This window comes from Wolffia australiana, chromosome 18 (genome assembly GCF_029677425.1).
Source record: "Wolffia australiana isolate 7733 chromosome 18, ASM2967742v1".
Classification (NCBI taxonomy): domain Eukaryota; kingdom Viridiplantae; phylum Streptophyta; class Magnoliopsida; order Alismatales; family Araceae; genus Wolffia; species Wolffia australiana.
In genome coordinates, this window is record NC_135852.1 from 5,666,459 (window position 1) to 5,736,220 (window position 69,762).

A 69,762-nucleotide genomic window follows, 5' to 3' on the forward strand; every position below is an offset into this window, starting at 1 on the left:
TCTATCGTTTCCGTAGAGCAAGTTTACCTTTTTCTCTCTAAGAGAAAAATCATTCAGTCAGTTTAGACGTCCCTCTAAGACGATAATCTGTACATGTCTCTTGAGTCTTGACCCACTCGGTTTGCCTTTCTTTCAGCGAGAGATGAAATGTATCTACCCAGAACAGTAGATAGATATTGTCCCCCCTCTTTATCTCTCTCAGTTTTCTGCTTCTGTCTCTCTACCACTGAATGTCTATTTAAATCTCGTGTCTGTCGACCAACGTTTTACTCCCAAATTGCGTGAGAATCAGATAAAGAGGATAGACTAATTGGTACCCTGTCAATATTGTAGATTAATTTCGCTAGGGTTGGAATTATCTCTCATTCTCACCTCTAATCTTGAGGCTATCGAGTAATTTTTCTTAATGTAGGGGGACCTCTCTAGAGAAGACTTTGATAGATCCAGCTGAGTAAGAGTGGACCCTTGACATGCCGTCAGCTGACAAAAGAACATGTGCAACCCATGTGAACTAGAAGTATGTGGATTGGGTTCTCCTACTTTTGTCTTGAGCTTATCATGTATCGTGAAGTAACCCTAGAAGATAAGTATTTGCTCTACAACAGTGGGCAAGACTAACTCCCTAATAATGCGAAGCAGGGAGTTTGGGTGATAAGGCTCCAAGGCAAACTAGGATTCCTTTTCACATAATTTGGTTTTATTTTTAAGAGAATGTTGTGAAATTGTTTTATGGCTGTTGAACTTATTCAAATTCCTGATTTGAAACTTTTCATAAAAAGATGAACATATTCCTGAACGTCTGGAAGTGAAATAATGAAAGCCCTCATTGACTCTGAGATTTCCATGTTTCTCTTATTCCATTTGGTTAGAAATAATTTCAAGACAAGTCATACATTGTGCAACAAACAAAAAGGATGGACAAAACTATGAATTTGGAGAGAGTAGTTCCTACCCAGCTATTTTTCCAAGCCATTAGATTTAAGGGTACAAATGGCCATCATATATGTGTTCATGGGAAAATTGATAGATTTCACATTTTGTTCAATTTTCATTGATATAGTACATTAATTATAACACACATTTAATGCTTACTATGAGGTCCATAAATATGTTATCTGACTAAGAAAATTATGATGATATCAAAATACAGAGGACAATGGTCTTTTAGCTTTTATCTTAAATATATATTCCTATTCAAAAGATGCTTCATAAGGACATCGAAATATCTGAATAGAATAGCACTATGTAGTCCACAGCATACGATGGATATACTCAATCATGTACCCATTAATTTGGAAATGATAGAGACATAACTGGGTGCTCTTTTGGGGGCAGAGTTCACTGAATTGTGGACGGACAATTGTAAATCACTGACTGATGTTATTCTAAACTGTTAATCATGTTGATTCATGTCACAGTTGTATAATTGATCCTTAGACTGGAGACACATAGAGACATGTGGATGGATGTTTGTGCTTTGACCCCAAGTTCCTATTCAGGTAATTCCAAAGCACCGTAGCTTAGGTGCTACAAGAAGTTCATGAAAACAATTGTGCAGCCAAGAGGAGGTCATTTGTCATAGATGGTGACATGGTGCAATGCAAAAATCCACACCAAGTGTGAAAATTTTGAATGCACCAGATCCCATGTGCATGTACGGAGAGCTTTTAGGAAGAAATTCAGACCACACATGTGACAAAATGTAACTTATGGGCATAATTTTATTATTATTTATTTTGATTTTAAATTCTATAATCCTATAGAGTTTATGTTTATATAAAATATCCATTGTGAATTGATTTCTTAAATAGTGGTATTGATAAATATTGAATAGTTATCACGTATTACATCCCCTTGAAATTTTAATTGATACCAATAACAAATTAATAATATAATATAGAGTAGGAGGAGGAGGAGAAGAAGAAGAAGAAGAAATGAAATAAAGATCCAGGATAAAACATCAAGAAAGTAAGTATCAAGACCAAGAGAATAAGAATAAAAGGGGAAGAGAAAAAAGAATAAAAAAAGAAAAATAACATATAAAAAGTAAATAAGAATATGGAAAGAGGACGAACTGGGATAAAAAAAGATAAATAAAACAAAACAAATTATGAAACATAATAGAAGAAAATAAGAACTGAACAAGAAGGAAATAAAAACAAGCAAAGAAAACAAACAAAAGAAAAAATAAAAATGGAAACAGAAGACGAGAAAAGAAAAAGAAAATTAAAAAATGGGCAAGAAGAATAGAAAAAAGAAAGATGAGGGCCGTCTCAGCTACAGGTAGTGAAACTACGACAATGATTAGCATCACCTCTTCTTGTTCCTTTTAGTCTGTAACGAGTTCGGGTAGCCTGGAATCATCAATCTGAGGCGCGACTTTAGGAGTGAAGAAGGGACATAGCGGCAAGGTTATGTTATTTTGAATATAAGAAGTCAATGAATCAACGATTCATGCAAGGTGCGAGTTAACGAGTGGGAGCGATTTATGAGCAGGAGCAAGAAATTCATCTTCAGATGCTAACAAGTACATGTTGGTTGCCCACTGATATGATCATAGGTGAAATCCAATCCCTTCTCTTCGCACCAGGGTACGAAGTAAAACCCCTACTTTCTAAAGCTCCCTTCGCCTCGCTATGCCACTAGATCTATAATGACCGGCGAGTCGGAACATGTACATAACCAAGCAGAGCGTCAGGCCATGAATCACAAGAATCGAGAAGTCCTCAAGGTGGGAAAGAAAGGTTTGAAAATGGCCTAGCAGAAAGGAGGTTTTTTACCTGAAACAAAGGTGTGAGTTTACGAGCGGGAGTGGGTTCTTCTTTATTTTAATAAGCAGAAGAAAAGATAAACAAGAAAAGATGAAGAGAAGGGCACTAAAGAAGAAATAAAGGAGTAGAAAAACAGATAAATAGCAAAGAAAAATAGAGGAAAAAAGGTAAGTTACAAAAATGATAAAAATTAGAAGAGAACAAGAAAAGGCGACCACAAATGTAAGAAGAACATCCAGGGAAAAAAATTCAGAACAAGAGAAGAAAAAAAAGATAAATAAGAGAACAAACAAAATAGGAAAAAAGAGAAAAGGGGGATAAAATGGTAAGAGAATAAGAACAAAAAAATAGAAGAAGTATAAGAATAGAAGAATAGAAGAAGTATAGACAAATGAAGAAAAGAATAGAAGAAGAAAAGTATGAGAAGTATAAGAAGATGAAAATAAGGAGATAAAAAGAAGAAATAAACAAATGGTGAAGGAATATAAAAGAAGAAGAAAAGAGAAATATAAGAAGTTGATAATAAGATGAAAACAAGTATATAATAAGAAAAGAAGATGAACAGTAGGATAATACAATAAAGAAAAAATGAAAATGAAACAAATGGTGAAACAATGGAAGAACAAATGAAGAAAAGAATGGACACAAATAGTGAACAATAGTATAAGAAGAAAATAAGAAAGAGATAGAAAAGAAGAACAGAAGATGAAGAAAACAAAAAGAAGACAGGGAACAAATGGGAAAAATATGAAGAAGAAAAGGCAAAAAATTATGGAAGTGAAAAGAACAATAAGAAAGAAAAATGTGGACACGAAAAATAATACTTAATAGGGTAAACAATATACAGGAGAAGAAATTAAACAAGAGGAATAAAATTGGAAGAGAAGAAGAAGAAGAATAAGAAGAAGAAGAAGAAGAAGAAGAAGAAGAAGAAGAAGAAGAAGAAGATATTAGAAAAAGAAGAAGGAAAAAGGAAGAGAAGAGGAAAAAAGGGAAACATAAGAGAAACAAATGAAAGAAATAGAAAATCATCATAGAATAATAAGAGACAATGAAGAAAATAACAAAAATAAAATAACAAAAAGAGGAACAAAATAAGAATAGAAGAAGAAGAAAATGGAACAAATGGCAAGGAAGAATAGTAAAAGAAAATATGAAAAAAGGAAGAAAAGAACAAGAGAAAGAAGAATAAAATAACGAGAATATGACAGGGAGAAAAGGTGAAGTGAAGAAGAACAAAACAAGAATTATAGAATATAAGAAGAAAATAAAAATATAAGAAGAAAAAAGCAAAAAATAATATTTAGAAGAAAATAGGGGGAAAAGTTTGCAGGATAAGAGAATAAAAATGAAGGACAAAAGGGGAGGAAAATAAAAAATTAGCAAAAAATTAATAGAATGAGAGAGGAGAAAAAGAAGAAGAGAAGGAAAAATAAAAGAGAAGATAATAACAGAAGAATAAAATAAGCAAATTGCAAAGAAAAAAGGAAGAAGACAAGAGGATGAAAGAAAGAAGAGAATAAGAACAGAAGAAGAAGAAGCAAAGACGAAGAAAATAAGAAGAAAATAAAGAAGAAGGGGAAAAAGATACCCACAAGATAAATGATGACAGTCAGTCAAGGTAAAGAAAACAGAAAAAAAAAATTCATCAGGAGAATGCCTTTTTAAATTTGTATATATTTCAACGCTGTACTAATTAGATTTATACATGGGCCTATAGGGCCACTTGAAAATGGTGTTTAGGATGTTAGAAGATTTACTCTACGTTTACTGTTTTTATAAAAAAGGCCCGTAAAAATATAAATAGGAGAAAGCCTTGAACATAACTCACCTAAGACATAATTCTTTAGGTGCCCATCCTTCTTTTCCTTCTCTCCTCATGTTTCATTCCCTCTAAGATCAAAATGGCAAAATGAGAAGGGTGGATCGATAACACGGCTCAACATTCCTGCGATCAAGTGGATACATCTTGATATTATAGAATTAAATAGATTAACAAAAAGTCACATGAGAAACTGAGAAATCACGGAACTGAACTGTCCAAAGGAGATATCATCATTGTGTTTTAAAGGTCAACTATGATTCAAAACAGTGTATTTTTTCCTAACAAGTTTGTACCGACACTGGAGATCAATGTTTGCTTTTTATATCCTCTTGAGCAGAATCATACAGAAAGAAAACAATATGGACTAAGACTTGGGTACACGTTAGTCTTTCCTTGTCAAGATCCTAATAACTGATGTTTGATATGAGGATGAATGCTCCATCGGATAATACAAATGGGATATCTAATATCTGGTTTTACGTATAGCTGTTATCATTATCCATCTTACATTAGCATCTGCCTTTGTACCAGGGATTGAATGATGATTTGTATATTACTGTTGGATATCAATTTTTCTGATATCCGACATATAATCTGAAATATAATCCAGATACATTATCCTGATTAAGCTATTTGACTTTGTTGGGGATTTGTCAGCCTCCCCACCGGGGAAGTGTGGAAGAGGGAGGGAAATCAAAGCGTATCCCCCTCTCACGTGTCAGTTTGTGAGGAAAGGGCCCATTTGGGGCCCATTTCCCTCTTATTTCAAGGGGTTTCACCTCCTCTTGAACCCTAATCCGTTTTACAACCGTCAAGTGGTGTTTCTGCTTATTCTTTTTGTCCCTTCCTCACTTCTCCCCTCTCTCCCTTGTTAATTACATAACTCCTTGGTGATTACTCCCTTGTCCTGCTAGTTTAAGGTGTAGCTCCTCCACTGCACCATACGAAAAGCTAGTGCCCTACATCAAGAGCTTTGGACGTTGACGTCTCGCTGGTGACTTACAGAGGTTCTTTATCTATCTCCATACACATTCACATTGATTGTATCTTGGTTGTTTTATTCCACATTTCACCGTAGCATCTTGGTATTTCTTTAGACAGACTTTCATCTTATTCACTATATGAATAATATTATTCATTCTCACATTAGTTAATTAATAGTCAATTAATATGAACAAGTTGAAATGGTTGGAGAAAGTACATACTTGGTAATCTTTGTGCACACATCCTTTTGTTTACACTAGGCTTTTCCAAAGGAAGTATTAATGCAACTTTTTCATTTCGCGAAGCCATCAGTGATAGCTATGATTCTTCTTCGTTCGACGGCTTGAAAGGCGACACGTGGCAGCACGAGATAAAATAAAAGGCTATAAAACCTGCTAAAATTCATATTACATAAAATAAAATCCAAAAAAATACAAATAAATAATTTTTTAGACTTATAAAAGTCATATCTTTCCAAATTTAATGTCAAAAAATTCCACGAAATCATTTTCTGTCTCAAAAATTATATTCTTTTAGAATCTATTGCTAGAAAAATCTCCAAAAAATTCATAAAAATGCAAAAAATTCAGAAAATCATTCTAAAAATAGATTTAATATTTTAAGCTTGATAACATGCAAATATGAGTAATCTAATGCAAAAATATACATGTAAATGTGATCATGTTAAAGTACTAAATATGCATGTTACCAATAGATGACAAGCAATATTGGTCCAGATATTGTTAGGTAATCCCTACATGCATTTGTCAGCCAATGTTGTTTAATCTGTTATCTACACATTTCTGTGATGCCTCTGTTTTTCTTATAACGTGTATTTGTGTTTGCCCGTACGATATCTGTCCAATTTTTGAGATTCGCAAAATACAAAGTACCTGTAAGAAATTGGTATGAACTCAGATGCTGCTATTGGATATCGCATGGATATCCAATATTTTCTTGTTATTGGATATCCGGATGGATGCCTCAAGATGGAGGCAGATTACAATATTAGAATATGTACAAAATATGATATCCGAGATCCGAATATCAGTTAATTTTTTTAAGGAGCCATTTTCCCATATGGAAATAAATAAATGAAAAAGTTGCATTAATACCTCCTTTGGAAAGCCTAGTGTAAGGAAAAACGTGTGGACAAAGATTAACAAGTATGTCATTTCTCCAACCATTTCAACTTGTTTGAATTAATTGTTTGAATATTAATTAACTAATGGATTCACAAAGCCAATCATTTTTCCAGGCAATCATGGCTTTGCGATTTTGGGAAGGAATAATTGCCATTATGCCTAACATATGATTTTTAATTTTTTTGAAGCAAGGGCGAGGTGGACCAATAAAAAAGGGGACCTTTTTTTGCAATAAATGTGCATGGACCGAGGCAGAAAATGATAAACTTTAACTTTTTCCTCTTTTTTTCTTTGAACTAGCGGCGGTGACGTGGCCTTGCAAAACGGCACCACATGTACACATTGGATGCGCGAGTGCACATGGTGTGCACGTGTCTGCCACTGAGTGGATGAAAAGCCAAAAAAGCAGACATGGCGCCCCTTGACGCTCCGCCACATCAGCCTTGAGAAAGAATAAAAAGTACTTTTGTTTTTTTCTTTTTCAAAGATAGGTACACGTGGTGCGGAAGACAAGAAGTCTGAATGGGAAAGACAAGGAGACTTGTAAACTTGAAACAACGTGACTTTTTAACCAAAAATGGAAAACGAGGAAGCGGATGATGAAGAGAGAGAAAAAATCAAGGAGTGCTCCACCTTCAAACGACTATATCTTTTGATCTTCAACTCCGATTGAAATGAAATTTTTAGCATTGTTTCGTCTAGAACTTGATTGATCCATACCCTCTGATCCATACCCTCTGATCACTATGGCCTGGATCACTGTGAAATTCATCTAGAACTTGATTGATACTTATGTGGGCTGATTGAAAGATAGTGAGTTTTGAGATCCAATCAGTGTGTTCTTTTGTGTCTTGGGTGCGTGGGAAGAGGCATAAGAGAAGAGGGGGAGCTTACTGGCACTCACAGATCGTCGTGATCCAAGCGGACGTAAGTATCTAAAGTAAGTGTCCTCGCCTTGCGTTATTTCTCTCCCGACATCATTATTATCATAATTGTAGTTTGATATCATCTTTTCATTTATCATTTCACTTACTTACGTCCCCATCATCTCGTCTCTATCTTTACCATCAAACCGTTCGCGCATTAGATCACTATCGTATCCTTCACGCCCTCTACCTAATTCTCATAACACTTCTTGTAATTCTACTTATATTTCCACAATATCACTATCTCGCCTATCTATTCTCGTATTTATCTCTTCTCGTACTTATAATCACTATAATAAGAAAATTAAATCCTTAATCTTCGTTCCCTCTGGAGGCGATCTGTACTCATGACTAACTAAATATTCTTAAGTACAGTTAAATATATTTTTATTGAATAATCTCAATTACCAACGACGAATTAAATCCCCTAAATGTGAGATTATCATCTATGACGGTATCTGTTATCCAAGAAATGGGTATATTTCGTATGACGATGGATAATGGATATAGATTTGGATACCGTTACAATAATTAGAAATGGTCCTTCTGTGAGATTGATTGTGAATTGTGGGATCGCGAGGTGCGGTGCGAATTTCACACCACACTTCGCACAGTGTATACAGGAACCGCATTGCACATAGCACAGACCTTTGTGCAGTGAGAATGTGCCAAAATGTGTGAATTTTTTAAGAGAGTCATGAGTGAGGTCTTCTCTCTCTCTCTCTCTCTATCGTTCCTCTCTATCCCTCTTTCTCTCTCTGTCACTCTTCTCTTTCTCTGTTGCTCTTCTCTTTCTCTGTCTCACTCTTCTCTCACTCGTTCCTCTCTCTCCCTCTTTATATCTCCATCGCTTTTCTCTCAGCTTCTCGTGCTCTTTTCTTACTCTCACTTCCTCATCTCTCTCCTTTTTTCTTTCTTTCTCTCTCTCTCTATCGCCCTTCTCTTTCTCTGTGACGCTGTTAACTCTCCCTCTACTGTTCCTTGTTCTTTTTCTATCGCTTTTCTCTCTGCTTCTCTCGCTCTTGCTCCCTTGTCTCTATCCCTCTTTCTCGTTCTTCCTATCGCTCTTTTCTCTCCCTCTCACTCTCCATCTCTTCTCTCTGTCTCTATTTCTTCTCTCTCCCTCTCACTCTCAGTCGCTCTCCTCCCTCTTCCTCTTTCTCACTCTCTGTCACTCTTCTCTCTCTCCCGCTCACTCTTCCCTCCGTATTGAATTTGTAGCTCCTCTCTCCCTCCCTCTTTCTTTATCATTTTTTAGTCTCACGACATGCTCTTGTCCTGGGTCTCTTCTTGTGGTTTTCTAGTGTTAGAAGAAGACCACTGGATTAAGGCGTTAAACACACCCCTGAATTGATTTCATTGTTTGAATAACCACGATGCATCAAAACGTGGCTTGAAGGAGTAGCGACGTGGAGTAAGCGGAGGAAACGTTCTTTTTCCTCATTTGTGGCTTAGAGAAAGTTGCGGGAAAACGTGGGAGCATGGATCCACGTTTTTCCCTCGACAGTTATTTTTTCTTCCCTATAAATGTATGTTGTATTTCAGTTTTTAATAGACAAGTCGTGAGTTCTTTTTTCCCTTGCCTCTTTCTCTAAAAAAAAACCTCTCGCCCTCTTATTCTTCCACCGTAAGAGGGTACTGTCCAACATTTGGTATCAGAGCATAGAGGTTCCTGAGGCAGTCCTTTCTTCCTCCTGTTGATATCACACCATGCCAAGAAGAAGTGAAGAGGTGGCTCAAGCTGGAGGAAGCTTTTCTGCAGAGCGTGCTATCAACGGAGCGGGAAGTGGAGCACCTAGGGCAGGAGATATGGCACCACCGTTGCTATTTCCTGTTCTATCGAAGACCAACTACTCCTTGTGGGCTGTTCGAATGGAGGTGTTGATGGAGGCGCATGGACTATGGGAAGCGATTGAAGAAGAGACGGTGGCGAGGAAGAAGGATCGTCAAGCTCTCTCAATCCTCCTCGGAGCAATTCCTGAGGAGATCCAAGCGCAAGTCGACATCAAGAAGTCTGCAAAGGAGATTTGGGAGGCGCTCAAGAAGAGAAATGTGGGTGTTGATCGTGTTCAGAAGGCTCGAATTCAAGGGCTGAAGAGAGATTTCGAAAATCTCAAGATGGGCAAGGACGAGTTCATCGACGACTTCTCCGGTAAACTCTCCAATATAGTGGCGCAGTTAAGAAGCCTCGGAGAGGATATTATTGAGGCATCAGTAATTGGGAAGCTTCTCAGATCAACACCAGCAAAGTTTGATCCAATTACTTCAACACTTGAGCAGTTCGGTGATTTCGAGACGATGACCCTCGATGAGGCGATTGGGTCTTTGAAAAGTGCATGAGGCAAAGATCCGAGATCGTCAACTTGAAGAAGAGGAGCAAGCTCTGCTGACGCAAGCAATTGAGAAGAACAAAGGCCGTGGTGAATATTTGAAGAATGAAAGAGGAGAGCACTCAAGAGGACGTGGCAGAGGTCGCACTAGAGGACGTGGAAGAGGACGCGGCAAGAGCACTGGTGATCGAAGCAATCAGGGTGAGCGAAAGCCCTTCGACAAGTCCAAGATTCAGTGCTACAACTGCCAGAAGTTTGGGCATTTTGCATCAGAATGTCGCAACGAGAAGAAGGAGCAGATACTCAATGTTGCCCAAGCTGAAGTGGAGCCACCAACGTTGCTAATGGCGTTCATTGAAGAAATGGAGACGTTACTCCTAGGAGTTGATGAAGAATCGTCAAACGAGGATCTCTGGTTTCTCGACACCGGAGCCACCAACCATATGACGGGGAAGAAATATCTATTCCATGATCTTCAAGAGATATCTGATGGGACGGTCAGGTTTGGAGACGACTCTAGAGTGGACATCTGCGGGAAAGGAAGTATCCACCTTGAGACGAAGACGAATGGATCCGTGATACTGGCTAATGTTCTCTATGTCCCTAAATTACGGACTAACATTCTCTCCCTTGGTCAGCTAGACAAGAATGGGTGCAAAGTGGTGATGGAGAATGGAGGACTCACCATCCATGATCGTGAAGGAAGACTGTTGGCCAACGTCAAGAAGACAAAAGGAAGAATGTACCTGCTGAAGCTAAGCACGAAGAAGATGTGCTTATCAGTACAAGAAGACTATCTAGAAGCGTGGAGGTGGCATCGGAGGTTCTGCCATCTAAACTTCCAATCATTGAGTGGACTTTCAAGGAACCAGATTGTCGACGGTCTCCCAGCTCTGAAGATGCCGGACAGCCTTTGCCGAGATTGTGTAGCTGGAAAACAGCGTAGACGTCCATTTCCTTCGGCAACCACGTTCAGGTCAACTCGTCCACTTGAGCTAGTGCATGCTGATATATGCGGTCCTATCTCGCCAGGAACAATCGGAGGAGGAAGGTACTTTATGCTATTTATTGATGATTTTTCACGGCTAACTTGGGTATCGATACTTATACAAAAATCAGAAGCTCTTCGGATTTTTACCAAGTTTAAAGCTGTGGTTGAAGCAGAGAAGAACTTCTGATTTTTGTATAAGTATCGATACCCAAGAACAGATAGAGGCGGAGAATTTCTCTCTAAAGAGTTTGCGGAGTTTTGCAGCCAGCATGGGATCAAGCGACATTTTACTGCCCCATACACACCTTAGCAAAACGGTGTGGTAGAAAGGAAGAACCAGACCATCATGTCTACCGTCTGAAGCATGCTCAAGAGCAAGGACATGCCATTGAAATTTTGGGGAGAAGCTGTCAACACTTGCGTCTACACATTGAATCGTTTACCAACAAAGAGCCTAGATGGAGAGACTCCTTACCAAGCATGGACAGGGAGAAAGCCAAATGTGAGTCACCTGCGGGTATTCGGCTCAATTGCTCATGTTAAGATGATAGGTGGAAATCAGAAGAAGCTTGATGATAGAGGAAAGCCTATGATTCTACTTGGCTATGAGACTGGTTCGAAGGCGTATAGATGTTTTGATCCAGTAGAGAAGAAGATCCACATGAGCAGGGACGTGATATTTGAAGAAGAAGAAAAATGGAAGTGGGAAGATCCAGAAAATGAAGAAAGTAGAGGTATGCTTGAAATTCCTGGTTTCTCTGAACTTGGTGATGATGACATCCAGGGGGAGCAAATCCTGTCGGATTCCTATGCTCAAGGTCCACGCACTGAAGAAGCTACGCATGAAGAGCAATCAAGACATGAAGGTTCATCCTCATCAAACCAGACTCCAGAAAGATATAGAGATCTGAACGAAGTCTATGAAGAATCAGATCAGATTCATCTTGATCCAGAGGAGTGTATGTTGATATCAGAGGAGCCACGAGATCACATTGAAGCATGGAAGGAAGAAGAATGGAAGAACGCCATGATAGAAGAAATGGAAGCCATTGAAAGAAACAAGACGTGGCAACTTGTCCCTCCGCCATCCGGATGTAAGCCTATCGGTCTTAAATGGGTTTACAAGGTGAAGAAGAGTCCGAATGGAGAGATTCTACGCTACAAAGCAAGATTGGTCGCCAAAGGGTATGTTCAAAAACTCGGTGTTGATTTTAATGAAGTGTTTGCTCCTGTTGCAAGAATGGAGACGATACGAGTATTGGTGGCCTTAGCAGCTCAAGAAGGATGGAAGTTACATCATCTGGATGTGAAATCAGCTTTTCTAAATGGCGAGCTAGAAGAAGAAGTGTATGTGAGACAACCAGAAGGTTTTGTTCAGAAAGGAAAATAGCATCTTGTGTTGAAGCTTAAGAAGGCGTTGTATGGGCTCAAACAAGCGCCTAGGCATGGAATGTGAAGCTAGATACGAGTCTCATTTCTCTTGGATTCACTAGAAGCATTCAAGATCATGTTGTTTATATGAAGCACACTGCCGGCCATGTGTTATTAATTGGCGTTTATGTTGATGACCTGATTGTGACTGGATCAACGGAGGACGATATCAAGCAATTCAAGGAAGAAATGAAGAAGAATTTTGAGATGAGCGACCTTGGATTGCTCAGCTCATATTTGGGCATAGAAGTACATCAGAAGCATGGAGAGATACGGCTTAGTCAAAAAGCCTATGCTCTAAAGATTCTGGAGCAGACCGGCATGAAAGAAAGCAATGCAGTTCAAACCCCCCTTGAAGCAAGACAAAAGTTCAGTTGTAATACATCTTCTCCACCAGTTAGCTCCACTGAATTCTGGAGCATAATTGGATACTTGAGGTATTTGACTCATACCAGGCCTGACTTGATGTATTCAGTTGGGATTTTGAGCAGGCATATGGAGAAACCTACATCTCAACACATGACGGGAATCAAGCGAATTCTCAGGTACATAAAAGGCACTTTGGACCTGGGACTCGTCTACAAGAAAAGAGATGAAGAATGTGAACTGATTGGATATAGTGACTCTGATCATGCCGGAGATATGGATGATAGAAAGAGTACTTCAGGTATGGCATTTTAGCTCGGAGGAAATTTGATTGCTTGGTATTCAAAGAAACAGAAAGTCGTTGCCCTATCTTCATGTGAAGCAGAGTACATCGCTATAACTGGAGCAGCATGCCAAGGAATATGGCTTGCACGTCTAGTTGCAGAATTGAAGAACACGATAGAGAAGACGGTGAAGTTGATGGTAGACAACAAATCTGCCATAGCCTTAAGTAAGAATCCAGTGCTTCACGGCAGATCAAAGCACATTGAAACAAGGTTCCATTTTATCAGATCATGCCTAGAAGAGAAGAAGGTTAGCTTGCATTATGTTAGTTCTGAATATCAGTTAGCAGATTTTTTCACAAAGTCTTTGGGAAGGATCAAGTTTGTGGAACTTCGTCTTCGACTTGGCATTGTCTCTATCTCGGAGATGCATCATGATTATGGGGGAGATTGTTTGAATAACCACGATGCATCAAAACGTGGCTTGAAGGAGTAGCGACGTGGAGTAAGCGGAGGAAACGTTCTTTTTCCTCATTTGTGGCTTAGAGAAAGTTGCGGGAAAACGTGGGAGCATGGATCCACGTTTTTCCCTCGACAGTTATTTTTTCTTCCCTATAAATGTATGTTGTATTTCAGTTTTTAATAGACAAGTCGTGAGTTCTTTTTTCCCTTGCCTCTTTCTCTCAAAAAAAACCTCTCGCCCTCTTATTCTTCCACCGCAAGAGGGTACTGTCCAACATTCATAACAGATTCATTTTCATTTACTTCATACCATTCAGATGTATCTTCATTGACTTCATAACCCACTCGTTCGCCCCTAACGTTCTGAATAAGTGGATAACATTTACTTGGCTCCTTAACGCTTGTAAACTTGGCCTCATTCATCGTAACCGCTACGCGCCTTGTCGGGACCGCAGTGCTTTCCTCTCTCCCCACCTAACGGAATTTCAAGCAAGCTTTCTTCATTCTGATTAATACCAGAACCTCCCTCAACCCAGCTTTCTGAAATGCACAGAGGTTCTGAAAGAACTTCATATATACCTTTACAACTTAATCCAGAAACAAGATTGGAAGTTATTCCGATTTGTATCCATTTTCGTGAAACTATTAGTTAAACAAGCCAGCCGATAAGTCATCAAATGCTTTGTGTGAATAATGAGATTGTAAACATGACTCATTTTAAAGTGTCCCACGGTGATCTAATATCTTTTCAAAAAAATGGCATGAGGCGCGAGTTCACGAGCGGGAGCGAAGAAATAAGGAGTTATTTCTTATTATATTAACGAGCAAATTAGTACGGCACATCGCACAGGTGGTTTTGTGCCAGCGAAAATTTGCACGACATGTGCGAAAATTTGGATACCGTTTCTATAGAGGGAATACTGGTGCCTTTGAGTGCCGCCGAGATGTCAAAAACGATAAGAGGGTATTAGTATTCACCCTCTTCTCCCAACTCTCTTTCTCTCTCACTCCCTCTCTTCTTCTTGTTCTCACTCTATTTCTTGTCTTCTTTACTGTATTTCGTCTCTCTCTATCTCTGTTTCTCTCTCTCGCTCCTCTACCCTTCTCTCACTCTATTTCTCATCTTTTTTACTGTATTTAGTCTCTCTCTATCTCTGTCTCTCTCTCCTACTCTACCCTTGTCTCACTCTATTTCTCATCTTCTTTACTGTACTCTCTCTCTCTCTCACTGTCTCTCTCTCTTCTCCTCTAACCTCTCTCACTTTGTTTCTGTTAAAGATACATCAGTAAAGGATCTTGAAGAGATATTGAGTGAGAGAGAGAGAGTACAGTAAAGGATCTTGAAGAGATACAGTCATCTATTGGTGATGATATGAAGAGGCACAAGGACAGAGGAGGAGGCACAAGGGCATTCACATTACAAACCTGCCATATTCTCTGAACCTACGAGGAGGCAAACCTGTTCTCAAGCAATATAGTGTTCTCTATTCTTTACTCTCCCAGTTTCTTCTTCTACTTTTCTCTGCTACTCATCTGAAAGTCTTCTTCTCCACTCCTTTTTTTTCTTCACTTCCCATTTCTTATCAGTTTCTCATCTTCTTCACTGTACTCTCTCTCTCGCATCATCTCTGCTCGACTGCTTCTCTCTGCAGACCCCAAGAGCAAGCAGAGAAGGAGACACGATTCAATACAAATCCTCCCACCGAGGAACCCCCACAACCGACAATCAATCAACCTCTGGATAGGAGAAAGTCCGGGTTTCAAAGCTTGCTGCCGACCAAGGCCCTGGCCTTCTCCCTGAGGACAAACTTCTGCGTCTTGCCGGTGGAGGTCTTGGGCAGATCTCCGAAGACGACGGTCCTGGGGGCCATGTAACGAGGCAGACGAGCCCTGCAGAAGGCGATAATCTCCTCCTCCCGGACCTCGCCAGCGCCTCCCTTGAGCGTCACAAAGGCGCAGGGAGTCTCCCCCCAGAACTCGTCCGGCCTCGCCACCACGGCGGCGTCCGCCACCGCCGGGTGCTGAAACAGCACCGCCTCCACTTCAATACTGCTGATATTCTCCCCGCCGGAGATGATCACGTCTTTGGCCCGGTCCTTGAGCTCGATATACCCGTCCGAGTGGCGAACGCCGAGGTCCCCAGTTCTCAGCCATCCCTCCCCGAGCGCGGCTGCCGTCGCCGCCGCGTCGTTCAAGTACCCGCTCATCACCGTGTTGCCTCTCACCATCACCTCCCCGACCGTCCGACCGTCCGCGGGCACGCTGCGCAAGGTCGCCGGGTCCTTCACGTCGGCCGCGGCGAGCCCGAGATGGTGCACCCCCTGCCGAGCCTTGAGCTCGGCTCTCTCCGCCTCGCTTAGCGCGTCCCACTCCGGCCTCCAAACGCAGACCGTGGCCGGCCCGTAGGTCTCCGTCAGCCCGTAAGAGTGCGCCACGCGGAAGCCGAGCCGCTCCATCCGCGCTAGCACCGCCGGGGGCGGCGGCGCGCCGCCGGTCAGCACGCTCACCGGCCGGCTCGGCCGCGGCGCGGGCGCGGCCGCGATGATGTTGAGCACGGTTGGCGCGCCGGCGAGGTGGGTCACGCCGTGGGATTCGATGCTGTGGAAGACGGCCTCGGCGGAGACTTGGCGGAGGCAGACGCTGGCACCGCCTTGCACCGCCAGCGCCCACGCGAAGCTCCAGCCGTTGCAGTGGAACATGGGCAAGGTCCAGAGGAAGACGGGCGTGGCGGGGAGCTCGAAGAGGAGTACGGAAGCCATGGCGTTGAGGTACGCGCCCCGGTGGCTGTAGACGACGCCCTTGGGCCTGGCCGTGGTGCCGGAGGTGTAGTTTAGCGCGATCGGCTCGCACTCGTCCGCCGGCCAGCGGATTTCGAAGCCCCGGTCCGCCCTTTGGAGAAGGTCCTCGTACTCTGGGTGGTCGGGGCTCGGCTCGGAGTCATCGGCGATGAGCACGAGGATGGGGGGTTGGCGTCGGCGAGAAGGTTCAGAGCGCCGACGGCGACGTCGAGGAGGGGGCGGTGGGCGAAGAGGAGTTTGGCGTTGGAGTGACGTAGAAGCGTTGCTAGCATGGCGGAGTCGTGGCGGGTGTTCAGGGCGAGGAGGACCGCCCCCGCCATGGCCGCCCCGAAGTGGAGCTCGTACAGCGCGGGGACGTTCTGGGCAAGCACGGCCACCTGTTGAAGGAAGCTCGGATCGTGTCAATCGGTGAGAAAACGAACCCTTTCTCACCTCACCGAACGCCCTAAATTGTATCGATTATTCAGTAGAGATAGCTCTCTCTCTCTTTCCAACTCCCTCCCTCCTCTCTCTTTCTCCCCCATATCTCCCTCTTCCTCTCTCTCTCTTTCTATCTGTCTCTCTCTTTCCCTCTTGTGTTTTTTCTCCTCTCTCTCCCTCCGATTCCTATCTCTCACTCTCTCTCTCTCTATCCATGTATTTCTCTCTCTCAAACATACAAACAAGGGTATCAACCCAGAACACTACTCGGTGATAAGTGCCATGTAAATGATTGGATGAGCAGACACCGATAACCAAAAACGCCCAGAAATCCAAGAAAACATGACGATGACAACGGAAAGGAAGAAGCTTAACGCTGAATGGAGAGGAAAGGAATAAGATTTACAGTGATCTGAAAGGATAGGAAGAAACTTTAGTATTAATGGAGATGAAAGTAAGAAAAAAAATGATGATCGGAGAGGATAGGAAGAAACTTAACAATGAATGAAGAGGAAAGGAAGAAGAATAACGATGATCGGAAAACTTAGCGATGAATGGAGAGGAAAGGATGAAGAATAACGATGATCGGAGAGGAAAGGAAGAAACTTAACGATGAATGGAGAGCAAAACGAATAAAAGTAACGATGAATGATGAGGAAAGGAAGAGGCTTAACGATGATCGGAGAGGAAAGGTTGAAAAATTACGATGAATGAAGAGGAAAGGAAGAAGCTTAACGGTGATCGGAGAGGAAGAGGTGAAAAATTAACGATGAATGAAGAGGAAACGAAGAAGCTAAATGATGATCGGAGGGGAAAGAAAGAAATTTTACTGACGATATCTCTGCGGGAGACGCCGAGGTGGGCGATAGCGGAGGCCAGACGGAGGCACCGACCGCGAGTTTCCGACCAGGTGAAGCGGCGGGGGCCGTCGATGACGGATGGTCGGTCGCCATAGACGACTGCTGAGCGCTCGAGGAAGCTGATCGGCGACAGGGGAACGTAGTTAGCCGGGCACCGGATCGTCCCTTCCATCCTCCTTTTCTCCCTCCTTTGCGCGCAGTGGGCAGAGCGAGATGTGACGCTGAGAAGATAAAGGACGATAATCAAGCCTTGGGGGTCGGTGATCGATCGAGTCGCTTGTGATCGCTTATCGATCATGAATCATGCCCAGTCATGATGTCCTGGTTGGAAGGATAATTGTCTATTGGTTCTTTTTGTGCGAATTTGTGTGAATTGTTCATTTTATTCGGACAGACCATCGCACAAACCCCTGTGCGGTGTTTGATGGGAAATATTTAAGTCAAAAGGCTTAAATATTTCCCATCAAATTCCTGAGACAATCGAAAACATAAGGTTTTTATCTCTTCCCCATCATTGCCAGTTACAATCATGTTGTCTACATAAACTAATACAACTGGTAACTTTCAACACTTGTAATGTTTATAAAATATTGTGTGATCACATTTAATCTATCTTTGTATCCATATTTGCCGTGGATCCCTGAGTTTGAGGCACAACACTGTTCTCTGTAGCAATTATCAGGATAATACAGGAATTCTAATGAAAGTTAACATCTTAATATACAAAACAATCCCTCAGATAAGGAGAAAAAAATTTAAACCATTTTTGGTGTCAGAACAAACAAAACATGATTTAATTGCTTTTGTTTATGAACAAAACAATCCCACATTATGTTTATGAACTAAAAATGCCCATCCAAATATATTTTGTTTGGGATATTTTTCCAGATTTAATTGATGACAAAGCAAACTCATTTTTTTAATAGGAGACCCATGATTATAGCCCTTGCTTCTTCAACAATGTACCCTATCTTCCTTTCTACAAGTCCATTTTACTAAGGTGTATAGATATATGATGTGTACTATATGATACCATCTGTTTTAAAAAGTTCTATCAATTTCTGAGTCTAACAATCCTCCGCATTCTCAGTTACATAAGCATTTACGACTGCATAATATTGTTGAAGAATAAATTTTGAAAATAATAGAATAATGTTTTGCACATTATAGTCAATGATTAGAGCCCTTGATTTTAAAAAAATGTGCCATATCTTTTTTTCAGCAACTCGGTTTTGAAAGAAAATTCATGGGTACCATTACTCCCCAGTTTCAAAAAAAACCACTTTCCATTTCTAGAAATTCATTCTTTACATTCCTCCCTTCCATCACTCCTGATTGTTTTTCTTCTCACTATTTCTAAAAATTACTGTCATCCAGATTCCAGAGTTCCAGCAAATACATCCCAAGGGGCCCATCAAAAAATAACCCATGAACCAAGAACATTATCATCTGCTAATGCAGCCAGAAACTATAAACAGAGCATAAAATTACATTACACTCTATTTACAAAAATGTAGTTAGTCAACCGACAAACCGGGCAGACACATTGCCATAAAACAAGGTCAAACACCTGGCTTGACCTGCCGGACGAACTGGCCTTTGACACGTGGCCGCTGCTCAGCCAGTGTTTTCCTACTTTGGTAACGAACCTGCGAAGAACATTACTAGAGCTCAGAAAACCAAGCAAGATAGGCTAAAATAATCAGAATAAGAGGGTTGACCAGTTTGCTGACCTTTTTCTCAAAGCACCTGTCCTTCCTCTTGAGCCGGAATTTGGTCAACGCCGCCTCCCTCTGAGCAGATGGCCCCAACAGGGCTCCGTTCTCGCTGGTGACCACGCTGCCGCCCCCGCCGGAGGTCTGGTCGTCCTGGGTTTGCTTCTGGGCTGGGCCAGATGGCTCATAGAGGGCCAGAAACATCGAGCCACGGTCTGAACCTTGGTCTTTGTTCTTTGCCAGCTGGTCCGTGGGCGCCAATGGCTTGGCGCTGTACCTGAGCAACAGATAGTTTTCTTGTCAATTAACAAAATTTATTTAGCAGGTTATTTTCTTTGATAGTTTACTGTAAAAGAAATGATTCACTTCCCTGATTTAAGATGGAATTTGATGTTATGAAAAGAACAAAAACAAAAACTTTTGGTATTGAGAAAGCAAGAAATCCCTTGGTGGAAGGTATCTATGATTTTGTAGCTTAAACTAGATGAAACTTTCATGGAATAAAAAATAAAATTTATTTAACAACTTACGAGATAGTTAATGACTCGGTATCCTGACTTGAAAGGAACTTCAATCGAATTGCAAAAGAAAATGTTAAAGACCTTAACTTGAAATTGACAATGCACTAATAATCGAAGTGGGGAATGTAGAAGAGAATTTACCAGGAAAATGCCGAAGAACACGAGTGGTTTAACTTGTCGACTTTGCTCTCAAACTTGCTGAAAGGAGGGGTAAGCTGAGGTCTGAATTCCCAGCTTTCGTCAACATCTATGGTTTGACTTCTGTGCAATCCGGCTTGAAGCACACGGCATCTTTTGAACCCAGAACTGTTGTGGAGATGATGCTGATTTCTGTCATGTTGGGTTCCATGATCCTCTCGAGGGCTCAAAGTTTCTCTGTCGCTAGTGCCTTCTTTATCTAAGATGATAAATAAAATAAATACCACGGAATAAAATTAGGTTGAGGGGTCAAGATGCAAGATGTTACCTCCATCGGAAGCATAATGTCTCCGATCATCACCGGAAATTATTAGTTTTAAATCATTTTGACCGCAAACACTGAGCATTTTTACACTTTCAGCTTCCGTATCCGGTCTATTGCAAGAGCTCTGCAACCCAAGGCATAAATAACATTATACAATGAATAATTTGAATAGAGTTTTTTTAATAACACACTGATATTTATCCTGCAGAAATAACTTACTTGGGTATCACTTCCTTTGGTGCTGCGTTCTCTTTGTTCATGGCTAGAATCCATGTCTTCAGTCGAATGATTGCTGACAGAATTGCACTCGGAATTGGCTGCACTGGGCAAGAACGCCAAATTTTCGGCCTTCTTTTGTCCGCAAGCACTTCCAGGACTTTCACTTGGCTGGAAAAAGGATCAAATAACATCAATATAAAAGTTCCAGATTTAAGAGTGGTAGATAAGATGTAAAAACCCACCAACTGCCTCCTCCAAACATGCTGCCATAGATTTCTAAGTTCATTCTTTCTCATGGGTTTGACGAGGAAGTCAACTGCCCCCTTCAACATGCACTTGAACACCATGTTCATGGAGTCACGCGACGACATCACTGAATTCATTGTAAAAAGTTGGGCTATAAGTGTCAGAATGAAAGGTAAATTATGATAGGTTGTGCAAATCATACTTATGACAGGGATGCTTTTGCAACTCTCGCGTTCCATAATCATGCTGAGAAGTGCGTATCCAGACATGTTGGGAAGTTCCACTTCGGTCAAGACAAGATCAATCCTATTATCTTCTTCTTTCAGTATTTCCCAAGCCTCCAGTCCATCAGAAGCCGCAGAAACTGTTTGGACAGAGGACGAAGAAATTTTCGCAATTTTTTATTACATCAACATGAAATTCAAGATAAAGAATGGAATTGAATTAACAAAAACATATGAAATAGTTTTTAAGAAGACGTACAAGATACGCTATCGGTAGCTAGAGGATCTGAACATTTATGAAAACTAAACCAGGGAAGATGAAATTTCAAAATACAAATGGGTCGATTTGGCTGAAAAATATGTAGGAACGACTTGAAAACTTCATTGAACCGAAGTAAAGACCGGGGAGGAGATCGATTCACCAAAAGAAACCACGCAGAGAAAAAAAAGGGGCGATGAAAATACAAACGTCCTCTACGAATGGCGTATAATCATCTGAAATTTTACAAAATTACAAAAAAATTGATAAAAAGTTCCATTTCTAGTGATGACGACAATTCTTGGGAGAAAATCCGAGAATCTCAGCCACGGTAGCAATTTTTAAACCTCAGAAGGACTTCTCAAGCGCGTAAAAGCTAAATGCTTCAGCAACAAGAACCAAAAACAAAACAGACAGAATTTAACCTCGAAAGCCACATTTCCGAAGCAACGCAGAGAGGATCTTGCGCGTCGAATCATCAGCTTCCACCAGCAACACCCTCAGCACCATCTTCGGCAACAAAGCATCCCATTTCACGACTTCCACGTAAGTTCCCCCTCCATCGACCTCCTTCTTCTCCCTCGCCGCATCAACAATCTCACCCATATCCCCTCCCGCTGACCTCGAACTCGTCCGACAGGACACCAAATCGAACCCTAAACAGCTAAAAAAACCTCAGAAAACCAGCACAGAAGAATCAATCACTCGTTCAACCAACTCCGCCCGATTTCCTCGAAGAAAAACGAAGATCAATCCCGCGTCTCCTCTCCAACTTTCTCCTCCCCCGCTCCCGAAAAATGTAAACTTCCTCCTCAATCTTCCTCCCTTAAACGTCGAAGAAACACAAAATATCTTCCCCTCCTCTCTCTCTCTCCTCGATCTCCAGGGATGGGAGGTGACACGTCAGCAAGTATCTCGGTGGGCCCCAGCTGACATGGCACAGTCTTAACCACTCGCCTTCCTTGCTCACTCCCGGCCGCGAAAAATATCTTCGATAAAGATCTTTGGCGCAATGCACGTAGTCCTACGTTTGTTATAAATTAGTCCCGCTGACGGTTTCTGATTGGGTGCGCATGTTCTTCGTGCCCGGGTGTTCAGTCCGTTTAAGTGAAGATATTTAGCCGGTTGGGCTGAATTTGACTTTTCTGCGCTAGCCCGAGCTAAGCCCGTTAACAATGTTTCGCGAATTATTCTGGCAAAAATGTATTTTATAAATCAAATATCGCGCGGGATATAATATAGTTTTGGATAATGTTCGACTCTCAGTCCGGCAGTCGTCCACAGCAAAGCGCCCGCAGTATTACCAGTCTTCTCTCTCGTTGACGCGTAGAAATCTCTTCTTCTTCTTCTTGATCTTCTTGCTGTTCTTGCTGTTCTTGCTGTTCTTCAGATTTGATTCATTGGGAGTGACCCGGAAATCTGATATTTTCTTTGTAGAGCGAAAATGGCGACGGTTGCTTCGGCGACCGGGTTCCGCGCGCAGATTCACCTTCACCCGCGTTCATCTTCCCTCCCGTCTTCGTCTTCTTCTTCTAATCTGAGTATCAATCGCGGAGGTGCACCCGCTGGTGTACCCGTTCTGCATTCTGATTTCCTCAACAATGTCTCGATTCTTCCGCTCCGATCGGCGCCCAAACCGTTCTCTCAAGAGAAGAAGGGGGTTTCCGCTGTTCGCATGTCGTGGGACGGCGCGCTGTCTTCTGTGCGCTTGATTGTTCAGGGGAAGAATCTAGAGGTGGAATTTTAGTTTTTTTTTATGGGGATTTTTTTCCGCCTGATTTGTGGTTGATTGTTCTTGGGTTTTTCTCGGGTAGCTCACGGAAGCGGTGAAGAAGCATGTGGAAGATAAACTTGGGAAATCGGTGCAGAAGCACAGCCATCTTGTCAGAGAGGTCGATGTAAGATTATCCCTTCGAGGAGGGGAAATTGGTGGCAAAGGGCCCAAGCTCCGCCGTTGCGAGGTAGCTATTCTGCCATTTCCTTTCTGCCATTTGAACTCTGATGTGATGTTTGTGGGTGGATGAAGAACCTTCAGTAGTTCGTTCCATTATCTTCATCAGTCATCCCATCAATGGTCCGAATTTAGCTGATGAATGACGATGTCTGGGGAGGATTAACTGATTTCAGATGACGAGATGTGGAGGAAAAACTAGTTTTTTTTTTACATTATTAAAAGTTTTATGCACAGATTTAGATACATATTTGATTGGATTTGTGCATGTACATGTCAATGTCAATGCCAATATATATCTCATTTATATCTGTTAATATAATTATACTAATAATTCAAATCAGTTCATCATCTCGGTCGCTTATCGTCATCAATTATCCGTTCTAAGTCCAAACAACGGACCTGGACAGTGATGTCAAGCCTGGATGACTGACGACGCCAATGGAGGATGACAGGGGGAAAACCAAGGTTTTTTTCTTAAAAAGTTAAAAACTAATCTTGAACATTTTTATGTGCATGTCTAATCACAGTTATGCATGATGTTAAAGCCAATATATTTTTTTATCTCTTTCTGTTAGTATGCATCTCTATATATGCATATCTATCTATAAATCAATTTTTTTCTATGTATAAATCTGCAGTTTCGTCTCAACATTTATGTATCTATAGTTCTTCATTTGTACCTACATCTGTATCAATAATGTGTATGTACATGTATGTCTATATCGATAAATGTATAATGTATCTGTCTAAGTACATCTATATCGATTCTGGTCTGTTCCATCTCCGGTTAAATCCATTCCACTGCATCTTCGTCATCCATTCATCCATCGCTGTACTCCGAAAATGGAAACGAAGGAGACAACACAAATGGACTGATGACAAAGTGGACCAACAGTCTCCAGAACTGATGACTATTTTTTTACCTCTTCAAAAAGATTGTTCTGTACATCCCTTGTCGTCACCAGTCATCTGTCCCCAAACCATATTTAGTTGTGACGCTGATACTATCCTGTACCCCCAATGGTATCTTAGGCATTTTAGTCCATTAGGTGCATTTTAGTCTTATCATGCTTAGGGTAGATTGCTTGCTTTTATTATAAATATGTATAACCCTCCTTTGAGGAGGGCAGTCAAGACTGAAGGTAAGATTGGCCTCTTGGCTCACTATCTCAATACTTTTCGTCTCGGTCCCGTCCCCTTGACCGTCAACGATCCCCTATCCTTGTGATCGTCTCACCGGATCTTCAGCTGGCTCATCCCTGGTTGACCCCTCTACCCCCTCTGTTCGACCCATCTTATCACTCCCGTTTCACCTCTCTACCGCGGGAAATTCTACAATCCTCGTCCTCTACTCTCCTCCTGATACGAGCCTAGATCAAGGTTCTTATCAGACGCTTGATTATAAAATGGCAGGTGACTCTGTTCAGCAAGAAGCATGGGGTTGTGAGAGCAGAGGAGGACTCGGAGACGATCTATGGGAGCATAGACATGGCAGCCCACATCATACAGCGAAAGCTGAGGAAGATCAAGGAGAAGGACACAGACCATGGCCGTCACATGAAGGGGTTCAACCGGCTCAAGGTTCGGGAAGCCGAGGTTCAAGTTGATGTTAGTGAACCAGAGGAAGAAGACGATGTCGTGGTGACGGTGCCGGAGGGAGGGGAAGAAGATATTCTAAATGAGGTGTGTCTTTGCATAAGCATAACTATGAACTTTCTGCGTTTTTCACATTAGGAGGACATTGTGATCAGATTCTCATTCTAATCTGAAAATCATAGCTTGTGGATGTTTTTTATGGCTTGAGCTACTTAGTAGTAAGAGTTTTTTGTTGAGTCTCTAAAATATATTATTTTCTCAGATTTTGCTTTAAAGCCTTAAAAAACAAAAGGTGCGCATAAGCATTAGCATAAACTTGCCGCAATTTCCTAAAAATATTGCATCGGATGGTTTTCATAGTATTCATTTAGTCGGTTAAATTGCCATTTTACAGAGTTGTGTCCTCTAAAATTGAATAATTTCTCAGCTTTTTTTTAAAGCCTCAAAAAAAAATTATACTATATTTTTATTCGGATTTTCTCACTGAAATTTCTTTCTTTTCTTGTGTCAGGGTAAAATCTTTTCTGTGGTCCCGGATTATTTTGGACTCAAATTCTACTGCCAAAATTCATTGAATTTTTATCAGCCATTGATTAAAATAGCATCTTAATAAATAATTTAAGCAGAAAATCAATCTAACGTTTCTCATTTAATGTTGCATTCGCTTCTCAGATTTCCACTTTCTCGACTGATCGGGCTTATTCGCTTTGATCTCAATTATTGATGACCCGTTTAGAATTAAATATCCCCTTGTTTTTTATTAATTCATTTAGATTTACATAACCACTAATAATGCATATGTTTGCAGGTGGTGAGAACAAAGTACTTCGAAATGCCCCCGTTGACCTTGGCAGAGGCCATGGAGCAGCTGGAGAACCTTGACCACGACTTTTACGGATTCAGAAATGACGAAACGGGTAAGCAAAAAAAACAATAAAAATGAAAACTGTTGAACCACAACATCCTGCTTAAAGATGAAAATAGCACCCTTGCTATCAGCTATAGCTTTTAGCACAATTGGGAAATCAACATTATCTTGATATTATCTTGGCTATGGCAGGCGAAATCAACATTCTGTACAAGAGAAAGGAAGGCGGGTACGGGCTGATCATACCCAAGGCGGACGGACAGGTGGAGACGCGTGACGCGGTTCTGCCGGAGGGCACCGCGGCGAAGCAGGTCAACGGGTAGGTCTTCTAGAGTCAACGGTTTCCCTGGTTGGCGCTTTTGACTGGTCAAACTCCCCTCTTGGTCCTTTTTTTTTGTTCTTCAAAATGGCAGAGACATCCATTTCATTGTTTTGCACAAAATAAATACCTCTACGAATCGGCAGCTAATGCTCTGATCCTTCCCGTCCGCTGTCCAGTGTGATCTCGCCGAGAGTGGTGGGTTGGTTGACACGTGGAAAATAATGTAATTGTCAGCCTCATCACGAGAACGAGGACGAAAATTTGTCCGGGGACGACTGGACGGGACGGTTTTCATCCAGTCGGACGAAGAAACCGTCCCGTCCGGAGGTCTTAGACGATGGACGGTAAGGGATGAACGAAAATCCGTTGGATTCGCCTCCGACAGTTGAGATCTTGCCACTCGGCATCACTAAATCAATTCCGTGACATTTTGCATCAAAGTCCCTGCTTTTTTCACGCGCCCAAACTGACGCCCCCCAAAAGTAATTGTACATATGTCCCTCTGCTTTCTCTCTCCTCCATATTTCCCTAAAAAACTTGGAAAATCCATATTAATTCAATCAGACCTTGGAACTATTTTTATTGGATATTTCGTCCGGGACGAGGGACCTTGGGACGGTTCTCTCCAGACGGGATGAAACTGGCATGGACGGGACGTGGACGAACTATTTCGTCCGGGGACAAATTTTTGGGCAGGACAGTTCGGATGAATCTGCAAAATTTTGGATGCGGGACGGGACAAAATTTGTCTCGTCCCGTCCATTGTCCACGTCCCGGATGATCCGGAACTATAGCTCCCTGTCAATAAGGACGAGAGGATGATGACGATGACGATGACGATGATGATGACTATGAAAGAGAGCTTCTGATGACGGGACGAAGATGATGACTATCAAGAGGGCTTCTGATGACGGGACGATGACGAACGCGTCATCTCTGTCTCGGATATCGGGTATCGGGTTTTAACGGAGATAGGATCCGAACCGACTTGGGTAAACGGGTCCGCCTGGTAGCCTATAAATTGCTGGAGAGAGAGGGAATGAAGGGGGATTACAGTCATACAGATCCAGAATCGCGTGGAAGGGGCGAGGAAGAAGGCTGCTCTTGCTCGATCGAGGGGGAATTCTGGCTTGGAAAATTCGTTCAAGATCGAGATTTCGAAGTCTTTGTGAGCCCTAATTGTGCAGGCAAAGATCTCCATGGCGACATCCCTCAATCTCCGGCAAAAACAGACGAGTATGACGTCTCCTCGCTTTCCGTCTTTGATTTCTCCATCTTTGTTGTACTGATCGAGAAAATTGAGTTTGAGATAAATTTTTTTTGGTGATGAATCTTTAACTAGGTTTCAATTCATTCGCTCATTCCAGACTAATCGAATTTCTTTTGCTTTTTTTTTGTAATCAAGTAGTCCTCGTGTGGCATAATTTCTCAGAGTTGTTCTTTCTCATGCTTCCAGGCTGCATCGTGAGGCTGCTGAATCTAAACCAGCCGCCAAATGCAGGCGCGATAAGCGAAGACGCATACAAGATCTTGATTTTGGACCGTTTCTGCAGGGACGTTCTCTCGCCTCTGATCCACGTAAAGGACCTCCGCAAGCACGGTATTACGCTCTACTTTGTGATCGACAAGGAGAGGCAGGCTGTTCCTGGCGTCCCCGCTATCTATTTCGTGCAGCCCACGCCTGCTAACGTAGCCCGGATCGCTGTTGACGCTTCCAAAGGACTGTATGAGAGCTTCCACCTTAACTTCTCTTCATCAATACCGAGACCTCTCTTGGAAGATCTCGCGGCTGGGGTCCTCAAAGCGGAGTCTGCTCACAGAATCTCCAAGCTGTTTGACCAGTACCTCGAATTTGTGACTTTGGAAGATAGTCTCTTCTCTTTGGCTCAACGGGACACTTACATCCAACTCAATGATCCCTCTGCTACTGATCTTGAGATTGAAGCTATCATTGAGAAGATTGCTGCGGGTCTCTTCTGTGTTCTTGCCACGCTTGGTGTTGTGCCTGTCATTCGATGCGCTCGTGGCGGCCCGGCAGAAATGGTGGCGTCAGCTCTCGATTCCCGGCTTCGTGACCACCTGATTGTCAAGAACAACCTCTTCAACGAAGGTGGCAATCTCAGCAGTGCCTTCCAACGTCCTGTTCTCTGTCTTTTCGACCGGAATTTTGAACTTGCTGTTGGAATTCAGCACGATTGGAGTTACAGGGTGCTTACTCATGATGTTCTTGCGCTGAAGCTCAACAGAGTTACTGTCCAAGGGGAGAAATCGGCAGCAAAGTCTTATGAATTGGACGAGTCTGACCAGTTCTGGGTCTCAAACAGCTGGTCACCCTTTCCCAAGGTTGCAGAGGAGATTGAAATTCAACTGAGCAAGTACAAGCAGGATGTTGACGAGGTCAACCGCAGGACTGGTGGGAAGGATGGGGCCGAGTTCCATGGCACCGACCTTATTGGTAACACCCAACACTTGATGAACGCTGTCAACTCCCTTCCTGAACTCACTGAAAGGAAGAAGATGATTGACAAGCATACCAACATAGCCACTGTTCTTTTGGGAGAGATTAAAGAGAGGTCTTTGGATACTTACTGCACTCTCGAAGATGACATGCTATCCAAGGGAAATGTTGACAGGAGCGCCTTGGTGGGTCTTCTGAAGGGGAAAGGCACAAAGACAGACAAGCTTCGGCTTGCGATAACCTATCTTCTCGCCATGGAAACTACGCCAGTGTCGGAATTGGAGCAGATAGAAGAAGCTCTAGTGATGTCCGAGGTGGACATATCTGCCTTTCAATATGTGAAGAAGATCAAGTCCCTTACTGCATCGTTTGCCTCTTCGGCAACGGCGTCGAGCAGGAGCAACATTGTGGACTGGGCCGAGAAACTCTACGGTCAATCTATCAGCGCAGTTACAGCAGGAATGAAGAACCTTCTCTCAGGCGAGCGGCAGCTAGCGCTGACGAGGATAGTTGAGGCATTGATGGAAGGGAAGCCAAACCCTGAGATCGAAACATACCTTTCCTTCGATCCCAGGTCTCCAAGAGCTGCATCTTCTGCCCATTTGAAGGGGCCGTTTAAGGAGGCCATCGTTTTCATGATAGGTGGTGGGAACTATATTGAATACAGGAGCTTGTTGGAGTTGGCCCAGCGGACTTTGCCGGCTAAGCATGTCATATATGGGACGACGGAGGTTCTTGACGGGTCAGAGTTTGTGGAGCAACTGACGATACTGGGCCAGAAGACTGGTTATGGGAATACTAATGTCAGAGTGAACTGAACCATTGGAAGGTTTTACCCTTTTCCTTTGGTTTTGATTATGATTTATTGAAAATATTATGGATGATCATTTCTTCCAGCAATATTGGTACAAAATATTGGTTATTTGTTCAGAACAATAATGATGGACAATGGAGGACGGCGATGACGATGACAATGCGGATGATGGTCTTGAATATTCTTGATGATGAATTTGTCATGGCCCCATCATTCCTCGTCATCGCTTCGTCATCATCATGTCATTCGTCTCCTTCAAGAAAACATGACTATAAATTTGGGAATGAGGATGATAAATTCATCGTCATCCGTGAGCCCGTAGTAAGAGCTTTCATCAGATGTGCTCTTTATGTATTTCTATGAAGTTTTTTGCATCAGTCGACCTAGTTCAGTCAGATTTTACCTGAACGACATTAAAGCTATTATAATCAGAAAGTTTATTTTTACTCCGGTGGCATGCGTCATGCCCAAGGGATTAGAACTTCAACTTTTTTTCTCTGTAAATTTTACTAAAAATGTTGTAAACAAGAAAAGAACAATTCTTGATAGCAAATGAAAGAGATTACAGGGTTTTATAGGAAGCCCTAATGGGCTGACTAGAGAGGGCCCTTAATGGGCTAATAAGAGAGAGAAAATAAAGACATGTAATACTCAGATCAACACTCCCCCTCAAGCTGGAGCGTGGATGTTATCCACACCCAGCTTGGAACAGAGCTCCTCAAACCTAGGGGCATGAAGCCCTTTGGTGAAGATATCTGCAAGCTGTTCAGCGGACGGAACATAAGGCGTGCAAAAATCTCCCGATTCAAGCTTCTCTTTGATGAAATGGCGATCGATCTCGATGTGCTTTGTACGGTCATGCTGAACGGGGTCATGAGCAATGCTAATCGCCGATTTGTTGTCGCAGAACAGCTGGACAGGAGAGAAAACTGGACACCGTAGCTCACGAAGAAGCTGGGTAATCTAAAGTGCTTCACACAGACCGTGCGCAAGGGCACGGAACTCCGCTTCAGCACTCGATCGAGAGACCATTTTCTGCTTCTTGCTCCTCCAAGTAATCAGATTGCCGCCCAAGAAGGTGCAATACCCAGATGTGGACCGACGATCAACCACAGAGCCGGCATAATCTGCATCGGTGTAGACTTCAAGACGCAGGCCGGTATGGCGACGAAACAATAATCCACGACCAATGGTGCCCTTCAGGAAACGGAGGAGACGATGAGCAGCATGAAAATGGCTCATGCGAGGAGTCTGCATGAACTGACTCAGAACACCCACTGAATATGCAATGTCCGGGCGAGTGTGGGTGAGATAAAGCAGTTTTCCCACAAGTCTTCTATATGGGCCAGGCTCAGCAAGCTCCTCATCCGCATCGGCACCAAGTCGATGGTTCGCATCAATCGGTGTCGAAGCAGGCTTGGCGTCCTCTTTTCCAAGCTCACAGAGAAGGTCCACCGTATACTTTCTCTGACAAATAAAGATCCCGTTGGAAGAATAGGCCACCTCTATGCCAAGAAAGTACCTCAACAGGCCAAGATGGCGAATAGCAAATTCCGACGAGAGATACATAGCCAGCTCAGTAATGGTCATCGTATCATCACCCGTAATAATGATGTCATCCACGTACACAAGAAGAATAGCGACTCCCCCTGACGTGGAATGGCGGTAGAAAAGGGTGTGATCACCATTACAGTGACGGTATCCACGACGCTGCATGGCCGTCGTGAAACGACCAAACCAGGCACGAGGAGATTGCTTCAAGCCATATAATGCTTTCTTCAGGGGACAGACAACAGACTGCGGAGACGATGGCACTAAGGAAGTGTAGCCAGGAGGTAATGCCATGTAGATCTCCTCAGTCAACTCTCCATGCATAAAAGCATTCTTCACATCATATTGTTGCAAAATCCAGCCCCAATCCGCAGCAAGGGCCAATAAGATCCGCACAGTATTCAGCTTGGCGACGGGAGCAAAGATCTCCTGATAATCAATGCCATGTTTCTGAGTGAACCCTTGTGCCACAACTCGGGCTTTGTGGCGCTCAATAGAACCGTCAGAATTATGCTTCACATCATACACCCAACGGCTACCCACGAGATGCTTCCCGGCCGGTAGAGGAACCAGATCCCACGTTTCATTGTGAGCAAGAGCATGAAGTTCTTCCGCCATGGCCTGACGCCAATGCGGAAATGAAAGGGCAAGGTCCACCGTCTTGGGAAGGGAAGTGGCATCAAGGGAGGTGAGAAGGGCATGATAAGAGGGTGAGAGGCGATGAGAGGAGATAGATTCCGCCAACGGATAGAGGGGAGAGGAACGGGAAGAGGGCAGCACGGCTAATGAGGAGGTGGCAGGAGGGGTGGAGGTTGAGGTAGACGGGGCAGCAGGAGACGAAGAAGGAAGCCGAGGCTTGCGACGAGCAAGGGTAATACCATAGCATTTTTCAGGCGGGCAGCGACGGATAGGGAGCGGAGGAATCGAAGGTCTAGCAGAAGGGTCGAGCGTAGGAGCAGGTACTGGAGGAGGCTCCACAGGAGGGACTGAGACGGCGGCCGAAGGCGGGTCGGGAGGCACAATTGCTGGAGGAGCAACAGGCAGAGACACGGCGGGCGAGGCCGGTGAAGAGGGACGAGGGACGAGGATGAGGAATTCGAGTGGATCGGAGGAAGATGGGGACGATGAGGGTTCAGGAGAGGAGGAGGAATAGTAGGGAAGCAATTCATCAAACGTGGCATCTTTGGTGACGACGAACCGACGAGAGGGTAGATGATAGCATAAATAGCCTTTTTGGGTGGAAGAATAGCCAACAAACACACACTTGATAGCACGGGGATCCAGTTTATCATGACCAAGTTGGTGGTTGGGCGCATAGCATACACATCCAAATACACGAGGAGTAAGATGAGTTCGGAGAGAGAGAGTTGGAAAGGAATGCTGAAGACGGTCAATGGGAGTGGAGTAGTCAAGCACTCGAGATGGAAGGCGATTAAGAAGATGGATGGCGGTGGAGACGGCTTCCCCCCAAAAATACTTGGGCACATGCATATGGAAGAGAAAGCTCCGAGTCATTTCAAAGATGTGACGGAATTTTCTTTCGGCAACGCCATTTTGCTGTGGTGTATAGGGACAAGAAGTTTCATGGATAATGCCTTTGTCTTGGAAGAAGGTGCTTAACGTGGTGTTAACGTAGTCTTTAGCATTGTCGGAGCGGAAGCGACGAATGGATATAGAGAATTGAGTTTGGATAATGGAGTAAAATTGAGGAATGACACGAGATATCTCCGATTTGTTCTTCAAGAAATATGCCCACGTGAATCGAGTAGCGTCGTCAATAAAGATGCATAACCACCGAGAACCAGAAGTACTATGAATAGGGGAAGGCCCCCACACATCGGTGTGAATAAGGGAGAATGGGGTCGAAGAATGAGAAGACGAGATAGGATACGTGGTACGATGATGTTTGGCAATTCGACAAGCAATACAAACAAAACGGTCTACAGAATGGCCTTGAAAGAGTTTAGGAAAGAGACGATGAAGAGTAGCAAAAGAAGGATGGCCGAGACGTCGATGAAGAAGCCACAAACGCTCGTGGGAAGCCGAAAGGGAAACTGCCGCAGCAGCAAAAGCAAGAGAACTCGAACAAGGACGAACAAGATAGAGCCCCTCATGCTCCTCAGCAATGGAAATCGTCCTCCCCGACACCTTATCACGATAAAAACATGAATTAGGAGAGAAGGTAAGGTCTTGTTTCAAGTTGCGAACAAGGCTAGATAGGGAGAGAAGATGATGAGTAAGGCGAGGAACATGAAGAACTTTAGATAGATGCATAGAAGAGGAAAGGGCCACACGACCAATACCCGCCACGGTGAGAAGATCGCCGGAGGCTATTTTAACTTTGGAGGAGCCAGAAACGGGTGCATAAGTTTGAAAGGCTCGAGGATTTGGGGTCATGTGGGCAGTGGCACCGGAATCAAGAAGCCAAGTGGAAGAGGAAAAAGAATGGCCAAGAGGGGATGTAGGTGTGGGAAGACTGGTGGACATACCTGCGTGGGCCAAGGAGCATGAGCCGACGACTGGAGGATCAAGCAAGCGGCGTAGACGCTCCATCTCTTCCGGAGTGAAGCTAGCGAGCGAGGCACTAGTCGGGGGAAGATCGTACAGCATAGGCACTTGACCCGGGGGGGACACGGACGAGGCGGCTGCAGCAAGGTTGCTCGGTTGTGCGCGTTTCCGTTGAAGCTTGTAGCACGTCTCCTTAGAGTGACCTCGCTTCTTGCAGTAATTGCAAAACAGCGAAGGATCACCCTTTGGAGAATCCTCCGTCCGAGCCGTCGGACCACGTGGCAAAGAGCCGGGTGGTGGAGTCGACGATGGGCGTGCAGACGAAGAGGAATAAGCTACAAGTGCCGAAGCCGAGTTCTGGGCCTGCAGAAAGCGGGATTCTTCAACCCGCACACTGTGGAGCGCATCCTTGAAGGTAGGACCAGTCTCCCGATGAATAAGCTGAGCCCGTACAACTTCATATTCCGGGTTCAGTCCCATAAGAAACTGGAAAACCCGAAGTTGAAGAGTATATTGGCGGTCCACCGAATGGGGGTCGGGTGGCATGTAGTAGTCAATTTCATTCCACAACGAAATGAGCTCCGTACTGTACTCCATGATAGACCGGTCCCCTTGACGCAGGTTAACAGCCAGATGTACCAATTCGTACAGAGTCGCAATGTTGTGCTTCTTGGAGTGGCTCTCAAGTGCTGCTTCCCAGACCGCCCGAGCCGACTCTAGAGACATGAATTCACCTTTAACACTAGGTGAAATACTGTCCAAGAGCCAACGATGAACTACCCCCTCAACGTCCAGCCAGTCATAATACTTGGGATCGGTCCGGGAAGGTCCGTCTTCTAGAAGATGGCGCATGAGACGCCCTTTTAAAGTTATCTGGACGTACTGGCGCCATTGCAGGAGATTGAATCCAGTAAACATACCATCCGGAGGCATCCGAGGCAAAGAGGATGGTCCAGAGGAGGACGACCAATTCTCGGGCTCGAGAGGCACCGCAGATGCATGTGACGTAGATACCGGCGTCGAGTCTGGCGTAATAGTAGAGGTCTGGGCTACAACCGGGTTCGTCATGATGAAAGCAGAGTAGACCACAATCAGAAGGCGCTGGAACGACGAGAAGCCGGGACTGCAGGCGCCGAGACGGTGGGAGCCGGGACGGTGGGAGCCGGGATGTCGGGCGCCGGGACGTCGGGCGCCGGGACGGCGGGCGCTGGGACGGCGGGACGGCGGGACGTCGGGCGCCAGGACGGCGGGAGCCGGGACAGTGGGAGCCGGGACGTCGGGCGCTGACGCCGGGCGCCGGACGCTGGCGCTGGGCGGCGCGAGCCGGGACGGCGCGAGCCGGGGCGGCGCGAGCCGGGAGGGCGCGAGCCGAGGCGGTGCAGGCCGGGACGGCGGGCGCCGGAGCAGAAGACGCTGGGACGGTGGATGTCAGAACGGCGAGCGCCTGGGAGGCCCGGAGCGAGACGGCGAGAGACCGGAGCGCGAGATCAGGCGGTCGTGAGAACCGCCGAAGATCGGAGCGCAAGGTCGAGCCCAGGAAACCCAGATTAGGGTTAGGGTTAGGGCTCTAATACCATGTAAACAAAAAAAGAACAATTATTGATAGCAAATGAAAGAGATTACAGGGTTTTATAGGAAGCCCTAATGGGTTGACTAGAGAGGGCCCTTAATGGGCTAACAAGAGAGAGAAAATAAAGACATGTAATACTCAGATCAACAAATGTCTATTATCCTTACATCCTCTGGGCCGCGACTAGCTTTGTGGAAGTCTTAAAATAACGTCTCATGCACCACTTGCTTTAGTTTTTCAATGCCATGGAAGAAAATTTTCTTTCATGTCCTTCACTATAAAAAGGCTTAACGCTGATACGAGAGAGGTTCTTGCAGAACCTGTCCACGAGGATACTATTCCAAATGTATCTCTCAAATATTCAAATGGTGGAACGATATGGATGCCTATAATGTGTCATTGAACCGGAGACTATATGAATTTCTTGAATCTGGGCCCAATTTCTTTGTGAATTTATTGATTTGACAGATCATTCCATGAAATCTATCATACTTGTCAAGATCTGCCTATTTTCAGACTATTATTTTGATAAGATCAAATAAATAGGCCAATGCCAGTACATCGACTTTTCCAATCAACGTCCCGCACCACTTTCTGTAAAATCAACTTGTTCATGCCTGGAAAGCTCAACAAATACGGTTGCGCCGTGACTCAATCTATCTATTCTGATTTCAATTTGTGCATGTAATTGAGTTAGAGTTTGATAGTAAGATGCGAGACATACCCGTATGAAGTTGTCACTACCGAGTCCTCTTGGACATATCAAGTCCGCAATTATTTAAGAGAGTTTCTGGCCTAATATGGTCAGGCCTCCATTCATGGAGATCTCCTTACAGCTGCTCAATGAAAACATTCATCCATTTAATTCCGCATGCGAAATATTTACATCTCAGTTTACATGATTTTTTTGATATTACATGCACTTTATTATTATTTCATTCATGAAAGCCAGGATAATAATATAACAGTTAGGGTTTAAGATATTTAGGACTGAGGTGTGAAGTGAACTATAAAACGATGACGGTAAAGGCCGAATGTATATCGCTCGGTTTTAGCCAACATAGGAGTTATCCCATGGGGGCATTCATGAAATGTCCCATGAAATTCTCATTAAATTGAATGGAATGTAAACAAGTTTCTGTCCACAGTGTTGTATTGAGGCATCAATCACCACTTGAAGGCAAAGATCTGATGACCTAAAATCAGAAGTCAATGGAAGGCGAAGGCAGAATGTCCAGGACCAAGATTATTTTTCTCATATCTTGGGCCAAAGTTTGAACATAATTTCATGGTTAGTGATCAAATCCCCCCATCCCCATCTTCTGTTAGACCACACAAGTTAATAACAAAAGCAATATGTAGGACCCATTTTTGTAACCCCTAGAATGGCAGTGGTTAAGTGCGTATTCTCATGTGTCATATCGTATATCTCAAATTTACATTCATAAAAAGTTTTAGTATAATGTATCTTATTATTTAGTTTCCACATATTCACATTCATGCCTAAACAGATGGTTCTAGATGTATATTTTATAATAAGATAGCTCCGGTATCAGAATTATGAATGAAATCCAGTAAGTATATTTTTGATTTATAATGGTTTTCCTTTTTTGTGCGGCATAAATTTGAGATTTTTTATGCTGGTATTAAAGTATAAAAAGAGAGAAAATGAAAAAATATGAATGAATAGCTTAAAGAGCCATGCAAGTAGTATTACTGGGGTCATATCATGCGCAATAGGTTTCAGGCATGCTATGTCGCATGTATACACTCAATATACTAAGGCCCCAGATCATGTATAACTAGCCATTGCAAATATGAGTGATATATTTTCTAACTCACTATTCTTTACAAACTTAAACTTGCAACTGACCTTTTTTTGTTTAGTGAAGAAGGGAAATTAGGGTGTAAATTTGATGTTGTTGTAAATTCAACTTGCCGTTATCAAAAAGTTTTAGTTATAAAACTCATTCAAGCATGTCTAATTGTGAATGAGGTCCTCACCAAAGGGGCTGGCCTTCAGATATAGAAGTAATGCTTGAGCTAGGATTAGGAATAAGAAAGTGATAATGTGAAAAATAAGAGGAATTCCTTATATAGCAGAATAAAAGGAGGGCGAAAGTGAGAAGAAAGGTATTAAGTAGAAATAGGTAAGAGTTAGATAGAAATAGAGAAAAGTGAGAAGATTGGTATTAAGTAGAAATGGATTTTTAGAGTTAGATAGAAATAGAGCAAAGTGAGAAGGTTGGTATTACGTAGAAATGGATTTTTAGAGTTAGATAGAAATAGAGAAAAGTGAGAAGATTGGTATTAAGTAGGAATGGATTGTTAGAAATTGGTAGAAATAGAGAAAAGTGAGAAGATTGGTATTAAGTAGGAATGGATTGTTAGAGTTAGATGGAAATAAAGAAAGATAAAAGTAATACATTTATAGTATAAGGTATATTTTGTGTATTATTTTTATGATTCTTATTTTTTTATGGATATTAGAGATATTATAGCATTATAAGGAAATGAGATACTAAGATAGGCAGCAGAAATTTTTTTAATTAAGAGATGAGAGTAATTGTTTTTTGAAGAAAAGAGATGAGAGTAATAAAATAGAGAGACACTATAAAGGGAGAGGGAGAATAATGTATTTCTCAGACTGCTTCTTATATCATATCTCATTGGATATCTTATTTATCTAAATACCCATAGCCATTTAAACACTAATTACTACTTAATTATATTAAATATAACAACTTTTTATTGTCGCTTCTTTTAATACCCAAATAGGTAGGGTCAGTATAATGGATTTAACATGTCAACTCAAGTTATGAATGCATGCCCTAATACTATTTAAAAGGAATATAGGAATACCTCACAGTTTTTTGTTCATTACGAGTAACCGATAACAACTTTGGGATCTTCCATGTCACATGGTTTGAGTCACAAAAAGGCCATATCAGGCCCAAATTAAATAGTATCTCAACATATCAAGTCTATTAACAAATACAATCCCTAGACACTGTCCCATAACCACCAAAAGTAACTCCCACCCCTTCTGATCAAGTAAACCAGAATGCCTAAAGTACTCTTTATACACATGGAAGAGTTTAAAATGAAAACAGTGATATGGAAATTAGAATTTAGAATATTGAAAGAGAACTAGCGGTGGGCCCCAGCTTTGATCATCTTTAACCAGAGGAGAGGAGAGTGGAATAAGTTGGTCTAATAACCACAAATTTGGATTGTCTGAGTAATCTTATTACGTGTCAATTTCTTATTAGCTAATCGTATTCTAAATTCCCATAAACAATAATACTTTCCTACATCTCGATAAAGGAAAAACAAAGTCTGAACACAACGCTGTATCATTGGATAATAATACTAGAAACCGAGGAAAAACACAAGGATTGTGAGACAGAAGCTCAGCCGAAAACTCCAGGCTAATGATCCTCCTCCCACACTTGAATCCGGTGTATCATCTGGGAAACAATAACAATAAATGGTTGAGAAATTCAGACGCACGTTCCAAAGTTATAACTTACGGTGAGAGATAATATAATCTACCGCAATCGTTGTAACGTTGAGTTATTGTGGCAGTCCAGATCATTCTTTCGTCATAGCCGGCGTAGACGCACCTCGTAATAGAACATTCGGCCACGTAAAATACTCCAAAGTCGAGGCCATATCTGTGAGAGGGACCGCCGGGGCACGTCGGAATGATGCCTCCCAAGCTTTTGTTCTTCACTGTATCAGAGGAGGGCATGCAGAACAACCTGAGAAAAAAAAAAAGATAAGTTTCATTTGATTTCTTCTGTTGTCTTTGAAAAGAACCAAATTAATAAACAAGGAAAAAACACTCACTCTACCCCAGGGAAATTGCAAGAACACTTGATGCTGTTGTGTGCTGTCAAAGCATAGCTTCCGTCGGGTACAAATAGACCGGCGTCTGGAGAGATGGCTCGAATCCACGACGAGCCACAGGCTGAGAGATAAATGTAGAGACTGATTGAGAAGAATAGAGGGATAGAAAGAAAGTGATAAGTACAATACATCAATAATGGAGTAAATAAGGCCAGAAATAAGGAAATGAAGGAAGATAAAAATGGAGTAAATAAATACATGTAGAACAAATGGATCCTTTGGTTTATAGATGGATGACAAATCTATACATTCATAAACAGAAACAAAGATAATTAGACGGAGAGATAGTCGGACAAAAAGACAAGTAGCTAGACATATAAATAAATAGAGACAAAAGATAGATGGATAGATAGACATACACGGGCAGAAATATACATTTAGATTGATATACAGAGAGACGGAAATAAATATAATATGCCGCTCTATATAGATAGATACCTAAATAGATATGCACAGACAGAAATTTAGACACAAACACACACACATATATAAATGTATCTCTACAAATATTTATGTCCCTGTGTATATCTATATCTATGTTTATTTATATATTGGTAAATAGATATAAATACAAAGGCACAAATATAGATGCAAAGATAGAACTACCCACATCTATAAATATGTATTCTTGGCTGTGTATGAAACACAGTCATACAGACAGACAGATATACAAATATAGATAGACAGGAAGATGGATAGATCAAGACGCAGACTGAAATATAGATACATAGATAGAAAGATAGATGGTTGATAATTTCTTCACCTTGAAGGGGGACGTCGAGGAGTTGTCCAGCCGCTAAGCTGCTGTGATCAGAGACGTTGTTCAAGCTCAGCAGCGACGCCTGCGACACCAAATACATGCTGGAAATCTCCGCGAGGGAGGTTTTCTCCCTTACAACATGAGCCAGGTGAACCGGCTCTTCAACCTCCTCTGTACCACAGCTACAGGGAAGGGGGATGGAAACACGTTCTCCAGGCTTTACTACGGAAGAGGCGTTGACGATGCTATTCGCAGCGGCTATCTGCTGTGCCGTGACTAAACCGCTGAACGTCTCGCCTGCTATCTTTTCAAGCGAATCCCCTTCTTTCAACAGATAAACCGGACCCTTGCTGGAGATTCCCGTCCCGTTATTGCAGGCGCACGCGAACGGGACTCTGACTGTGGTGTTCGCCGTAACCTTCGTCGACGTTGGAGTGGTCTCGTTGATCCCGTTGGCCCCGTAAAGATCGTAAATGGAGTTCACTCCAAACAGTGCTGCGATACTCTCGTATGTCGTCTCCTTCTGGGGCATGTATCCGGCGAAGGCTTGGCAAGAACGCCTCAGCGTACACCGGAAACCGTAAGGACTTTGACCGGCGCAGAGAGGTAGTATAAAGACGAGATAAAACCCAACAAAGATAGTCATCTTCACCCTTATCATCAGCTCCTTGGTCTTCCTCCTCTTCTCTCTTCACCTACGAGTTCACGATGTTATAAACCCAACTCAGAATCGCGATAAAAGAGTAGGAGCTCTATCGACCAGTTACTCGGTCAACTCCTTGCGTGGGTGAGATCATGATCTTCTTCATCGTCATCTTCATCGTTTTCGTCAGAGTCTATATTTTTAAACAGACAAACATTGCCGTCGGTATGGCGTTTACGAAAGCTCGAACGCGTTATTTCTGATTGTACTGTTGGATTATTATATTAGTATGAATGCTTTTACGCGTTATCTGGCGAAAGCTCTCGTTTCTTCCACACACGATGATAGAATATGAACGCCAGATTCAAAGCAATTACTCTGCTTGCTCGAAAACTTTATATATCCAGTCAAATGTTATGGATAATAATCATTTCTGAATTGGTGTATCGAGGAGGAATCTTCAACGAACTTGCTTACGCGCACAGACCACGCATGTACCATCGTCATCATGGACTTCACCTTCTCTTACAACCTCAACCTCGGTTGACCATTTTGCAAGTGGTTTTAGAGAGTTTGGAAACTCTCTTGCGATTTCCCCTTATCTGAAGAAGAGGGTCCAGGGATGAAAATGAAGAAGAGGGGAGGATGCCCGTCATCTTTATCTCTAATGCCAGTTACCTGGTTAACATCCTCTTCATGACACCAACATCTCAGTTAAAAGGCGGGTTCAAGATAATAGAGTCTCAGCATGGTTGGTAATATCTTATTTGACTTAAATAGCAGGCTTGTCAGCTTAAGGAAACCCAAAATAAATATACAATTTTTTTTTTAGTTGGTGGAAATAATTGACAAGTATGCTTCAGTTTACATAAGTTTAGATTTCTCCCCAACCAGGCTCATCAGCATCGCTATGAGTGATTATAAAGAGCATTGGAGTGTACATGAACGGATTCCTTTTGTGGAAGCCACGGAATTTCCGCTAGATGTAGATAACTGTGAGAAGAGAAAGGACAGAAATATAAATACTTCCTTGTTTTAGAATTAGGGTTACATATATATATATAATTGAGAATGAAGAAAGAGAGATAACGGGTTAGCCCATTTAGTGAAATAAGCATGTTAAATAAAAATAGACCAAGGACTTCTTAGACGCCTTTAAATATTATGTATCAGTGAACCTTCAATGATAAGCACATTCTGTACTTCAGCTAATTAGTTTCACTAGTGCAAACAGTGAAGGTCACCCAGGCTTCTGAAGTTAAGTGTTAGATATGTTCAGTTTCACATGCAAGGTAGAGCATGCCACAGCTACATAGCATACATATGTCCGTGGGGTATAAAAAGGGAGGCTTCAACGCTTTACAAGAGTGCTATTATCTGCACTAAGCCTCTAAGAAATTCTCAAATGCTAGAGGAACCATCAGGAGGGTAGAGAAAGAGAAATGTAGGGAGGATGGAAGACAAACAAGGCTGTACAGTCTAACAAACCCCCTGTCTATGTTCGAAACAGAGAGCAAAAAAAAAGAATCGGTGCCAAAAACGAATTGAGGAAATAGGCTAGTCAGAGAATTGGTCCTCCAGCTCCAAATCTGGTCCATCCTCTGGTTCAGAAAGCATCTCATCATACTCAGGCACAGTGCCATTGGGGAGGACCCCTGCCTCAATCTCCTCGTAGTCGAGGGGAACTGGATCGGGCTCATCGCCAAGCACGCTGGGCTTCTCGGCCCGTTCTCTTCTTCGCCGGCCAGGAGGGGGAGGGAGTAGCTTGACCTGGGGGTCCTCACAGATGCATGCAGAGGGGTTCTCATGGAATTCACCCCGGCCAGGCCTGACTTCCTTGGGGTCTCCCATGAACCCCTTCTGCCGGGTCCGCACCCTCGTGGCAAAGTCCTCCCATGTCATGTTGGCCCGCCCAAGGAACAATGAATAGAGTTTCTTTGCATTTGGCCGTATCGTCCTCTTGTGTCCAAAGTACCTCCTGTTCAGCACCAGAATTTCTGGCCCATAAGATTCTATAAATATAAATAGAGGGAGAGAGAATAATGGAGAGAGTGATAGAGATGAGAGAAGAAACGAGATATCACTATATTGAGTACGCATAAGCAGGAATGCAGATGGCTGAGGCGAGGATAAGAAGAGTGAAAAAGGAGAGGTGCAGACAGATACAGAGAGAAATATAGTTGAGAGAAATGAAGACACAGATAAGAGTACAGAGAGGTAAAGGAAGTACCTCCTAATGAATGCAAAAAAAGGTAAGCCGGAGAGTCAAAGATATCAGAAAGAGTGTAGTAGTAAGAGAAAGAAAGATTGAGAGATTATAGGCGGATATCAGAAAGAGAGAAAGAGACTGAGAGAGAGAGCGGGAGAGAGGGAAGGGATTGAGATAGAGACAAAGAAATTTGAAATATTAAAATGACAGGTAGAGGGGGATAGAAATTTCTGGGAGCGGAACAGACAAAGATAGAATGAGGGACGGATTTGTAACAGAGAGAAAGCAGAGACTGACAGAGAGCATGAAGAATAGAGGAAAACAAGATGGGGACAAATATAAGATAGACAAGTAGAGATAGAGAGATTGAAAGAAAAAATGGAGACAGATGCTTATAACGATAAAAGGAAAATAAAAAGGATAAAGATCAACAAAGAGAGAGTAACATGCAAAAAGAGAAATGAAAGACGTGTCCAGAGAGAGAACTTCAAAAGTTTTCTGTGAGTTAAACACACTGATGAAGAGAAGGCATCACACCATGTCTCATAAACAATTAAAAACAGGAAAATAAGTTTCATAAAAGTATTTCCCGTACCTTCTGCCTGCAAGGATCCGGGCCATGTTCCCGTTATTATTTGTGACAAAGACGTCGCTGCCATCGCAGACAATGAAGTCAAGCGCAGCCATTCGGGATGAGAAGGGAGCGAATGGGGCGAGCTCCTCCACTCTAGTAAGAGTATCCTTAGAGTGGATATTAGGGAAGAGTGCCTTCAGAGGAGCCAGCGTCTCCTCCCCTCCATACACCTCTCCAGATGCCACATAAAGGTGGACATTCCTGCCGAAGCCCAAAGCCCTCAACATGAGGCCCACCTCTTCAGGGGTTAATGGGCACTTTCCATGCCTCCTCTCCTTGTCTGGATTGGTGATCTGCACAACCAATTTCAAGGAAAATGACTCATATTAACAAAAATTTTCTCCCTATCTTCACTTGTAGGAGTTTTAAAGATAGAAGTTTTACATGAAGGGTCTTCCATCTTTTCCTAATAGCACCTAGCTCTTTCTTCTCCTTTTCCCCGCCACCATAGTAGCATCCAGAGAATGCAAGCATATCCGGTTCGAACCTGATAGTCAGACAATTCAATAAAACAAAAATTCTAGGAATTATTGCTTATGGTCCAGGGTTTAGGATTAACAATCTTACTTTTGGATTTGGGGTTCACAGTTTAGTGTCTAGGATTTATGGTTCAAGCATAAGGGTATTAGTTTAGGGTCTAGGGTTCAATGTTTATGGAAACAGGTTTTGGGTTTAAGTTTTATATTATGGATTTTGGAAAGGCAAATCCTCATCCCAAGTGCAGAAAGAGCAGCATATCCTTGATAGCAGCCAGACCTTGACGACTATGATAATGATGACCCAGGGTAGCGACAAGTTGGCTAAAAGAAAAAGGCCTATGGCTCTTGATATCATGTAGAAATGACTCATTTGCCTTGCTAAGAACGTGCCCCATGCCCTATATAAATAAGGTACGATAGAGAGGGAGAGAGAGATATAGGGAGGAGGGGAGAGAGAGAAAGAGAGGGAGAGAGGGAGATACAGGGAGTGGGAGAGAGAGAGAGAGAGAGATACAGGGAGTGGGAGAAAGAGGGAGAGAGAGATATAGGGAGTGGGAGAGAGAGAAGGAGAGAGAGATATAGGGAGTGGGAGAGAGAGAGATACAGAGAGTGGGAGAGAGAGAGAGAGATACAGGGAGTGGGAAAGAGAGAGAGAGAGATATACAGGGAGTGGGAGAGAGAGAGAGAGAGATACAGGGAGTGGGAAAGAGAGAGAGAGAGAGAGAGAGGGAGTGGGAGAGAGAGAGAGAGATACAGGGAGTGGGAAAGAGAGAGAGAGAGATAAAGGGAGTGGGAGAGAGAGAGAGATACAGAGAGTGGGAAAGAGAGAGATATATAGGGAGTGGGAGAAAGAGATATATGGAGGAGGTGAGAGAGAGAGGAGAGAGGGAGCGAGAGAGATACAGGGAGTGGAGAGAGAGAGATGGAGAGAGAGATTTAGGGAGTGGGAGAGAGAGAGAGGGAAAGAGAGAGAGATAGAGGTTTTGGGAGAGAGAGTGGGAGAGAGATATAGAGGGAGTGGGAGAGAGAGAGAGGGAGAGAGAGATAGAGGGAGTGGGAGAGAGTGAGAGGGAGAGAGTAAGATATAGACGAGAGGATGCGTCAGGAGACGGGCAGATGGACATATGTGTGTAAGGTATAGAGTGTAGGGTTTAGGGGTTAAATTTCAGGATATAGGATTTAGGTTTTGAGATTCAGGTTTTGGGGTTCAGGGTTCAGGGTAAATACATAAACAACCAGGGGGAATAAGCACAACTTTCACCTCAGATGAAGGGCGATGAATTTATTACTTTTCTGCCTCATTCGATCGATCAGCAAATCAGCCATTGCTTGAATAGAATGAGTAAACTTAAGAGCGTGGTAGTTGACACGGCATCTAAGCTTCTGAAGGTCTCCGTCCAGCTTGTTAGCAAGTCTGTAGTCAAACTTGGTGAGCTGTACAACCTGGTCTCAATGGATGTTGTGTCAGGACATAGCAGATGACCTGATGGGTGAAAACCAAAGAGCAATTAGACAACTGAGCACTTACATGCCTTTTCAACAGAACAGGTAGAACACGATTTTGGTAGCACTTTGGAGTGCACTTCCTCGGTACGCGCATTGTCGTTGGACTTAACAATGACTTTCCATGACGCTTCGGTAGGTCCTTTATAATCTTAACATCCTTCGAGAGTGATGAGATGAACCAATCAACATCAAATATTTCCCCAAAATTGCTGCACGCAAGGGGAAAGTTGTTTAGTGTTCTCAGGATAAGATTTTCTTGACAGACTTATCTCAATAGTTTCTATTCCATTCTGCACAAAAGAACCGCTGAGAGAATAAATAGTAGGAGAAATACTGTAAATACCCTACCTTGAGTCTTTCCAAAATGATTTCTGATCCAGCTTGGGAATGACAAGTGTTGCATTTAAAATACGTGCTGCGACAACTGCATCTGTTATCTGTGATCACAAAGATAGGAGAACTTTGATAAAGAACCAGAAAACTTACAGATGGAGGAGATTATGACAAAATATTTTATTCATTCACTTGTTTTATGGTTATGTACATTGACCAATGTGATTAAGTACGCATAACACAATGATCTCGTACACAATGATCTCATATAGGAAAATTGTGGCAAATAAAGCTACTAAGCTTTTTTCAGAGAAATAGAGAGAGGGAGAGAGTGACAGCTAGTATTTGCCCGCCTGAATCCTGATATCGAGTAACAATATCAAGTTGGATGCCGAACCGTATATAGGAAATGGGTTATCCGCTATCTGTCTTTTGCAATATCTGGATACTGGATGACAGCATTGGATATCGGTTGTTACAGTACCAATATCTGATACTGTTGTCCACCCCAATATATGCATCCAACTTTGGCTCAAGGGTTGGATTACGATATCAGATATCAGTGTCAGGTATCAATTTTTTTCATATCCTACATATATATAAAAATATATATTTGAATAATTCCTAAATGCCTTACTAAGCTGTAGAGAGCTATATATATAGTATGTTTGATCGTGACCCTTACCCCTGTCCGTTGCTGATTTAACCCTCCACTTGTTGCAATCATCAAGAACCTATTGGAGTGAGTGACATCTTCCGCAGCTGAGGTGAAGCCCAATGATATAAATTAGTCCCTCATTCAAAAAGCACCCACAAAAAACGAGTAATCAGAAAAAAATAATTCCCCATTGCCGAAAAAATAACACGAACTAACCCAGGAGGGATGAACTCCGAAAGACTGAATCCTCAGTAAAACTAAGAATAATGTGCACGTGGAAAAAAAGGAAAAACAAACTAACGAGAAAACATAACCCCTATCTGAACCAAGACAGTTAAAAAAAGGAATTAAGCCACGCACTTGGGAATTTTGTTGAAGCATTACTGCAGCCGTAGAAGTATTTGGAAATCTTTGAGCCCCACAGCTCATTTCCCACGCTTCCACCGTTGTCCTGCAATTAAGAAACCAAGATACTCTAATTCGGAGTTTCAAGATGAAACAAACAACCAAAATCTTAACATGGCGAGCCAAACCGGCACTCGGAGGACCCCATCTGCAACTACAGTCCTCGCCCTTTGTCCGTCTCCACCGCGCTTAACGAAGGATAACAAACATCAATGATAGAACTGGAAGAAAACCCATGAAACCAACACCCATAAAATCACAAAACCTTACAGGAATCAACGAGCGGCGATCAGTATTTGGGAAGGCGGGGCCATCGACAGGGGGAGGAGCGAAGAAGGAGAGAAAAACGAGGAGCGTGAGAAGAACAGCGCCGGCAGCGAAGACAACAGCGCGAGGGGCAGAGCCCGGGATCGGACAATGGGAATGGTATCGCCGACGAGGGGGGCCCATCCGACGGCTATGGAGCTCCGCCAGCTCTATGAGCAATCAATGGAAAGCTCAGATCATTTCCCGACGAACCCAGATGAGGTAAGTTGAAAAAGAGGCAGATTTCTGAAGAAAATCAGCGACCCATGTTCGGTGACTTCAGTGCAGATCTTGGGCTGAAGTCTTCTTCAATGGGCGAATTGGAAGAATGAGAAGAGAGACGAAATTCCACTGCCGGCACCGGCAGGGGCGATTGAGTCCCCTCTAGCTATACTATTCCCTGCCAAGTAGGGAATAGAATAGGCTTCTTAGACGGATGACGGATGACGCTTTGCATGGATGGCTTGTTGGACTGATGTCTCCGAACAAAGTTCCAGATCGTCCGGGAAGTGGATGATGGACAGGATGGGACTAAGTTTGTCCCGTCCTACGTCTAAATTTTTAGAATTTTGTCTAAATCGTCCCGTCCCATCTTTTTCCATCCATGTCCGGTCAAGTCTGAAATTGTCCCATCCAATAAATTCACATCCCGTCCAACGTCCTGAGACTAAACAGGGCGTGCGTCAGCATTAGACCACTCAGAAATTGATGCGTGGTGCAACACGTGCATTGGCAGGTGGACCTCTCATGTGCATACTATACTCCCACAGGACGAAACAACCACCCCATCCCGCGTCCAAGACCCCAGACGGTACGGTTATTTCGTCCATGGACGAAGCAATTATCTCGTTCAGGGACGGGCAGACGATTCTTCATCTCATGAATCGTCCAAAATCCTGGATGGGATGAATTTTTTGTCCATGGATAAAATTACCGTCCCGTCCGCATTCCTGCACTATATCTGTTCATGGGGTTTGCTTTCGTCCCAATAGTCATCTGTTCTACTTTGTCATCGTCACCCTTTCATCATCAGTCTTGTTCTGTCATTTATCCATGATGTAACGGGTGATGGGATTGACAGATTTTGATTATTAGTCTATCCAGCCCAAACCCTTCTACGAGAGAGAAAGGGATGTAGTGAGTGAATGAGAGAGAGAGATGAGAGTTCTGTATCCAATAGTTTTGTTCTCTGAGAATATCTCCCCTTTGTAGAGCTGTAAGGCCCTGTAATGTGAAGGTCTGTTGTGCAGACAACAAATTACATTTTTGGATAGACAGGATGGGATTCAACACTCACTTTCTAATGACATTGACTCGTAAAGTTGATGTTGGCATTGGCCAATGTTACCATCGGCATGAATAAGTCCCGACATCATCATCATCATTGTTGTCAATGCCAGTTGTCATCCTCATCGATGATAATTTTCATCTTTGTCAACCATAATTGTCATCCTCAATAACGACACTCGTCGTCCTTATCGAGGACAACAATCGTAGCCTTCATCTTCATCTACATTTTAATAGTTGTCGTGCTTGTTCAAGACAGTTGTTGAGAACAGGCACCATCCCCGCCACTGATGATAGTTGTAGTAGTCATAAAAAATAATCGCCATTCTCATCAATGACAGTTTTCTTCCTCATAACCATTAGTTGACATCCTTGTTAACAACAGCCCCTATCCCTGTCGATAACAACAGTTTTTTTCATCATCTACATCAGTCATAGTCATCAAGAATAGCAGTTGTAGTCATCAATAGTCTTCATCCTTGTCAACAACTGCTGTCATCTTTGGTAACAATCATCGCCTTCGATAATGATCACAACTAAATCGCAACATATTTATAGAATTACATATCCTGAAATAGTTTAATATTCCTCCCCAAGGATGATGTATCAGACGCATAAGAATCTTTCTTAAAGGTATGCAAGACATGAATCAACATGTTTCCTTCAATGTAAAAATTAGACTCTTTTCATTCCCAATATTTTAAATTTGTCCATGAAAGTCTAATGTGAAACTCAATTCAAAATCAGTACTACCTATGATAAAATAAACTTAATCTAGATAATAGGAAAACAGATATCCATTCACAAAAAAATAGTTGCCAGTTCTAATAAAGATAATATATGATTAGTATAACTCTAGTGACTGAATTCAAACTAGGTAAACACACTCAACTAAAACCAACTTATCCATAAATATAGGGACAATGTTTATGTTTTACTCACCATATCTTGATCTGAAATGACCTAACTTATAATATTTTCTAATCATATATAACTATTGCAGTGAAGTAATTCATAATTTTCCAATCAAAATAATATTGTTGGTTTAATAAAAAGCCAATTGTGGACTGATTGTAATACAGAATAACATTTAGCAATTCAAATAATCACATAATAAACTTGATTTAAATAAGTATTTTCAAAAGAAAAAATCTCATCAAATATATAATCAATTTTTGAATCTCTATCAGACCACTCAGAAATTCATTCCTTCAAATATATTGCTGAATCTACTCAAAGTTTAGAATGATAAACTTTATGTTCGTGGTTTTAATGATGAAAAATATTTTTATTTTTTTGGGAAAATTTAGAATGACAACTGATATGTAAAAATTAGATTTAGGTTGATCACCGAGATAATAATATTTCAACTATACAATGACATTTATTTCAAGTCAAAATGAGCATGCTAAATGAAATATATTGAATATTTCATATCAAATATAAAATATTTATGATATTGGTAAATATTATATTTGATCCTTATTAAACCAGTTATTGAGATAATTATATTTCATTAGAAAGTTTCATAGGAATATTTGAGTTATATAAACTTTAATTGGGTGGTTGAGATGAGAAGAGTCATGGGTTTGAGTCCTAAAGAATTGTAAGCAGCTCATTTTCAGTCAAGAGTTTACTCTAGAAGATTCAAGCTTGACTTGGGAAGACTGAATCAATTGACTGAAGTCAAAGGTTTTTTACTTTAATGCTTGTTTGGGAAGCAAACACATTGAGTTTGAGAGTTAATACTTGAGGATGTTGTGTGGTGTTGAGGAAAGAAGGACATCCAAGAGGAGGGCCAGCTCAAAGAGAGTAGGGAGGGTCAAGGGAATATTGTGAAGAAAATCCCATGAATTTAGGGTGGTTATCACGCAGCCGAAAGATACGTCAGGGTGTGAATATAAAATGAGCTTGTGTGTGACATTCACAGAAAGATATATAAAGAATATAATAGCATAGAAATTCTTTGTAACTGTTATGTGTTAATTAGAAACCTATAGACTAGAGGTCGAGGATAATAGGATTCCCGAACCAGGTTAAAACATATTTTCCCAAATGGAGACATGCGGTGAGTTTCAATTGAATGAACATAGAAATGAATACATAAAACACAAATAGATGTCAAAATTCACGAATTTTCCCCTTCCTAGTGCATATCAACACTTCTAAATTTGTACGTCTAGTGAGCTCTGATACCTCTTGTTCATTCATCCTACCAAGGATTTAGGTAAGAGTGGGGGTAAATTATGTGTATTTATCCTATTCATTATTTTCAATCTACCTCGTAAAAGAATAAAGGATATGGATAACACTTTTATTAGGTGATATGTTAAGGCTATTCTCATTCGCATGTCATGGAGATATAAATCACAACGGTGTGTGAAATTCCTAAGCAATTCAAATAGGACCCTGAAGCAACAATCAGTTGGTAATATCGAGACAATACAGATTGTGTGTAGTTTTGGCCTCCACATCTGTCCAAGTTTACTATAGAATACCATAATGATGCTTCTTGTCTGTCTGACCCAAAACCCTTCTCCTAGATGTCCGTCAAAGATTCTCCTACTCACCTCCTAAACCTTTTAGTGGTCGGCTCTGAAGGCTTTGAAGGTGGCACACTACTTCTTCCAAAGGATTTATTCCTAGCCTGCACAATATTAATACCGAATTTTAAAAAATAAAATATTCAAAATAATTCAAGGACTAGATAATGCGCTCCATATATGAATATTTTATCAAATTTATACAAATAAAATCTTTCATATATATTGTACTTCATGATAGATATTTTGAATAATTTTGGCTGTAATATTTATCCTATAAGTTTCTAATTTCATAAATTATTTTTCTAAATTATATGATTTATCAACCTACTCATTTAAATATCTATCGACTACCAACTAAAAAGGTGATATTCAAATATAGATCCCAAAAAAAAACTACACATTAGCACACATTTTACCTTTTATTTCTTTTTTTATCTTCAAAAATATTCTCCCTGAAAGTTTATTGGTATGATTTTACTTAAATTTAAGATTATAAATAAGATGGCATGTCGATGTATATTCTGGGGGATGCTATTGTTGTTGTATCTCCACAACTCGAGCACCAAATAAAGGATTTCAGGTCATACGGAAATTTCTTTTATCAGAAATTATATTTGGTTTGAACACACAAAGCATAACCATCTTTTCACACAGTTTATTAAGATCATATCACTTCAGTAATAAATCTAAAAAACCTGCATTAAAAACAATTATTCAAAGAATATGATTTTGATTTTAAAAATATTTATGTTTATTAAAAATCAGAATTTTTTTTACTGAGCCACATGATTTATATTTTTAATTTACCACATGCAGAACCATGATTATATACGTAGTATGTCCACAAAAGCAGGACAATGAAATATAATTCTGGATCTTATGGATTCATATTGAGGTGGGAAACCTAAACAGTATTTCATAAAACGTGTATATTAACTTCAGGAGAGAATAACTATTATTTAGTCATGGCTGCAAAATTTCCACAACGAGAAAGATGTATTATTAAAAATATTAGGGCTTGTTATGTTAAATAACAGAGTAAGAGGTGCTTATAAAAACATGTGCCTAATGAATGCCAAAGAGCATTAAATTAGACATAGAAATTAGGGCATTGGTAAGCATTTTAATTTTAAACTCCAAGTTATTATCTCGGAATTAATTTCAAAATTTTTTGAAATGGAATAAATAACTTATTTTTCATGACCCCTCTTCTGGAAATTACTTAAAATTAACTTATTAATTTAATAGACTTCAATATATTTTTGACAAATGAATTGATCATGTATACTGCATTATCTACAAATATTTGAATCAATTAGCGATGTTTTACTCAGCAACAGATACGCTGACAACATATTTTGATCAATAAGATGAAATCCTTCTAATCTGAAATTTTAACCAGGTATTAAAAACATGTGGTTCTACATATTACATAAATTATGGGTTATGGTAATATATTTTTCAGTTTACTATACGCTAAAAGTTGCATTTTTCTTTATTACAAATAAACATATACTATGTTTTCTGTGATTTTAAATAACACCGAAAGTAATGATGACTAAGCCAAATTATAGAAGATGAATCTGTCATGTCTCAGTGTGTTGAATTTTGTCGTATAAGGTTCAGAAAGTTTGATAAAGCTACTTCTTTTAAAAAATTGAATACTCATCAAACCTTATACGACAAAATTCAACACACTGAGACATGACCGATTCATCTCCAATAATTTGACTTAGTCATTAGGATTGTCCAACAAATGTTGCAAGCCCTTCACTTCATATTCCAAAAAACCTCATTTATAATGAAATGATAAGAAATGACGGAAAATGAGAGATGGTTTCCTGTCCTGGCTAGAATGGGTTCTCCCTAAACTGAAGAGAGAAGAGGATAATAAATGTTATGCATTGGAATCAAATCAAACAGTTAGGCATTGTATATTTTCAAATTTCCTACAAAATTATTACTTTAAAATTAGTTTGATTTTTATTTTTACGGCTGGGCCGGGGGGGGCTGCTCTTGTAGTTGTTCTTTGTGCCGCTGGGATCCAAGACCTTGTGCATTTACCCTCATGGGTATTGGACAGAAATCCATCCAGATGGCCTATGGCCCGGATCATTTTGGGTCTTCCACTTCCTGCCCCTTTCCCAATTATGCCCACACAACTAGTTTTTGATTTGTCCAAAAATTAGGAGCTATGTTTTGCCATTCAATCCTTATTCACTTAGCTCTTTAATACAGAAGTCATGTACATTTGTACTCAATTCACTAGTGTCGGAAAATAACGTGTAACTTCCCTTAAATAGGGTTGATCAAAATAAAAAGCAAATAATCTGGATGTGTACTAACAATTCAGAACCCAAATGAAAGAAATGACAGTATGCATGTAAAATACTAAATTCATGGACTAACTGATTTATAAATGATGCATTTTTAAGATATGTTATTTGATCGCTGAAAATTCTTTCTTGCTCCACTTTTCATTGTTTGTTTGTACTGTGTAAACAGGAGAAATCTAACAGCCAAGTGGCTTGATATTATTGTGCAAATTGCCTTCCAGAAGACGTTTCCTTTCTGAGTCCTTCAATCTCCATCAGAGCTTTCTAGCCCTCTCCAGGTATTGTTGGTTACCCACATGCACATAGGCTCTCATCCAACGAAACATCATCATGTTCTTCTCCTTAACTTCCTTTCCAGTAAGTCCCAGTAAACGATCTATTAATCCATTGCAAGCTATTTAACGATACAAATCCCATTTCCACATTCCGCGCGCAGAAACACAATCAGAATTGCGTTGTGATAACTTCATCTCTTAGTGAACGAGAGAGAGGGAGAGACAAAGAGAGACAGAGAGACAGAGAGGCAGAGAGAGCCAAGGAGAGGCAGAGAGAGACACTGAGAAAGAGAAAGAGAGAGAGAGGCAGAGAGAGGGAGAGCGAGGCAGAGAGAGAGAGAGACAGGTAGAGAGAGGCAGAGAGAGAGAGAGGGGGAGAGAGAGGAAGAGAGTGAGAGGGAGAGAGAGAGAGAGGGAGAGAGAGGGAGAGAGAGGGAGAGAGAGGGAGGGAGAGGGAGAGAAAGGAAGAGAGAGAGAGAGGGAGATAGAGGGAGAGAGAGGGAGAGAGAGGGAGAGAAAGGAAGAGAGAGAGAGAGGGAGAGAGAGAGAGAGAGAGGGAGAGAGAGAGAGAGAGAGAGAGAGGGAGAGAGAGGGAGAGAGAGGGAGAGAAAGGAAGAGAGAGAGAGGGATAGAGAGGGAGAGAGAGGGAGATAGAGGGAGAGAAAGGAAGAGAGAGAGAGATAGAGAGAGAGAGAGAAAGAGAGAAAGAGAGACCGAGAGGGAGAGAGAGAAAGAGAGAGAGAGAGAAAGAGAGAGAGGGAGAGAGAAAGAGAGAGGGAGGGAGAGAGGAAGAGTGAGAGGGAGAGAGAAAGAGAGAGGGAGGGAGAGAGGAAGAGTGAGAGGGAGAGAGATATAGATAGATAGAGAGAGGAGGGAGAGACTGAGAAAGAGAGAGAGATTAGGAGGGAGGGAGGGAGAGAGACATAGATAGATAGAGAGAGGAGGGAGAGACTGATAAAAAGAGAGAGATTAGGAGGGAGGGGGGGAGAGAGACAAAGAGAGGCGATCATGAGGTTCAATGCGCAGCCGGACGAGGTACACCATCCCGGCGATGTCTTTACGAAGCGTTCTCCAACCACCATTCTACGCCTCTCACTCCTCTTAATTGTTCCATCTCTGATTCTCTTTCTACTCTCTCCCTTCTACCGCGCTTCCGCTCCTACCTTCTTCGTCGACCCCACCGTACAAAACGCCGACTTGCACCACGCGCGAATCGCCGTCTGCCTCGTCGGCGGCGCGCGCCGCTTCGAGCTCACCGGACCTTCCATCGTGAAGAATATTCTCTTGGAATACCCCAACGCCGACCTCTTCCTTCACAGCCCGCAAGACAAGGACGCCTTCAAGTTCTTCCTCCTCGCCGCAGCGCCACGGATCGCCGCTGTCCGTATTTTCCGTCCCAACGTCCTAACCGAGACCGAGTCGCAGGCCCGCGTTCTCTCCTCTCGCGGCTCCCCAAACGGAATACAGGTAGAACCAATGGAAATAGACTCCAATTGTGTGGAGTCTGATGACGGAACACGAACCAGCAAGGGCTCGTTCCATTTCCCGTTCTGATAGAGGTCTCTAACGCAAGACTGAGTCATTTTCCATCTGCCTCATGTCTCGTTCTTGCAGGGGCTTCTCCAGTACTTCAATCTGGTCGAAGGATGCCTCGCCATTATCAAGGCGCGCGAGTTGCAGGGCAACTTCTCCTACGACTGGATCGTCCGCACAAGAGTAGACTCGTTCTGGTCGGCGCCGCTAAGCGTCAGGAGCTTCATCGCTGACGCTTACGTTGTTCCTGAGGGTTCACGTTTCGAAGGCCTGAACGACAGATTCGGCGCTGGGGATGCGAGGACGTCATCCGTGGCTCTTTCCCGGATCTCCGTCATCCCCTCGCTCGACGCGGCTGGCTACCGAGGACTGAACTCAGAGTCGGCGTTCAAGGCCCAGCTGGACTTAGCCGGAGTGCCGTTTCTAGAGCTCAGCCTACCGTTCTGCGTGCTAAGTGAACGCCGTTACCCGTTCCCACCGTCAACGTTCGGCGTCCCAGTGGCGTCCTTAGCAAGCCGGGGGCCCATGAACGGCGTCAAGTGTAGGCCTTGCAGGCCGGCTTGCACGGGACAGTGCTTGGAGGAGGTGATGACGAATGTCGACGCCGATTGGAGCTGGACGGAGTGGAGGAACGGTTGCTTGGAGCTCTGTGACGGTAGAAGAGGCAGGGAAGATGGTTGGGAGAAAGTCTTTGATGAGGTAGCCGGCCGAGAGGCGGCGGATGCGAGGCAGCGCGTGGCGTCGCTCGACATGGGGGCTTGCGTGAAGGGCTTGGAAGACTTGCAGCGGAGGGCTTGGAGCTGGGAGGCTCCGCCGTTGGAGGAGATCTGCAGACTGGGCTTGATGGGTCCTTCGAACCAGTCAAGTCCTTCCCGTTTTAGAGGAAATCCTCCCCCTCGGCATGGGATCCCCTGACCAAACATTAATCTTGTCGAAATGGGCTCGAGAGGAAGAAGAATTTTTGGTACAAGAGAGGAAGAAAAGAAGAAGAAGAAATAATGAAAGATTTAGTTTTATTACTGATCAAGAAAAACCATGATTTCGATTCAGATGAATGTGCTATTTGCGTCGGTTTGTTGAGATAGCCGGTACTGGATATTGATAAATATAAAATAGCGTTGCCGGTGAAATCTTGTCGTCTCTGTAGGGTCTGGAGTTGGTGGTTTAGTCCATGGTGTATGCCGTTGGTCGTTGCGCTATGGGCGTGTAGAAATCCTGCCCTTCCTCTATAGTTGATAAGGTTCTCAATTCGATTTGTGATTTAGGAAGTGTGGTAACTCCTAAGACGAGTTTAGGGCAGCAGCACCCGGAGAGGATCAACGGCAAGAGAATTTAGGACAGATGCTATAGAGAGGTAGCATGCAAAACATGAGCGTGGAAATAAACTTTGACTGTCCCCATCTGGTCCCCCCTTCTAGAATGTACCTAAATCTTATCTAAAGTTTGGTCAAAGTCCAGTCTTGTCCGGTCCTGCTCCGGCCTTGGTCCAGTCATTTGACTTGTCAAAGTCAAAGATGAAAAATTGTCAAGAATTCCTAAAGAAATAATGCACGACAATGTAATTTATAAGGTCCATCTTGGAAAATAAAAACTCATTTTAGATGTTTCTGAACTCTCTTCAGTTGCTGTGTTGGACCACATCCAACATAGCATTGCTTTGGCACAATCTCACTGCTACAAGCTAAAAAAGCATAGACATACATCAGGATTGAACAATACACAATTGTAGTACTACCATACAACGATCACATTACCATCTTCTTCTTTGTACTCCTCATTGGACTTATTAGTCCATTAAAGTCTTCACTATGGATATAAATTCTGCGGATAACGGCCCCTTTTGAAAATGACAATCCCTCTTCGTGATGAAAATAAATGGTCTAGTCGTGCACTTGAAGCACAAATAGAGAAGAACTTCTTTGTGACCATTGCAGGTCGTGGATATTTTGTAGACCTAACTTTAGACCACCACTTGAGTGGTTCATCACGAGGACAAATGCTAGGCTCCTCTTTAGAATATTTTACATAGACTTCTGATTTTTTCTCTTACTTCATAGAATATTCATTAATTTTGAGTCATTTGCATGTATATATGGTTGATCTTCCATAACTTACTGCTTGGTTGAAGTTGAAGAGGTGGGCACTTTATTGAGCATTTGCACACTGGTGTGGATGATAAAAAAAATATCATCACTAGAGATTAAATCAAGCTTCTTTTAGAGGGGTCTAATGTTGTCACAATGGGGAACATAGGTTTGAACTTCATGTGATGTTGACAATCTCTCCCCGTCTACTTCGTTGCAGCATATGCAATTTTAAGTAAAATTTTTTTGTTCATTATTGAGTCCTTGAGAGATTGGGTTGCAGATCACATGTGGCATGCATTACAGGGCTAACTGATCTCAAAGGAAGTTGATGTCCCACAAAATAGTAGATGATGTAGTGGCCTCTATTGTGAAAGGATGTTTGTGGCATCACAAAAGCCTTCTAGTTTATCAGAAAACTTTCTGAAGAGATATTACTCTTGAAACATGATAAAATTGCTAACTTTGTTTGTATTTAGATAATAATTCGCTATCTTTTCTAATATAATTATCCTCTTGTAAGCTGAATCATTCTTTCAGCTATGGAGTTCCACTAGTGGGAAATCTTCAATCACCAAGATCTAATTTTCTATACCAAAATTATGGCATAAATTTAGATAGTGGCGAACTCTCTATGTTGAAGTTGCAGCTAGAAAATGAGTCAAAGAATGGGTCAAATATTTTTGAATAGAAGCATTTGAATTTAGAAAAATTAATAACCTAAAATACCTAGTTCCTTCATGCCTCGCTGCACCATGAAATTTAGAACATGTGCCATGCATGGAACATGATATTGATCAATGAAGTGTTTATAAAATTTTTTCATTACCTCCCAGAAAACGGCACCAGTTTAATGTTGTTTTTTGAATTTAGACTTAGCCAACAATATTTATAAAAAAATCCACTTAACTATTCAATAATTAATACAAGGCAAGTAATGGGTTGATCCAAAGAGAGGCAGGCATTTAGTTTTAGATTTGTTTTCCTAAATGTTGGAATGAAAGAAATGAGTTAAATAGTGAGAAATATAATTTCTGGGATTTTTTTGATTTTTAGTTAATTTATATAGTTTTTTTGTAATTTTCATAAATACAAAGAAAAATGACAAAAATGTTTATACTAATTTTTCTAAATTTAATTAACACCAAAATTTGAAAATATACTTTCGTAGATTTTTCTAGAATTAATTGACACCAAAAACCTCTAGAAATGATACAAGCAAGATTCATAGATTTTTTATATATTTTTTAAATTTTAAAATAACAAGATATTGATTATATTAATTTTAGGAATTTTTATTTATGATTGAAATATTTTTAAAATGCTCTAGAAAACCTTAAAAAGTTTTTTTAAGGCCGATAGGACGCTGTCATACCGGTTCGAACAAGTCAACTCCCTCTTGAACTTAGCCCAAAATTGATTAATTCTCAGATAGAGAGTGCCCCTCTATGCACTGGGTGCTCTGCTACGCACACACATGTTTGGGGGGCAAAGGGGCGCATTAGCGCACACCAGCACAGCTGTGGCAGCGATGGGAAAGGAGGACTTCAAGATGTCAAAAAAATGATTTTTTTTGGATTTAAAGGGGGGTGAAGGGGAGATATGATTAAAATTCTAGAGAGAGACATGAACGAGCTTAGAGAGAGAAAATGGTCGAAGTGAGGAAGGGGGTAGAAGGAGTTTGAAAGAGAATTTGAAGGTGCAAATAGTGGAAATTTTTTATGAAATTTGAAGGAAAAAAAATTACGGATATGGATGAAGGTCTAGAGAAAAAAATAGTTGATTTTAGAGAGAGAAAGTAGGGAAAATAAGTGTTTAGAGTGAGAAAGTAATGAATATAAAAGGGAAATGGATATATAATGATGGGAAAATGGAAATCTAGGTTCCTACAACCTCAATGCAAGTCCGGTGAGCCCTCAATGCTTACTCCCAAGTCTAGATCCTTATATTTTTTCCAGGATCAGGCGTGTTCAATTAAAAAAAGAGAAGAGATTGAATAAAAGCTTCAACGAACGTACTTCAAGAAGGTTGAACAACCATGATTCTGAAAATGCCTAGTCTTGTTGGCCAGCCACTTGGTAGAGAACGTCCAGAATGAGGGGAAATGAGAGAGAGAAAAAAGGTATTTATACATAAGAAGAATTATTAAAATACCCCTTTCGACATTTTATATTCTCTTTTCTTGCCATTTTGGCTCTTTTTCTCCATGGGTTAAGAGCTTCCCATTGTGATCTTCAACTTGTTTCTTTGTAAGGCTTTTGAGAGCCTAATGGGCAGGTCAGGTCATTGCCCATCTCCCTCTGATTTCTTTTTTGAAGGCCCAAAACACCATTTGGTTCTTTCTGCACATTTGTAACTATAAAATACTCATCAATCGTCAAACTGCTTGAATTTAGAGAATTCAAGGAGATTAGCTAAAAATATCCATAATGTGCAAAATTGAAATTTATAGCTAATGCACAAATACCAAAATCATCTGAAATGTATGTAAATTCCTAGGAATTTATCATTTTATTAGAGATAAAATTATCTGGATAGAATAACACTAAGTAATCCTATTTATACGATAAATATAACTGATCTTGTGGATATTATTGTGATGACACTAAGGAGAAATAGTGGGTGCTCTTTTGAGAAAGAGTTAACTGAATTGATCCGTACGAACTACTGAATGGTATTATACCTAAACCTCAATCAGGTTGATTCATGTCACCATTGTATAAGGGATCCATTGACCTGATACACCACGGCCATCTCATGGATGGACCACTATATTTTTACTATAACTTACAAGCCTCTAATCATGGGATTCTGATAAGTCATAGCTCGGATATGGCACGAATCTCACCCTTGATTCCCGTTATGCATCAGTACTAATTGAATGACAAATTAGGGTTTGACAATCAATCATACCCTAAGTCATTTGAGAGTCTCACGCGAATGATGAATTATACATAGACGGTACTCGATGGCAATAAAGGTTCCATAAGAGAGCTCAAACACTACTCGCTATCTTCTAGAGCACAAGGTGTAGGTTGTCACCCCAAGGGCTGAAAATTTAACCTACTATTTGGTTTAAATCGAAAGTTAGTTAATTAATATATATGTTGATATAATTAATTAATAAGGTTGGCCAATAATTATTATTGGGCCACTTAAGTTATTAACTATAATGATACATGGGCCTATAGGGTCACATGCATAAGATCATACGGGCATTGGTGAGTATATTTTAATTTGTGGGGGTTTTGAGAAAAACATAAGTATAAATAGAGAAGGGGCACTCATTTTAAGCACCCAGGCCAGCCAAATTTGAGAGCACTGCCTTTCTCCACTCTCTTCTCCACTCATCCAAGGAGAGTGTCTTCATGGTGAGAAGATCTTTAATACTTTCAAGAAGAGTTGAAGAAGTGGAAATTCAAGCGCCAAGTGATCACTTGGATACTTCTAGAGGTTGGACATGTGAACGGCTTAAGAATGATCTCAATGAGAGAAGGGCAAGGGTGGAAAAATTCCCCAAAAGGTACATCTGATGTATGAATTTTAAATATCGATTATGAATCGATTAACACGCTTCTGCTTCATGTACTCATGTATTCCAAGGATGAACCAAGGCATGGAACCCAACAAGGATATGGGGGAAGAGGAGAATATCAACCAGGGTGGTGGAGGTGGCTATGTCGAGATCGTAGGTGGGAAGGGGTGTTTGACCCTACAAATAGAAGGAAGAGGGGGTGTGAGGGGGTCAGTGTTGTAGGACCGCAGATGGGGGTGTGACCGTGGAGCAAAAGGGGAGAGGAAGGTAGATGTGGCGAGACAGGGCCAGCGAATATGAAGGCGATAGCCAATGGCAATCTCCGCAGGAGAGGACATAGAGGGGTGTGTTGAGGTTTAACATAGAATGAAATAGATGGACGAAAAATAAAAATGCTCGCGGTTCTACAACCAGACGAGTACCTTTTAAGACGACAAGAAGTTCAAAGTTGTTATGCGAGGTAAATATTAACAGGGAAATAAGTAAAAAAACAGGCATTCTATAATCTTCTTCTAACCCTAGTGATCAATTCCAACATTTTCTCCCTTGATCGTGATGTGGTTCCTCCTCAACAACTCATATGGTCATTTACATCTCTATAAACCTGATTCTTCATATTCCCTTGGTGAAGATATTAGCCAATTAGTCCTCTTGGTGGAAATTTATGTGCCCGACAAGCCAATCACACATTCCATATCTCATTTCATGTTTATTAATAAAACATATTTATTCTAGTGCACGTGTGATGCTTAAAATGAAGTCCAAAAGTACATAGTCAGAATTAGTGAATTTTGCTAATATATTAATAGAGAGATCACTAGTCTTTAATAATATTTTCTAAGTGTTCCTATTTAAATCATAGTCGAGAAGGATATCATAGCCACTAGTGTGTAGGGACTAGTGTGGATATGAAGTTGGTGTTATTTGGTAGAAAGAATTTACTGAATTGATCAGTAAAAAATCCTGAATGATATTATACCAAACTGTTAATCACGTTGATTCACATCAAAATTATATTTCAGGCTGTACAATCAAAAGATCAGGTTACTTACATGCTTCTAGGCTTATTCGCATATTACTCACCTAAGTCACAAATGAACACGAAATTGGGGCTTAATGTAATTTAAGGCTTATGGTTTATACAACAATAAAAATAATTTGCCAATGCGCATTGAGCGAGTAAGGGTCAAATCCATAGAAAGAATGTATTGAATATGTGAATTTTTATCTTTGATTTCTACTTTTTAGAATTTTATATTGATTTATGGAGACAAATATAATTTTAAAAAACCAAAATAGTGAAAAGATATTTTTAAAAGAATGATTAGTAAGGTCGTGAAATATTAATCATGTTTGACCCAATTTATTTATATTTTATAGAATAATAATGAGTTTCAATATTACTTTATAGTAGAAGAATACCAATTCATTCTAAATTAAAGATACCTTGGATGGCACTTTGGGAGTGTTGGGTAATGATAGATGGAGATGGACACATGCTAGATGACGGCTGTGTCATCGTCCGAACGGGTATCAAGATGATGCTCTAATACCAATTTGATGTTGGATGACGACGGTGTCGTCATCCTGACGGATATCAAGACAATGCTCTGATACCAATTTGATGCGGGACGTCGTCGAGGATGTCATCCGGTCGGTACTGAGGATAATGGCTCGGTGCCTCCATAGGGGTGTCAGACGTCGACAATGTCTTTGTCCGACGTAATAGATAAACCATTACAGGAAATGTAACTACAATGCAATGTGATGAATGCGTCCTACATGTCGTGCTTGCAGGCCCCGACTCGAGGGAGATGTCGAGCTTTGAGCTCTGAAGGGGTCACCGGCGACGGTGACGGTGGCCTCTCAAACATCGTCGGAGGGAATGATGACGTCTACGGGCTGAACATAATCAATCTGTAGGGCTCGCAGGTAACAGATGGAATCGTCTGTATCGGTATGACGCTCTAATTTCTCGTAGTTAACTCCCAATTTTCCTCTCTCATCTACCTAGCCTGAGCGCGGTGGAGTCAAGACAAAAGTTTACTGCAAAGGATAATATAACGAGCAAGCGGGAGGATGGTGTACCTCGTTGGCGCATAGCTCGTCGTGCAGATTCGACCACAATTGCTGCAGCCAGAGCAGGTGTGATGGAGAGGAGCCAGAGAGCGTCAGCGGCTTAACTGGTGAACTGGCACAGGAGCAGAGATGGAGGTTGGAGGAGAGGGTAGGCGCACTGTGCCGTCTCGTCTCGAACGTCAACGGGATTTTGAATGAGAACATCACTCTGCTAACCATAATTAGGAACACAATCAAACAAGGTCTTTTTTACAATGATGTGGGGTTCTATTTGTAGATCCAAGATGATGGATGAATAGAGGAGGGAAATGTGAAATTACCCTCAAAATTTTAGCCCTAAAGTCTTTGAGGGTCATTAGTTATCACCGCATCAATTTGAAGGGATTTAAGCCATCCAATTTTCTCTATCCTCCGAATCATATGGCTGATTGATAACATGGCATGAACTTCAAGGACTTGAAAAATTATTAATTCATTAGTAATATTTAAATAAATTCAAAATAATAATTTTGAATTATTAAATTATTCTTTTTATGAATTTAAATTCAGAATATTTTATATAAATTCTTGAAAATCCAGAAAAATCAGAATATCATATTAAAATAAAATAAACTTCTTAAACCATTTAAATGAATAAAAAATATTTTATAACTGGTAAAAAAATTTTATTCTTGAAATTAATGTCAAAACATTATGTAAAAAGAAAAAAGAAAAATTGGTAATTCATGATAAAATGTGAAAAAGTATTCTAAACTTTAATAATATGGATTTTTGATAATTTCAAGGAGAAAAAACATTACTATGAAAATTAGCACATTATTAGTGATTTTTAGTCCCCACTTTAAATGTTGTAGTTTAGGTCTCTAAGTTGAGGAGGTTTTGGTCTTTGTAGTTTTTTTCAAAATGAATTTATCACTTGATAGGCCACAAAACTAAAAAATTTTATTCTAAAAGAAAATAGACTTCTAGTTGGGCATCTCTGAATGGTTGAGGCCACTGTCTGTGGCTTGGGTTTGTGATAAGCCAAAAATAAGGGGTGAACTATGGAATTTTAGAATCCCTTGTCATTGGTAATATTAGCTTAAACAATAAAATGTATAAAACCTTAAGTTAAGATGTATAATGATAGTTATAGATATTGTCCAAGGGAAGCTAGTAAGGTAATTCAATTAGATATCTACTTGAATAATTTGATCCCAATTATAGTTAATTTAATCTTCAATGAAGATTAAATTACCCTAATTAGCTTAATAATTTAGAAAAAAAGGGTAGAAGAGATTGGAATAGTCGAAGAATTAGGGATCTCTAAATTGACTTCTTTGATCCAATAAAAAGGAAGGAGATTTAGTTTTAATTTTTTTTGGTGGAATAGGGTATCCAATCCACTAACTATTAGATCATGAAGGCAATCTAATATCTCCTAGAAATTAAACATTTTTTCATAATTTTTTCTAATGTGCAAATGGAATAGCTAGGTAAATTTCACAATCTCTCCTCGCAATCCAACTAAGAGCTTTACATGCTGCTCAAGCCAAGCGATATAGACCTTTATACTAAGATCAAGAAGAACAATGACGAAATTCACTAAAAAATCATCCAAATTACACTAAAAATTCAAATACAATGAAATACAAATACCACATAGAAATGATCTACGTTGTTGCTTCTCTCTGTCTTGCAACTGTGATAAAGCCCCCTCTAGAATGACCTTCTTATCTAGAAATTAAGCTTTTATACTTAGGTTAAATGGTAAAAATTACCATTTTACCCTCAATAAGTAATTAGTTTATATCAATCGATGTAGGCTTTATCTGAATGCTCCAAGCATACAGAAAGAAAGATGAGGTTGAGACAAGAAACTATATTAAAAATGACTTCAATCAAACTTCAGGATCAAAAGGTATTAATAAATGAATTTGGAACAATCATAGCCATTGGATCAACATTCACTTATTTAATTATTTTTTTCCATACACACAATGACGTTTTGATCTCCCATTGGCTGGCACATTTTAAAAATGTTTTGGAGCCTCCTCTCACGGCACGCCACGTACCTCCTGGCTGAAATAAGAGAAAAAATAAATAATAAATAGCATAGATAGCACTTTTCACTTTTGTATGCGCTTTTACTGCCGCCAGCCAAGCACAGGATGGCATGTCACCTCCCGAGTATTGGGTGTATATGCATTGCACGGGCGGTGAACTTACCTCTCGAAGAGAAAATTTTCAGGAATTTAAATGGGCTCGCGCAAACGGATGCCCCCCAGAAAATTTATATGTCGATACACATGTTGCTTTCTCTCTCATCCGTATTTCCTTTAAAAAATAGAAAAATCATAGAAATATTCAGATTAATTCAATGAAACCCTGGAAATATTTTTATTGGATTTTCACGCCTGCAATGGGCGATCAAGAGCTGTTATAAGGGCATAACTGCAACAAAAAATTAATAAAACCCCACCATCTTTATAAATTGCTTTAAAACCCATATTTTCCTTATAAATATATCATTTTTCTATTTAAAAATTCATTTCTTCCACGAATGAATTCCTGGAAAATCTAGAAAATTCAATAAAATTCTAGAAATTCTAGAAAATGGAATAACTCATCTGCACATTAATTAACATTAAAATGAATTTTTAAACCTGCCATTTTTATTTGAAACAGAATTATTCCAAGCATAAATAAATTTGATAAAATTCATAAATAAAAAAAATTAAGGAAAAATCAGAATTCACTTGGAGAAATTAATTAACATGTAAATATATGATAAAAACCCTATTTTAAACAACTTAAATGCATAAAATTGTGCTGATTGCTTGAATTCGATACCAAATTTAGAGTGTTATCAGTTCACCACTCGTTTGGTAAAATCGGACCAAACTGCGAACATCTGTCTAGGAATCACATGTTTATCGAAAGTTCAGTACTTATTTTGATATCATGAGAAAACTGGACCAATAACTGGACTCAAATCCACGATGGAAGGAATACTGTTAGGGTGAGGATTCAACCCAAGATGTCCACAGTGGTCTCTAAGGACCTTATGCCAACTACGCTACAGATTTTAACTGTTGAAAATGTAAAAGAAATTTTGATATCTTATAAATACAAAAAAAAGAATAATGTCTAAACACAGAAATATAAAAATAACATAAATACACAAATACCATATAAAAAATACATAGATATGAAAATAACATAAGTACCCAAATAACAATAATATGAAAATAATATAAGTACAAAAAAACACAAATACTATAACTACACAAATATGCGACTAACATGAATACGTAAAATTCCCAATTACAAAAGACAGAAAAATATAAATATCTAAGTATTTAAATATGTAAATAAAGTAATATGTAAATATTTGTCTATGTAAGTTTATAAATATGTAAATTCAAGTATAAATATATAAAGTTATGCACACATACAGTTTTGCCTTTTCATTAAATTCTTCAAATGGAATCTTTACCTAGTACAATTGTTTATTTAATTATGCTAATCGATATTTTTACCTACATTTGGACATTGATATTTTTTAAAGTTTTAATATTATATTTTTTAGTGGCATGTGGCTCAACTTAGAGGTTTTACCGAGCCGAAACCAATCATTAACCAAACCAGACTGTACTGAATTAAGGTATAGGTATAGCTATTAGCCAAAAACCGATACTGAGACCGAAACCGGGTTTCATTCCGTACCTATAGATGCTGCGGCCATGCCAATGCCAAGTCATTCCCTACCGAAACCGCCTCCAACTCTCCTCCACTGCACATTCTCACATTCTTGCATCACAAAACGTCTGACCTCTTTTGTTATTCTATCGCGCACAAGAGCAACCTTACTGAAATATAGAAGGAGCTCCGTCGAATGGGGGGGGTATCGTTCTCATGGGTCGACCATGCCAATTCATGAACTTATTTGTCACGTTGCAGAAGTACAGATTGTCCGTACGAATTCCAATGAAAATTGACAATGCACTCTACCTATCGGCCCCTGTGTGACTTTAAAAACGAGAGTCATATCATTCTGCCTCGTTTCCATGCTTCAAGACAACACAACCATGATCTTCTCCGTCAGCAGAAAGGTATACAACAGTGGCGGTGGCCTCTTGTGAAGTCGAGAGTCAATTGTAAAAATTCACGGACTAACCAAAGTGAGAAGCTTCGTTGACGTCCCCAAAATATAAGATCTATTTGTTAGGGATGCTGAATCAGAGAGTTACCAGTGTCCGTGAATGATTTTACCGACTTCCTTTACCGACGTTCTTACTGACATCAGTTCGTTTATTTTATAATTTTGTTTGTCGGTTCCTTCCCTTATGAACAGAGATGAAGATGTAAGAAAGTATGGACTCCCCAAAGTATGTTTATCTTTTATTAGAGAGGTTGTGCTTGGTATCTGTTTCTATTGATCCTCTCTATCTCAACGGGAAGTCCACGAGACTTCAGAGCTCTCGTGTATTTTGTTCCAAAAAAGCTCCAACACTTTTATCTTATACCTCCAAAATACAAGAGAGGAAGGATATTACTCGACTCTACCCACGTCACACTTTCTTGCGAAAATATTGACTACTATGAAAATAAGTCGACGGATGCAAAAAAGATAACTGATTTCGACATCACAAATAGGCAAATATACGTCCTTTCTTCTGCCATCGGCCGGCTTGAATAAAAAGGATAATTATTTGGATATCCAGTTGAACCCAATATGGAGTAGAAAGGCGGTATAACATTTTCCAACTATATCCAAATCTACCATTTTAGTTTTACCCGCCGACTCATTTCAAAACCACTGCTCAGGACGGACTATGAACACAATCAGCGGTGCTGCTCTCTCTCCTTCTCTCTCTCTCTCTCTCTCGCACTAGCTGAAAGCGTTGAGTAGAAGAACACTATGCCGGATGAGAACCCTAAACGCCGACTCCAACCCCGCTTCCAACCCGTACAGTTCTTTCTCCGTCCTGTGCAGCTGCCTCTGCAGTTCAACTGTCTCTTCTCTCTTCGTCTTCTCCTGCGCTTGGGACGTAAGCACCGAAGATAGACACAAGAAGACGCCGATGGCGGCCTCGGTCAGACCCGCCGCAGCTACAAACGCTTCTCTTTGCTCGCCAAGGGCGCCGCCGCGCTTCCTCTCCAGCTGCTTTAGGGTCTTGGAAAACCTCGTCGCCTCTTCACGAACAGCTCTTCTCGCACGGTGGTAGGCGAGAATGGCCGTGCTAACGTATCTCTTCGTCCGCAACGCCGACCGAAGATCCTGAGCATGAAGCCTCAGAGACGAAACCGCCTCTCTCGCCGCGGCACAGACATCGAGAAGCTCGATGCATGCTTCGAACTCGCCGTCCATGCACCGTTGATTTCGTAATACGCGCTGGACCTGCGGTTGGAGAAGCTGCTCTCCTGCGATAGAGTACACGTCTACGAGCTTCTCGAGCGCAAGGCAAAGTGTATCAGCCATGGCTCACAATTCTCTTGCTCCTTTTTGGCGGGGAGATGACCCTTTTTATCCTGAGCCGCCGGGTATCTCCGAGGGAGGAGTCACGGGTTGTGAAGCGAAACGAGGCGGTAAGACTGAACAAGTTACAAGAAGGTTAACGCATATGTGTGTGATCTGCAGATTAAAGGCGATTGAAAGTGACAAGGGTCATGGGTTCGTACCCCACGTCGAAAAAGTTGCGAGTCTTGATATTTTTTAATCCAAAAGCCGGGACAAAAGTAGGTTTGAGAGTGAGCATTGACCTAAAATATCTTTGATGAACCGGAATTGAGCATTGACCTAAAATATCTTTGATGAACCGGAATATCGTGGACTGCGGCCGGATCGGTTGCTAGCGGGTCTGTTTTGATCAACATTTTTTTATTGATTGGATGGCCCGGATGGTAATCTCACTTGTCTACTCCAATCAATCAGAAGAGGCAGATGAAGATAAGTCCGACCGATTGTATTTGATTGAGAGTAGATCAACCCGGTATATGGAATGGACAGATCGGCCCAATTGTGTGCTGCCATGTGGCAGAGCCTATTAATCACCAAAGTCAAAGTGTATATATTTTCACTCTCACTGGCTCATCCGTTAGCTTCTTCAAAGCTAAATTTTAGGCCTCATTATCATCAATTTCAATCTCTAGGCATCCAGTCTATCATACGTAGAACGAATTCTAGCAAGTGGTCTGCCGTCATTCTTTAATCTGCCCTCTCAACCTAGATGTTTTTATCCCGCTTGGAACTCAGATAGTTATTTTAATTTCTATTTGTGGTTCTGAAGAACCTCCTTTATTCCTTTAATCTAATACCATATGTATTTTATTTGAAAAATCTACAAATAACCCTTGGGCACAAATTTGATCTACTCAAAACAAATTTTGTACGTTCCAAGACATTGTTGAAGCTGTAAGGTCTCCTTTCGTCAGCATAATCCTCTTTTGTCGCGCGACTGAGCTCCTCTTAGCAAAATATTGTAGGGTCTTTCATTATCCTATCGCAGTTTCCCAACTGAGATCGCATCGTTTGGAGAACACGAACACTGCCCAGTGGCGGAGTTGTTCCCTCGTATTTGCCGGACATGACGGGTTTCCTTCCACAATCATTCGTGTTTCTAATTTCCCAATCGATTTCCAGCTCATCAAAGATATTTTAGGTCAACGCCCACTCTCAAACCTACTTTTGTATCAGCTCTTAGTTAAAAAGACATTAAGTCTTGCAACCTTTTCGACCTGGGGTCCGAACCCATGATCCCTTGTCACTTTCACTTGGCTTTTTATCTGTAGATCAGACACCTCTGCGTTAACCTACTTGTAACTTGTTAAGTCTTAATGCCTCGTCTCGCGTCACAACCCGTGACTCCGTTCGCAGATGTCCCGTTGCCAAGAGAATAGTGACCCATCACTTAGTCTTGCGATCGAGAAGCTTGTCGACGTGTACTCTATCGCAGACGAACAGCTTAACCAACTGCAGATTTAGGCTTCGCTACGAAATCAACGTTTCATGCTGCTAGAAGACAGCGCCGTGGCGAGAGGGGCGGTGTCGTCTCCAAAGCGCAATGCTCTTGAACTGCGGTTGGCGTTTCGGACCAAGAGATACGTCAGCACCGCCAGTCTCTCGTACAACCGCGTGAGAAGAGCTATTCGTGAAGAATGCGCTAGTTTTTCCGAGACACTGAAGCAGTTGGAGAGGCGGCTAAGGGGTGTCGTTTGTAGCTGCGGTGGGTCTGACCGAGGCCGCCATCGGCGTCTTCTTGTGTGTATGTTTGGTGCTTAGGTCCCAAGCGCTGGAGTAGAGGTTTAGGGGTTGGAGGGGCGGTTGAAAGCGGCGTTCAGGAATCTCATCCGATCCGTCCCGGAAGCAGTTTGGTTTA

The 69,762-nt window shown here is 41.5% G+C and overlaps 8 protein-coding genes across 12 annotated transcripts; 3 read left to right on the forward strand and 5 right to left on the reverse strand.

The window, feature by feature from the left end:
- Positions 1–15,179: 15,179 nt before the first annotated feature.
- LOC144714850 (butanoate--CoA ligase AAE1-like) lies at positions 15,180–17,828 on the reverse strand. Its single transcript, XM_078589640.1, is given in 3 exon segments — positions 15,180–16,480; positions 16,483–16,690; positions 17,568–17,828. Coding segments are annotated over 3 exon segments (1,611 nt in total). The 5' UTR covers positions 17,766–17,828; the 3' UTR covers positions 15,180–15,275.
- Positions 17,829–18,979: 1,151 nt separating this feature from the next.
- LOC144714851 (two-component response regulator-like APRR9) lies at positions 18,980–22,052 on the reverse strand. The gene is made up of 8 exons (XM_078589641.1): positions 21,666–22,052; positions 20,960–21,121; positions 20,754–20,884; positions 20,512–20,679; positions 20,296–20,416; positions 19,971–20,226; positions 19,327–19,585; positions 18,980–19,242 (listed from the first exon to the last, which is right to left on the reverse strand). Exons 1-8 carry the CDS (start codon positions 21,844–21,846, stop codon positions 19,156–19,158), a joined length of 1,365 nt encoding a protein of 454 aa, XP_078445767.1. The 5' UTR covers positions 21,847–22,052; the 3' UTR covers positions 18,980–19,155.
- A 366-nt stretch (positions 22,053–22,418) lies between these two features.
- LOC144714853 (30S ribosomal protein) lies at positions 22,419–26,127 on the forward strand. The gene is made up of 6 exons (XM_078589642.1): positions 22,419–22,566; positions 22,678–22,975; positions 23,055–23,201; positions 24,608–24,877; positions 25,599–25,707; positions 25,851–26,127. Exons 2-6 carry the CDS (start codon positions 22,685–22,687, stop codon positions 25,979–25,981), a joined length of 948 nt encoding a protein of 315 aa, XP_078445768.1. The 5' UTR covers positions 22,419–22,566; positions 22,678–22,684; the 3' UTR covers positions 25,982–26,127.
- An 885-nt stretch (positions 26,128–27,012) lies between these two features.
- On the forward strand, positions 27,013–36,159 carry ATSLY1 (Sec1/munc18-like (SM) proteins superfamily). 5 transcript variants are annotated; one of them, XM_078589557.1, is made up of 3 exons: positions 27,013–27,216; positions 27,437–29,267; positions 36,030–36,159. In XM_078589557.1, exons 1-2 carry the CDS (start codon positions 27,180–27,182, stop codon positions 29,254–29,256), a joined length of 1,857 nt encoding a protein of 618 aa, XP_078445683.1. In that variant the 5' UTR covers positions 27,013–27,179; the 3' UTR covers positions 29,257–29,267; positions 36,030–36,159. The 5 variants fall into 5 exon arrangements, with proteins under 5 accessions (XP_078445683.1, XP_078445680.1, XP_078445682.1 ...); XM_078589554.1 differs by lacking the exon at positions 36,030–36,159 and adding an exon at positions 35,199–35,640; XM_078589556.1 differs by lacking the exon at positions 36,030–36,159 and adding an exon at positions 35,428–35,631.
- A 2,018-nt stretch (positions 36,160–38,177) lies between these two features.
- On the reverse strand, positions 38,178–40,375 carry LOC144715149 (chitin elicitor-binding protein-like). The gene is made up of 4 exons (XM_078590047.1): positions 39,557–40,375; positions 38,734–38,854; positions 38,437–38,645; positions 38,178–38,351 (listed from the first exon to the last, which is right to left on the reverse strand). Exons 1-4 carry the CDS (start codon positions 40,212–40,214, stop codon positions 38,254–38,256), a joined length of 1,086 nt encoding a protein of 361 aa, XP_078446173.1. The 5' UTR covers positions 40,215–40,375; the 3' UTR covers positions 38,178–38,253.
- Positions 40,376–41,652: 1,277 nt separating this feature from the next.
- LOC144715044 (O-fucosyltransferase 6-like) lies at positions 41,653–47,119 on the reverse strand. Its single transcript, XM_078589893.1, has 10 exons — positions 46,691–47,119; positions 46,549–46,608; positions 46,376–46,466; positions 46,043–46,119; positions 45,373–45,461; positions 45,047–45,233; positions 44,780–44,961; positions 43,424–43,526; positions 43,001–43,332; positions 41,653–42,174 (listed from the first exon to the last, which is right to left on the reverse strand). The coding sequence occupies exons 1-10, from the start codon at positions 46,868–46,870 to the stop codon at positions 41,754–41,756; spliced, it is 1,722 nt and encodes a 573-aa protein (XP_078446019.1). The 5' UTR covers positions 46,871–47,119; the 3' UTR covers positions 41,653–41,753.
- Positions 47,120–53,957: 6,838 nt separating this feature from the next.
- On the forward strand, positions 53,958–55,784 carry LOC144715045 (uncharacterized). The gene is made up of 2 exons (XM_078589894.1): positions 53,958–54,637; positions 54,785–55,784. The coding sequence occupies exons 1-2, from the start codon at positions 54,179–54,181 to the stop codon at positions 55,616–55,618; spliced, it is 1,293 nt and encodes a 430-aa protein (XP_078446020.1). The 5' UTR covers positions 53,958–54,178; the 3' UTR covers positions 55,619–55,784.
- An 11,262-nt stretch (positions 55,785–67,046) lies between these two features.
- On the reverse strand, positions 67,047–67,867 carry LOC144714956 (uncharacterized). Its single transcript, XM_078589771.1, has one exon. The coding sequence runs from the start codon at positions 67,863–67,865 to the stop codon at positions 67,275–67,277; it is 591 nt and encodes a 196-aa protein (XP_078445897.1). The 5' UTR covers positions 67,866–67,867; the 3' UTR covers positions 67,047–67,274.
- Between the last annotated feature and the right edge of the window lie 1,895 nt (positions 67,868–69,762).

Bases quoted from the DNA above. Each gene is read 5' to 3' on its own strand.
- LOC144715044 (XM_078589893.1), bottom strand. From the start codon at position 46,870: ATGGGCCCCCCTCGTCGGCGATACCATTCCCATTGTCCGATCCCGGGC. The intron at 46,467-46,548 runs GTTTGGCTCGCC...TCTTAATTGCAG, and splicing joins ATGGGGTCCTCCGAGTGCCG to GACAACGGTGGAAGCGTGGG. The intron at 44,962-45,046 runs GTAAGTGCTCAG...CATTGAGACCAG, and splicing joins CTGTTCTGTTGAAAAGGCAT to GTTGTACAGCTCACCAAGTT.
- LOC144715045 (XM_078589894.1), top strand. From the start codon at position 54,179: ATGAGGTTCAATGCGCAGCCGGACGAGGTACACCATCCCGGCGATGTC. The intron at 54,638-54,784 runs GTAGAACCAATG...TCGTTCTTGCAG, and splicing joins GCTCCCCAAACGGAATACAG to GGGCTTCTCCAGTACTTCAA.
- LOC144714956 (XM_078589771.1), bottom strand. From the start codon at position 67,865: ATGGCTGATACACTTTGCCTTGCGCTCGAGAAGCTCGTAGACGTGTAC.
- LOC144714853 (XM_078589642.1), top strand. From the start codon at position 22,685: ATGGCGACGGTTGCTTCGGCGACCGGGTTCCGCGCGCAGATTCACCTT. The intron at 22,976-23,054 runs GTGGAATTTTAG...TTTCTCGGGTAG, and splicing joins TTCAGGGGAAGAATCTAGAG to CTCACGGAAGCGGTGAAGAA. The intron at 23,202-24,607 runs GTAGCTATTCTG...ATAAAATGGCAG, and splicing joins CCAAGCTCCGCCGTTGCGAG to GTGACTCTGTTCAGCAAGAA.
- ATSLY1 (XM_078589557.1), top strand. From the start codon at position 27,180: ATGGCGACATCCCTCAATCTCCGGCAAAAACAGACGA. The intron at 27,217-27,436 runs GTATGACGTCTC...TCATGCTTCCAG, and splicing joins TCTCCGGCAAAAACAGACGA to GCTGCATCGTGAGGCTGCTG.
- LOC144715149 (XM_078590047.1), bottom strand. From the start codon at position 40,214: ATGATAAGGGTGAAGATGACTATCTTTGTTGGGTTTTATCTCGTCTTT. The intron at 38,855-39,556 runs GTGAAGAAATTA...TTTATCTCTCAG, and splicing joins CCTCGACGTCCCCCTTCAAG to CCTGTGGCTCGTCGTGGATT. The intron at 38,646-38,733 runs GTGAGTGTTTTT...TTTTTTTCTCAG, and splicing joins TGCAATTTCCCTGGGGTAGA to GTTGTTCTGCATGCCCTCCT.
- LOC144714851 (XM_078589641.1), bottom strand. From the start codon at position 21,846: ATGGGTGAGATTGTTGATGCGGCGAGGGAGAAGAAGGAGGTCGATGGA. The intron at 20,417-20,511 runs GTAAGTTATTTC...CTTGGGTTGCAG, and splicing joins CCAAAGGAAGTGATACCCAA to AGCTCTTGCAATAGACCGGA. The intron at 20,227-20,295 runs GTAACATCTTGC...TTATCATCTTAG, and splicing joins ACATTATGCTTCCGATGGAG to ATAAAGAAGGCACTAGCGAC.